The sequence below is a fragment of the Dermacentor silvarum genome, chromosome 3 (genome assembly GCF_013339745.2).
Source record: "Dermacentor silvarum isolate Dsil-2018 chromosome 3, BIME_Dsil_1.4, whole genome shotgun sequence".
Taxonomy (NCBI): domain Eukaryota; kingdom Metazoa; phylum Arthropoda; class Arachnida; order Ixodida; family Ixodidae; genus Dermacentor; species Dermacentor silvarum.
Window position 1 is genome coordinate 164,513,494 of NC_051156.1, and position 71,709 is coordinate 164,585,202.

Here is a 71,709-nt window from a genome sequence, read left to right on the forward strand (position 1 = left end):
AACGACTGCTGATAGCCTTCCTGCGAGACACGGGGGGGGGGCTCATCGACACCTGGTGACACACCCCTGATCTCTCGAAGGAAGATCTGGCGGAACAATTGCCGGCAATTTATGCCAGGCTAACCCCGCCTGCTTCAACATCACCATCACCACCACCACCACCACACAGGGTTGCAAGTCGGCGTCTTAGCGTTTCAACGGTGGTGCCTACCGAGTCCCGCATCTACAGCAATCCATTTCGGCGTGTAAGAGGTTCGTTGAATAGCTGTGCGTATGTACACACTGCCACATTAGTCAGCGATCTAAGTTGGTCTGATGGTTAGTTTAGAACCCTGTTGCCTCAGCACAGGAGAAAGAATCGCTACGCGGCTATTCGACCACGGACTACCAGGTGACTCAGGACGGCGGGAAAACGGTTAGATACAAACACACATTGATACAAGCCTAAATAACAATACAAAGCGCGTGAAGCGCCCTTACAATGCCAACGCATTAAAATTTATGTAACACACATTTTTACCCTTTCTCTTACCTCACATGACAAGTCATCATCATCATCATCAACATCAGCCTATTTATGTCCACTGCAGGACGAAGGCCTCTCCCTGTGATCTCCGCTTACCCCTGTCTTGCGCTAGCTGATTTCAACTTGCGCCTGCAAATTTCCTAACTTCATCATCCCATCTGGTTTTCTGCCGACCTCGACTGCGCTTTCCTTCTCTTGGTATCCATTCTGTAACCCTAATGGTCCACTGGTCAAGTCAGTAGGCTGAAAATTCCTGCACTAATCAAGTGGGCTCTTTGAATGCGGCATTTTTTTCATTCTATTATTTTTCTTTTATGTACGAAATAGGCGCCCAATGTACCGCAATTGATGATGAATCAAGATTAAGAATACATAGAGACACCTTTGTTTATTTCAGTATGGTCCCAATGAACCTAAGGACACATGCCTCATTACTTCATGGAGCGATACCTTGTTTTGTGTTGACGTGTAACGAAAATAGCGAAACAAAACAATCGATTTCACGGAATTTCATTTGTAGGCGTTAGTGTGCATTATGATATCCATGCGGCCTCAGAGAATATTCCTGCCTTCAAGAAAAATGATTTCCTTTCGCCGTAACGAAAGGCTTATAGCGACTTCAACAAACGCTGCAGCGAGATTGTACACTCCCTTCATAATGTGAAAAGACCATTGCGCTCCGGACTGATGTCATGTGATATCAATAATATGATTCTTCTCTGCGAGAGGGGGCAGAAGAATGCATGTAACGGAGTTGGCGGTGTCTTTAAGCACTATTTAATTATAAAGACCTCCGAGGTCCGTCAAAATTTGTAAGAAAACCTGTACAAACGCATGTGGAGAGACTCGGCTAATATAGTACTAAATTTGAATGTAATCAATGTCCACGAAAAATCACTGAACGGATTCCGATAACAAATGCAAGACACCTGAAAATTGGTTCATCGTCTGTAGTATCGGGGGGCGTGATGGCGCCACCGGCGAAGGCAAACGTGCCTGAGCTCGGCTCCTGTTTCTTCCGATCGTTTTGACCAGTTTTTCCGCTTATTTGTTGCTACTTTTCACTGAGTGAGTGAATTTCGACCACACGGTGAGCCCACACCACGAAGTCGGTCTTTGTTGGACAAGGTTTGTCCCTTTTTCTTGTGTTTTTTGTTAACTGACCAGCCTACGCCTAGTGTTGCGTCTCGGACAAGCATAACAGGCACGGCTGCCGGCGGCAGCGTCTGCGCCGCGCCAGCCTGGCCTCACTGAGCCTGGCGAATCTGATCAACGCCTCCTCTATTCTAGAGGAGGCGTTGATCTGATAAGCCCGGCGCGTCTCACTTCGGCTCTCATCAAGACGCCCACTATGACGACGACCCCGGAAAGCACGAGTCTTCCTTCGAACTGCGATGACTTTTCAACTTCATCTGACGGAAACGACACCATGGACGCGAGCCAGTGTCCACTGCCATCAGAGCTATCAAACGGGCCTGCTGTTCCAAATGCGGCAGCGGGCTCTTCCAGCGGAGCCGGTGGACCTCGTGACGACGGGAGGCAGCGAAACACCGTCTACTACTGACGCCAAGCGTCACCGAGAAGACTGAAACGCCGATCGGGTGAGTCGGCCCCGCTACACCGTCCTGATCAGGCCGCTAAACAAAGTACATGTGACAGATATTCCGAAGCAGGCGCTCACAGACGCCATTGAACAAAGCGCTCCATCAGCCTTTATTGCAGAAATGGCAATCCTTCGATTTAACACAACCAGTAACTGCATACGGATCACTGTTCGCGACGAGGGTCACTTCCGCAAGCTTTGCACGCTATCGCGCTTGCTTGCAACTGTTAACGGCAATCTTCGCATGTTTGACGTCAACACATCGTCTCTACAGGCACATGTAGCAGGCAGCTCTCGCGGGCTGATAAAGATAAGAGCTGGCCTCACAATCGAGTATTTCAAAGCACATCTTCGCTGTGAACAGGCGACGATCACTGATGTGCGCATGCTCGGAAAAACACAGCTGCTGCTTTTGACATTTGATACAAAACGCATACCGCAACGCTTGGTGTTCGAATACGAAGTTATCCGTGTCCATGAATATCGGCCCCGTCCGGTAGCATGCTACAATTGTCACCGTTTGACCCGTGTTTCCAAATACTGTTCGTTCCCGCCGGTCGGCCGGGACTGCGGCAAACCTCCGCATGAAGTCTACCCGAATTGTAAGTAGTTTCCGCATTGCGTAGCTTGTGGGGCGTCCACACACATTGCACTCAAACCCCAATGCCCTCAACGCGATTTTTCCAAAGCAGCTCCCAGTAGTAGCACAAACTCAACATATGTGACTCCGCCCGCACATTCAGAGCCACTGCCGGCGAAACAGGTCTCCTGGGCGCAAGTAGCTGCTTCCTCTGAGTTGAGTCAGCTTATCGCCAGCCTACGCCAGGAAATCCAGGAATTACGGAAAGAAAATCAGAGACTCCGCGATCTCGTAATGACCCCAAAGAAAGGCCATCGGTCACCAACGCCTAGACGCAGTCAGTCCCGGAATGAACGAAAGAGCCGCTCTCCGACACGCCGTGTCAAACCGGTGACTGACAAGGACTCCGCTTACTCGCACGTAATTGGTCTCCTAAGACAAGAACGGGCTCAAGAATTCAATAAATTGGAGCAAGCGATTCGATCAGACATGGTAAACACTTTCACACAAGCGCTAGATGCCATGCAGACTCGGTTCCAAAATATGTTCGACGAACTGCAGCGCAATGTCATGAATGATGACAGTAAGCGCCGCAAACCACTGACAGCTTCATGAGCTCATCGGCTCATGCGATACAATGGAACTGTCGCAGTTTTAATCAATCGTGTTCCACAATTCGCAATTATGTTCGAAGGCATCGCCCCTTATTTCTTCTCCTCCAGGAAACGCGAGGCCCGTGCTCGCTCCCTGGTTACCGCGCGTTTCAGACACCTACCATCAAACACAAACGACAGATTCCCAAGGGCCAGGCAGTATTGCTTGTCCGAAATGACTGCCCAGCCACCCAACTCGGCCTTCCTGGTCTCTGTTCTAAGAATCACGAAATCATAGCTGCTACAATTTGCCCCCCGGGGCAAAAGCCCTTTGTGGCCGCGTCTGCGTACTTTCGCCCGGGTAACATTTCCGTTGAACCCTACACATGGCTGGAAACGCCTAAACAGACAGCACAGAACCTTCCTCTGCTTATTGGAGGTGATTTTAATGCCCACCACCCCGCCTGGAGTGTCTCAAGGCCCAATGAGCGAGCAAGATATCTTTACGAAGCCATCGAATTTTCCTCTGTAGAAATCTGTAACACCCCCGACACCCCCACGAGAATTGGACTACATAAATCGCAGAAAGACATGACCCCTGATCTTACCTTCGCCAGCCCCAACTTTGTGCGGCACTGGATTTCCCACAGCCAGTAATGGGGCAGTGATAACCTCCTCATATTCCTGACAATCATAAACGCCTCCGCGTTAAGACGACCACCGAAATAACTAACTGCGGAACCTTTCGGACCCATGTTACTGGATCGTTCACGACGATTCAGGGTCTCCTGGATATATTTCAGCAAGCCCGTTCGCTCGCGCGAGAAACAGTACCATGCGATGATAACACTCATTCGATGGACAATCATTTGGCCAACTTATGGAAAAGAGCAGACTATTTAGTATCATGATATCGCTCACATGGCAAAAGACACAATGACCTTATGAAAATCAAGCGCCATTTTAAGCTTATCAATGAGTTTCAGCTCCAGCTTCAAAGCGAAGCCTGGCAATCCACCTGCGAGCGTCTCGGCCGCGTCCCGGGACTCCAAGGTCTTTGGCGCATTTTTCGTAGCCTTAGCGGGAAAGGAAGGGGTAACTCTCCATTGACCGAGCTCTTCACGAAAGCAGATCCTGTAACAGTAGAAGAGGAAATCATCACAACTTTCTTTCCCCATGCATCACTCACTCCGCCTGTGCGTCCGAACGTCTGCGCCATACCGGAACCTGACCCAGATCTCGACCGCCCATTTAGCATGGGAGAAATGTTAGCAGCAATTAAAAGCAGCCGCCCTCGATCAGCCTCAGGGCATGACCGAATAACATGGCAAGAACTCCGTAACCTTAGAGAAGAAGCTCAGGACGCTCTACTAGAAGTAATTAACGACCTGTGGGCTTCAGGAAGCGTACCTGAGGGACTTAAGCTCACTCTCATTTATCCCATACCAAAACATGGCAAAAAACAGAACGTCTACAGTAACCTCCGACCAATCTCTCTGACTTCGACGCTTTGTAAACTCATTGACTCACACGCGTATATCTCATTACCTCGAGATAACCCGGCCTGGTTACCACCCAGCTCAGGTGGGTTTTCGCCCTAACCTGGGCACCCACGATTGCCTTTGGCTGCTACGACGCGTTATTAACCGCACGTCACGGAAAGTGTTGCCTGACTACTTGCTGGCCGTTGACATGCAGAAAGCGTTCGACAACGTTCGCCATGATGTCATCCTTGAAGAGCTAGCTGGCCGCTACCCCAGCCAGCGAGCCCAGACATGGATAAGAAATTTCCTTCAAGCTCGGCCCATTCGCCTAAGTGCGGCGTCACCCGAATGGAGCCCAAAGACTTATTACCTGGACAGAGGCGTTCCGCAGGGATCCATCTTAGGACCGACGCTCTTTAATCTGGCCATGTGCAGAGTGGCTGAAAACCTTGAACGAGACACAACGGCTAGATTTGCCATCTACGCCGATTATATAACTATTTGGACAGTAGCAGCAGATTATACTGACAAGGAAATAATGCAGACCGAGCTGCAGGCAGCTCTTCTCAGTTTAGAGGCCACGCTTAAGGAAATAGGACTGCAGCTCGCTCCACACAAAGCAGAACTTATCAGTATAGATGGAAAGCATCGCACCAACTCTAACATGAGTATCTCGCTCCACATTGGATCGCACACCATACAGTCCAAAAACGGACAGATCAAAGTTCTTGGCCTGCCGATAGCCAGCTGCAACAGCCCACAAAAGTGGGTACGTAGCCTCCGACAGGCATGGCCAACCATGTTGCACACGATACGTCGACTCTCTAACAAATATGGGGGAGCGCGACAACAGGCATGTTGTACCCTCGCCAAGGCTGTGGAAATCGGTAAAATCTTGTACGGTGCACCCATATACACGTTCTCTCACATGGACGTCCGGAATCTGGAACGCCTTCACAGGGCCACCCTGCTCACTGTCACGGGGCTCCCCAAACACACTAAGATACCTGCACTTGAACGCGCTGCAGGCTTGCCTCCACTGCAAGACGTCATCCGCGAGGCCCACACCCGATACCATATTCGCATGGAAAATACTCCGCAAGGTCGTCGCCTTCTGGCCTGGGATGGCCAGCAACATGACGACGCACCTCCTCTTAATATGTCTTTAGCCCCTTGGGAAACCCCGATTGCTTCTCGACGTATTCGCCGTCCTACATCTCGGAACAACGTTCCTGCTCGCCAACTTCTTGCCACACGTCAACTCAAGGAAGCGAGCTTGGACACAATCGACATCTATACTGATGCTGGTATCTCAAATGACCGGGCCTACATGGCATGGGTTTGTACGCAGACGACCGCTTACTCAGGAGCCTATAGCTGCCATCTCCCGTGCGGTACCCCAGGGCCGGTATTTTGTAGTGATGACTTTAAAGTAATAATGCCTTTTCGCGCTTATCGCGCTTTGTCAGTGGTCAGAGCGACGGTCCACTCGTGTTATCAACGGGATCAGCCGGCCGTGAGCGGTGGATGATAAGACTATTCTAAAATAAGTCATAAGGCATCGCTACAAAATCGCGGCCCAGCGCATGCTGAACTCCTGGCCATCTGGGGAGCCACCACAAGCCTCCCATATACCATCCGGAAATCTGTTCGCGTTTATACGGATTCGCACACAGCCTACTCTGAAATATTTCGCCCAGCCTCGGAAGATGCTACAGCTTCTGCTATTCAAGCTATCCTTCGTAGGCACGAGAAGGCAAATAGTCCGATAGAAATCATCTGGACGCCGGGGCTTACGGGTGTGCCCGGGGGCAATACTGCGGCACACGCCGCTGCTGCTTCCGCAGGTGGGTCGACCAATGTTTCTCAGCCCCCACCCCTCAGGGTGAACCCGTATGACCTCCTAAGCCAAATGGCTCCCTCGGTAACCACCATGCACTATGTAAGAACGTCCCTGCGGAGTGCAAGCAAACAACGCCTCAAGCAGGTTACCCCGCCTGCCCTTTTCTCGAGCAAGTCTTCACTTTCACGTGCTCAGGAGGTTTTTGTAAATAAGGTATTCGCAAACTCGGCCTACACACCATAATATGTGGCAAAATGGCGACATCCCGACATTACGACTGTTACGTGCACGCACTGCGGGCTGCGATGCCGTGCAGACCTTCACCATTTGCTGTGGCAATGTTCCGCGTTCGATACAGGCAGAATGGCCATACAGCCTTTACAGTTTACTAGCTACTGTGAAGCACTGCTCACGGATCCTAATACGTAATTATTATTTGCAACATATGCTAGTCGGAGCGGCCTGATCAGGGTGGTTTAGGGGGACCGACATACCACAGCACTGGTCACGCACTGTCTCAGTACAGGTGCATACTCCTACACGAGAATGCCTATTTCTTGACACAGTAAATTATTTGAAGATTGACGACATTAATGCCCCATTTACCCCACAGAGGACCTGTGCCTCCCCTTTTCTAAATAAAGGACTTTCATTCATTCATTCATTCTGAGACTGAAATATTAAAAGTGCTAAACAAATAGATCCACTCGATGACCGCACACAACCGTTGTCCAAACGCTGCCGTGAGCAAGCGCACCAGCAGCAGCGAGCGAATGTTCATGCGGTCTATCGCTTCAACGGAAAGTGATCTGCGAAAGCACAGCGTATACAAAGGTAGGATCAGTGTTGCACATCGATTTCAAGATACGGCACGTGACACCATGGCTGTTAATTCAGTAAGCAAGCGTATGTGCACAAGTTTATACCGCCGATAAAACTACTATACCTACTTCGTATAGCTGTCTACTAATTCGTTATTGCAATCGATGCCTATAGCCTTTCGGGTGAAACTGCGACTTTCTTTTATTGCGATAGCAATTATATGGACACTCAAAAGCAGATTTCTGCCGTCGGCGTCGCCGTCGCCGTCGCCGTCGCCGTCGCCGTGAGGTTCCGTATGACGTCAATGGAGATGAAATCGTGACCGCGCGCTGCCGAACGCTGTATGTGCGAGTGAAAGGGCGCGAAGGACGCGCTCTTTCACGGGGAGTGAACGCACGGCGGAGAACAAACGCGCGTTCTGCGCCGTGCTTCCTTAAGGGCTGCAGAAGTAGGCGTCTCTTTCCTCCTTTACAATCACCATATATGTAGAGCAAACGCGCCTTCTTCCGATGCGCGAGACGCCGTGGGGGAGGGGGGGAAGGGGGAGGGAAGGGAGGCGACGTTTAGCTGCGGCACCAAGTGCCTATTTATATCACAGGCTCCGGCAACAGTCACCAACGCCGCACGCATTTTGAGCGAACGCGGGCAAAACGCCGACGGCGTCGACAACAGTTCTGCGCGTTGCCGGTGCTGCTGCATGTCCAAGTTTATACAGCTGATAAAGCTAATATCATTACTCCGTATAGCTCTCTACAAATTTGCTATCGCAATTGATGCTTCACCTTTCAGGTGAAACTGCGACAACTTTTTTTTCTTTCCATTGCTCTTCGCGAGGTCCTTAAATTGTTCTCGAGTTTCTTTGTTTACCTGCAAGTTTCTGCACCATATGTTAGCACCGGTAGAATACAGTGGATGCACAATTCCTTTTGAATGACTGTGGTAAGCTTCCACTTAGCATTGCTTAATGCCTGCCCGTATCCACTCCAACTAATTTTTATTTTACCGTAAAATTTTTTCTCGTTATAGGGACCACTGGGTATATCCCAATATTTCCATACCATTAGTGTCCTTTGCCAAGCAAGGTAGCATGTTGGGCGCGATACAAACGCCAGCAGAATTTTCTGCATTTTATTAAAAACCTTCTCTTTCTCAGTCCATAATTGATATGTGCGATTGCGTTACAAAAGCTGCAGAAAGGTGCATGCGTCTTGTATCACAATTCTTCATGACAAGAGTCCTACCACGGCCACTGGATAACGTGGTCCTACAATGATTCCGTCCTCGTCGCATTGCTGTGTAGTCGTCTCGTACAGTGCATCGGCCATTAATTGCATGCCAGATTGAGCGACCAAACTTATGCTCCCAAGCACAGCAGCTCCATGCTCTAGCGATTCGGCCACGTTCTTTTTATTGCGATAGCAATTATATGGACACTCCAAAGCAGATTTCTGCCGTCGCCGTTGCCGTCGCCGTGAGGTTCCGTATGACGTCAATGGAGATGAAATCGTCGCCGCGCGCCGCCGAACGCTGTATGTGCGAGTGAAAGGGCACGAGGGACGCGCGCTTTCACGGGGAGTGAACCCACGGCGGAGAACAAACGCGCGTTCTGCGCCGTGCTCCCTTAAGGGCTGCAGGAGTAGGCGTCTCTTTCCTCCTTTACAATCACCATATATGTAGAGCAAACACGCCTTCTTCCGACGCGGGGGGGGGGGGGAGGGAGGGAAGGGAGGCGACGTTTAGCTGCGGCACCAAGTGCCTATTTATATCAGAGGCTCCGGCAACAGTCACCAACGCCGCACGCATTTTGAGCGAACGCGGGCAAAACGCCGACGGCGTCGACAACAGTTCTGCGTGTTGCCGGTGCTGCTGCATGTCCAAGTTTATACAGCTGATAAAGCTAATATCATTACTCCGTATAGCTCTCAACAAATTTGCTATCGCAATTGATGCTTCGCCTTTCAGGTGAAACTGCGACAACTTTTTTATTAATGCCTGAATCAATTAGGCTGCAACCACACGCATACCTATATCGCCTCTGTACTTCAATCGTGCCATCGCCAACCAGCCGCTTGAGACGATAACTGTGCGTTTGATTTCGTAGTACGGGTGAGCGAGAGCACTTGCGCGCGGGCCAGTCGCCTTTATTCAAAAGACGCCAAAGACGCAGAAATGGAATCCTGAAAGTGGTAGCACTTGAGTAACGGCTTCGCGAAAGCTTCGCTTCGGATTGATATCAAAATGTGCTTTGAACCTGAATTTTATTGCGATAGACAATTAATTATATGGACACTCCAAAGCAGATTTCTGCCATCGCCGTCGTCGTCGCCGTGAGGTTCCGTATGACGTCAATGGAGATGAAATCGTCGCCGCGCGCCACCGAACGCTGTATGTGCGAGTGAAAGGGCGCGAGGGACACGCGCTTTCACGGGGAGTGAACCGACGGCGGAGAACAAACGCGCGTTCTGCGCCATGCTTCCTTAAAGGCTGCAGAAGTAGACGTCTCTTTCCTCCTTTACAATCACCATGTAAGTAGAGCAAACGCGCCTTCTTCCGACGCGCGAAGGGCCGTGCGGGGGGGGGGGGGGGGGGAAGGAAGGTGACGTTTAGCTGCGTCACCAAGTGCCTATTTATATCAGAGGCTCCGGCAACAGTCACCAACGCCGCACGCATTTTGTGCGAACGCGGGCAAAACGCCGACGGCGTCGACAACAGTTCTGCGTGTTGCCGGTGCTGCTGCATGTCCAAGTTTATACAGCTGATAAAGCTACTATCATTACTCCGTATATCTCTCTACAAATTTGCTATCGCAAATGATGCTTCACCTTTCAGGTGAAACTGCGACAACTTTTTTTGTTGGTTTTCCCCTTTCGTTTCGAATTGTGTATTGCATAAACAGAAACATTGCAAGAGCTTACACGTTACGCACGATGAACATAGATATTTCCGTGTACCACACTTGGTTGTATCAAATTTTATTAAAGGTTCACTAAACATTCGCCTCTCGTTAGTGTCAGACATGTGTCCTGGATATGAGTACTTCTTTTATTGTAAAGATGGCTCTAATTCTGCGTGATAATTTGGGTCTGGCAGCATCACAGCCAAGCGGAATGCATTTTGTGAACCAATGAAGCAACTGGTTTTTTGAAACGCGTCTATTTACTGTCGAGAGCGTGGTCTGAAAAATCAGCAGGACACGAGGCAGCAAATTCGGCGATCTGAGTGCTAACAGCCGAATATTTTAGCCCTCTGCTTGCTGAACTCTGCTCTGCACCCTACTACACGCAGTTAGTGCTTTGCCTCTCCATGTGGCCGGACTCTGCGCGTCTTCGTCAGCATGTTCCCTGTAGTTATCCTCGTTTTCAAGGACTGCTTTGATAAGCGTTTGCTGGTCTCGCAATTCGATGCGGACCCTCACGTGTACGCTTCTAACAGAGCTCGGCTCTACGCTTCGCCTCGATCGTCTCAGCACAGCAAAAACAAAGAACCATCACGGTGACATGCATATTAAAGTCGTCATTAAAGCGGTGGCGATGAAATCAGCTCAGAATACAATAAATTTCCTGACTTTCAATTCAGAACAATATAGCTGGCGCAAGCGCTACTCTCTGATTGAATACCCGTGTAGGACTGTCCCACCACCGTATATATATAGTGGCCATGCATGCATGCGGGTTCGGTGAACACTTGTGCTTCGGCGAACAAACATTGTTCATAAGATTATGTCGTGCACGTTCTATGCAAATGTAAAGCACAAAAGCTTCTCCAAGAACAATTGTTCATTGTCAGAACATACACGTATCCATGCAATCGGGTGAAATGCTAAATTCGCACTACCGGAAAGATTTCTAAAAATATATTTCTCTTACTTTTTCTGGCTACGCACATCTGATTTCCCACAAAATTTGGACGGACAGAACGTGCTGTACTTTGGCAAGAATATTGTATAACTTAAAACCGTAACCGCGGAATGGCAAGGTGAAAATGAACGTTCCCACATCCAGACCGACAATGGGAGCAGGAAGCAGCCTCGTTTTAGCAGTTTTTGCAATAATCATATTTCGTTATGTACGCAGCATATCCTCTGAAGCGGGGCATCACGCGCGCTCGCGGTAATGCTTTCTGTGGGAGCTTAAGCTTTAGCTCAGGGCCAACTACGGTTTTCTTGCTCAAATATGCGCAAAATTCAAAAGTGGTTTTGTAAGGCAGCACCTAGACCAAGTTGAATAAATTTCATTGAATTTGAGAAGGTTATGCTCTAGCAAAGCGTTTTAGCAGTGGTTTTAATTAGGACATCAGATTTTTCTGCAGAAAGCTGCAAGAAACTGGCAAGTTAAACAAAAATTGTTCTCTAGTACAAGCTGTGAAGGTAGTGGGACAGCGAAGATGTAAACGACAACTAGAACGATTAGCCATGGCGACGTAGCTTAAAGTTATCCTCAGAGCGACATTCACATGTTCGTTACCTAAACATTTGCCTAAGACAATTCCACGGCCTGCCGCGTGGTTTGCGCCAATATTTCATGTATCTACATACAGTGGACCAGAGACAATATAAATGCACTTGTACCACACTTTGGCCGTGCCACGTATGCACGCTGTTCCTCGCGAGTCCTCACAATACGTGGCCTTCCCAAACCCTGGCACAAAACAAATCACTTTCTAGGTTGGTTCTCCTTTTAGAAACGAAAGTCCCACTAACGCACTTCCTACTTTGTATGCTACAGTTGCCGCGTCCTGGCAACTGCAGCTAATGCAACCGTAATCTGCTGCGATGGCTGTGCGCGAAGGCGAGCTTTCTGGTTCTTTATTTTACTCCCCGGTACGGCCGGCGGCCCGCGGTGATGATGATGATGATGATGATGATGATGATGATGATGATGATGATGATTTAATGGTATCCCCTTTTAAACGGGACAGTCACAAATAGTCACCTAGCCTGCATCGCCTCCGTGGATGCGTGAAGTCGAGCGCCATCTGCTGGTGCTGCAATGCCCCCAGCCGCGGACGCGGCGCGCTCCTCCCGCTGATTGTTTGAGTTTTTTTTCCACTGACTAAACAAATGCATTGGGGGTAGAAGTATATAGCTCCGCTGTAAAAGGGAAAACTAGAAGTTTGATAAGCTGTAACAGCGTACCATAAACATAAATCGCAGTTGTAGAAATTGCTACAGTTATAGCATTTGGAGCTGATTATATGAGTATGACTGGCCTTCAAGTGGGTTTTTGTATCTTTATCTCCCACAGAATAAAAATCTCTGCAACTGCTTTTAACACGTGCATTAAATCTCCACATCTTTCCTTTATTCCAGGTTTGGTGCTTGGTTATATTTTAACTATACTATGAAAGTGCATAAATGCTAATTTGACCTTCTACAGCCAACCTGTTTGATGTTATGTTGCAGATCAAAGCATGCTTTACAGTGTGAGCTGTTATCGGCTCATTCTAATAGCCGTTTCGATTGGCGAGGGGCTCCACCACCGCTGGTGTGCGTCGCAGCTATCGTCGGGAATTCGTCGCAGCTATCAGAAGAATTCATCTGGTGAAATTTCTGAATGTGGAAGCCTTATGGATGTTATTGAGAATGGAATAACCCTTTTACCACAAGTTTGATGGTCGCCGACAGTTTTGTCACCACTAGACTTGTCACTAAACTAGACTTGTCACAACTAGAAATGCGCGCCGCATAGCCTCAATACACACACATTTTGCACTGCAGTTGCATTGTATTCCATCAAGTCTCCCGACACGTAGCAGTTGCAGGTAACAGTTGCATGTAGCAGTTGTATGTTGCATGTAGCTGCACCTGGTCAACTCAAGCCTGCTAGGTGACTATTTGTCACCGCCTCGTTTCAGAGAATATGCAAATAAATGGTGGTCATCATGATCATCAACAGCAACGTATCGTGCCACGGGTCCAGGGATGTGACATGTGCGCCGTGTAGTCTCGGTATCTGTGTTTACTCTTCGGTACACGTCATGGCGTCTCCTCGGAAGTTATGGACCCTTTAGTGCGTGCTGCCGAAAATGGAGCTCCTGTGAAGGCGTTCCTCCCCCTTACGCTGTGACTGTGCTGCGTGTGCCGCGCAAGCCTGTGACCATTCTTTATACTGTTTGTTTTATTTTGTTAGTATTCAGAAAACACGCCCTTTTGGAATGTATCACAGCTCATATAAAGGCAACACACAGTTTTAACTCCAAGTTGGATTCATTCCTCATAAAGCCAGACTCTGTGACGAGTATGGTGTAATGACCACGGCATGACGATAGTAAGATCGCTAAGCTGAAATGACGAGATGGACTAACCACGACAGAATCACGTTGGCTTTGTGACCAGGAATGCCAAAAAAATGAACTGTTTGACAACGATAGCGTGGCGACGAGCACATGATGAAACAAGTCGGGTGGCAAAGCTAAAATAACGACGCTGCAAAGACTATGAAGGCATTACGACCACGAGCCCATACCTAGGGGCCAAATAGATTAGACAACTTTGGCCACTGGGTTGCGCTAGAAGGCGTGCGGACGACGGCATTACAAAGGTAAGATCACGAAGCTGGAATGACGATAATGGAACGAAGACGACGGCATCATGATGCCGGTGTGACAAGGAATGCATGATGACTCTATAACGACGATGGCGTTTCGGCAGCGGCCTGAAAATGTCAGATGACCAAGCTGGAATGACCGCTGTGCAATAACCACGACTTCATCACGACCACAAGCTCATACCTAGTTTTCAAGCTGCAAGACAACTTCAACTACTGGGTTGGCCTATGTGGCTTGTTAGATAGGTAGATCGATCGACTCTAAACGGCTGAAGTATAGGCAAAAAATGCTAGTCGCATTGAAATCTTCACAGAACCCATCTTACGATGATTATTGATGGTAATGCAATTAGCATTAAACCAACCTAGTGACAGACTGTATTTCTAGAGACCCATTTATTTAAAAGTTCGCACAGAATTCAAGCTCGAGTTGAAGTCGATGAAAGACAATGTGGCAGATCAGTTCTGCGGAATACCGCGAGTTGGAGGAAGTATCGCGAAAGGGAGACATTATCACCCACCCGAATGTAGCACGAAGCTACAAAGGAAACAGATACTGGTTTCTCAGAAAGAAGGCTTCACAGTTTAGGAAAAATTCGCATTATTTCGGGATTCGAACCCGGGACCAACGCGTTTCCGGGCCGGTCGCTCTACCATCTTAGTTAACCAGGAGGCTAGTAGATCCCCGCGCGATGGCAAATTAGTGGACAACTCGAAGCACAAAGACACTGAATATGGCAAATCACTGCTGCGGACTCCCGCAGAACTGATTGTCCCCACGAATTTAGCTTCGTGCTACTTTCGGGTGGACAAAAAATTTTTCATTTCGTGATATTTTGTCCACCGTGCGGGATAAGAAAACCTTCGGCATTCAGAAAATGCGCGAAGCGTTTCCACGCTTCGCGTAAGGGGGGGACTCCGTAATAGTTTTGATTACCTGGGGTTCTTTTCCATGAGCCCACTACACGCTACGCGGGCGCTTTTGCATTTAAACCCCCGTCGAAATACGGCCACCGTACCCGGGATTCGATCCTGCGCCCTCGTTCTCAGTAGCGCAACACCATAGCCAATAAGACACTACGACTGGTGAAAACTCTTTAAAATGGTGGCTTTGTTTGGGGGAAGTGTTATCTCAGATATAGTAGTACTATTAAATTTAGCTGGTGAAGCGCGTTTTAAGTTTCCCTCGCGCACAGAATGTAGCAGTGCAAATTACGTGCCTGCTTATGCCATTCCACTCGTCAAGTAAGGCACTTCAATAATAATAATTTTCATAACACCTACGAATTTGTCACTTCTTATAGTTGCCTTCACCCCCTGATTGGTCTGTCTCTTACTCCACACTTTTTTAGGTCTCTGAATGAGAGTTCAATCACTATATCTTGTTTTCTTTCACTGACCTGTCCAAATGTAGAGTTTAAGGTGCGTCTGATGCAGTCAAGAAATATCTTTGTTTTTCTTTTAATTGCGAGATGGATTATAGGACATCACAGGCGAATTTCGATCGTTGTCCTCGGTGTCACCGTTGGCTTTGGTGTCCACGGCATTTTCGAATATTCACCCTATGCGTTTATTTATTTGCAAAAAAAATTCGTTCGTTTCATTACAATGCACTAGCTTCGCGCCACAGCCGCTTGCGGTGCTTACAACCCGCCGTGGTTGCTCAGTGGCTATGGTGTTGGGCTGCTGAGCACGAGGGCGCGGGATCGAATCCCGGCCACGGCGGCCGAATTTCGATGGGGGCGAAATGTGAAAACACCCGTGTACTTAGATTTAGGTGCACGTTAAAGAAACCCAGGTGGTCCAAATTTCCGGAGTCCCACACTACGGCGTGCCTCATGATCAAAACTGGTTTTGGCACGTAAAACCCCATAATTTAATAAATTTTGCGGTGCTTACAGACACGTGCGCAGAAAACCGGTTATGATTTGAAACACTCTGGCTCACAAAAATGTTGGTGTCATGTCACCTTTCGGAATTAGATCGCAGACCACTTTCTGGCGTAACCCTGATTATAATGATTATGATATATGGGGTTCTCTCACATAAAGTCAAATGATGGTGAAAGAACTTCAAAGGGTGGCGTAATGTCGATGGGGGGTTTAATGATAAAACATGGCTGTGTAATGTCATAAAAATATTAGCTGCAATGTGCGTAAACTAGACTGCATGTGTAGAAAAGTAAGACAATGATATAAGATGTGTGCTATGAACACATAAACGAAAACTATGTCGCCCCCATAAGGTCAATCTTGCAACATAGCACACGCATCTGCCCTAGCATAATCACAATTCAAATTTCCGCTTTGTTTCTTTCGAGCAGATTGGCTAGACTTTTTATGGGTGATATTTTGTACAAATTTCAACATAATACTAATATCTGATGATAACTTGTGTATTAACGTAATTAACATTCGTATACACTTTGCCCCCACATAAAACGAAACGGGGCCGCCATTTTCTTAATAAATGATATCAGTGCCTCTCTCAGTCTTAGGACAGTAGGTAAATACATTACGCTCTTTGCACCAAATAGAGAGATAATGAATAGGCAGTAATTAGTTGCAAAGCTCATATCAACATAAAAATGAAAAACAATCACGGCTCATATCCTTAAAATATGTTTCTCATTTTCTCCCAATGTGAACTCTGTGGCACGTGCAAGTCTTCCTGGACACTGGAAAACTTGCCAGTAACGGCCTTATTATGTTTCCACCCATTTTTAAAAGGTTTATTTGAGAAATCTGTCATTTACCCGCTAGCAATTGCCTCCTGATGTACAAGAGTCATTATGTACTTGAAAGTAAGTACTGAACTTTGCAAAATTTGATAATTAACCCACAGAAATCAAGCTGTAATTATACAGTACCTTTAACATGTGATCATTTCAATCAAATGTGAAAATTTTGGCCTGTACAGTTTATTTATGCTACTGGAAAGCATTGCCAACAATGCCTGTGTAACGCTTCCCAACATTTGCACAAGGGAAATATTGCAACCCCTATATTTACCTAAGGTTCTTGGAACTTTGCCTGCGCATCACTCCGACGATGACCCTGTTCTCTTCGTGGCACCAAGGCACACTGTGACAGGTTCAGTTTTGAACGTCACAGATACTCAGAAGGACAGACAGGTTCAGACAGGTTCAGAAGGACGTCACAGATACTTTGTATGTGGTTAGTGAAATATGGTTATATTCCTTTAAATGCATGGAGTCGGTTATTCACTAGAAATGTTACACTAGGCGCTCATAGTTTAAACATTGATGGCAAATCTCCACCAAAATGCCCTCATTTCCATCCAAATTCAATCTCGGTGTAGCATATAGCTATCATGGATACCGGTAGAACAGAATACGTGATATATAATCGATGAACACACGGAGTTCAGACCGAGGTTCTCAAATTCCTTTCTGAAAACGGCCTGAATCATCGCAATCGTGGTTGCTTGCGGATCGGGAGGCCTCGCGGAGAAGGCTGACCAACAGGCGGCCTCGAGCTCGCGGCGAACAATGCGGGTTATATCGTCACAGGTGTTGTTTGACGCGGTCGACCCTCAGACGTCGACGTAGAAGCAGTGTTGGGTAGCCACGTTATGTGGTGCGGGATGCGGTGGTTCTTAGCATGTTCAAGGCGACGGCACTTTTTCATGATGGCTTCGATAGTCGAGACGTTACCGAAAACACGCAAACTGAAAGCAGCCTCAGTGGTTCCTTCTAGCACTTTAGCCACTTTATCTGCTTCAGACATAGTGTATTCAGCTTTGCGGCGAAGAGCCAATACGTCTAGTATGTATGAAACGTACGGCTCTGTAGATATCTGAACACGAGGCGCAAGAGCCTTTCGCGCGGCAACCTTGCGACCAAAGAGGTCACCGAACAGTTCGCGTAGCTTTTCTTTGAAACTGTCCTAGCTGGTTTACTCGTGTTCATGCGTTTGAGGCCACATGTGTAGGGTGCCGCTGAGATAAAAGATGACATCGGCGAGCATAATCGTTGGGATCCGCCTGTTATTAGCACTGGCGCGTTAATATAGCCACTCATATATATAGTTCATTATAGTTCGTATATATAATTCATTCGTCAACGGCGTGTCCCGCCAGGCTAGAGGACTGCACCGGTGCCGCGATGTTGGGCAACCGTGACGACTGAAGCAGTCTCACAAGCCTCAGCCGTTGCTGGTGCGGTTTTGTCACCGAGAGGCATGGTGACAAGCTCGACGTACCGACACTGCGGAGCTCCGTGGCGAGGACGGGGATCGCAAGCCTTCCCGAAAATGTTACCTGCGGAAAGACAGAGAAAAAGAGGCTATTTACACGCTATTTACACTGGAGCAAGACCGCGAGGCAGACATTCGCTCGCGCCAAGAGCCCAGCCACTTCAACGTCTCTGTTGCGGCGACTCGACTCTTGAGCTTATGTCCATGGTATCGTAATACCACACTCAGAAGGTGTTGGGGCTCGAGGTGGCGTTTGGGCCAAAAATCCACCAAGCCCATGGATGAGTACTTCCAGTAATAGGAGTAACGAATGGTTTAATTTACATTATGTACACTGGGCCCTGGTACGGAAGCCTACTCCATCAGGAGCATATTAAATGTCTTAGTTTGCCTCAGGACACGTAAGAACCACCCCACTGAACGCAATGTGTCCGCTTATAAAGCAGTCGTCTTCCCCAGTTGACCCGACTAGGGAAGCTGATGACCTTGGTGCGGCCAATTAGAGGGGTTGTATTGTTCACCGAACTCCACTTCTAATGTTGCATCCTCGCCCTCGCATTTGCTGCAACGGCGTGGCCATCTGGGAAACCGGTAGTAATTCCACGAAGTTGGCCTTTCGCATCAATCCGTGGCATCTCCGTGACGGTCAACTTGTCGTGGTGGGTGTCTGGCGCTGTCGCCGTCTGGACGGCGTTGATGAAAGGTGCTGCCTCGGGGCAACACTCAAAGGAGGCGCACTGCCGATTTGGGACGCTTGTCTGCCCGTCACCGTCGGTATCGGGCACTGTCGCCGTCTGGGCGACGCTGATGAAAGGGGCTGCCTCGTGGAAAACGTCCAGGGTATACGCTGGTCCAGGTTGAGACGTAACAAAGGTAGAAAATCTAACTGCAAAACAAGATTTCGATATTTAGTTTGAACACTTCTAATTACTCGACTCATACAAAACTTCCAGTGTACGTCACTTATAAAATGGCTAACATCGTGTCGTTGTGTCTCACAATAACATTGGTGGTAGGTTTGGTTGTCCCAGTGTAATGGAAATCATCTGTAAGTGCTTAATACGATTCCTTTAAACACAAGAGGAATCAGTGTTTACGAATTTTTTTTCACGCCCAAAACCCACACAAACTTCAATTTTCGGCCACAACCGTAGCACATCATCCATTTTCCATAAATAATAACTGGTTCAATAACCTAGTTCTTCCGGAAAGCCAGCAAAGCACGTATGTAACGTTTTCGAGTGCTTTCAGTCGCACAAACTGCTTCGCTGGAAATGTCCGAAACAGGGAGGATGCACCCTACGCTTAGCGCGTTTATCTTAACTCATTCCCCCCGGCTCCCGCAAAACAAAACAAGCAAGTCGTCCTGTCACCATCTAAAAAACGTTATTGTGCGTAGCGCGAAGACTTTTTTTGTGTAGCTACTGTTGGTCAAGAACATTATTTCTTTTATCAAGTACCTATAAACTCTAAAAAATTACACCTCTATGGAAAGCATAGAGGGTGTTTGTTTGTCCCATGGCTAACATCCTCGCGTTTGAACGCGAAGATCCAATTGTTAATGTCAACCAATGAATCTTTTTTTTCTGCTGACTTTCTGTGGCAAGCCCTAAAGGAAGGACTGTTAACCTTAGGACAGGGAAACATCCTTAATGGGCCATTTTTTTGGACGTATTACCGTCCGCAGGAAACGCTTTATCAATTCCCGGTTCCGTGGTGAAATTTAGCAGTTTATTTTCATGTCGCAACGATTGCGACGCTGTGAGCATATGCACGCAGAGCACGTGCGTCATCAGAGTGATAACACGGCGCGCTTTCGCTAACAATGGCCTATGCGCCAATATACCCCATATATCAACTGAAGAACACGTCCGGTAGTACAGTGCTTGCATCTATAATCCGTGGCTTCGGGCAATACGTTCTTGGTGCAACTTTTGTTGTTGTTTTCTTTGTGTTTTCTGCCACAATATGGCTAATTTTGTATGCAAAGCTTTAAGGTGGAATGCACACAGACGTAATCGTGGGTATATAAAACACGCCGATACTTAGCAGCAAGCGTCGACTTATGCCCGTATACCTGTTTGCCTGCTCGGTCCGAGTATACAATGTCTGTTTCAAAGTCTACACAACTCTTCTTCCTTGCTGTGACTATCATAATGCTGTAAGTATGTCGCGAATGATAATGGCGTTCCTTACTAATTTGCCTGATCTAATATATCAATTTACATCTAAACTTTTGTCATTGAACATAGTTAACTGGCTTGCTATTAAGAATATAAAAGTTATTCCGCAGAACAGTCTGCATATTTCACCTTTGCTTGAAAGAATGTTTCATTGTCATAATCGCCTAAGACGTAGTTCACTGTAAGTGAAGACATGTTTATAGACCGGTACAGTTTCTGCGGCCAATTAACGGCACACAAAACCCAATTTGCCAAGCACTTTCGCATTCGCGCTGCTGAAATGAGCGGTTTTTACAATTTGACCTAGGGTCATCGCTACCTATATACACCTGGCGCTGGTGGAACGCAGTGAATAACTTATAGATGCAAAATATTGAAGAAAAGGAGAAATAAAAGTGGGCGAAAAGATAACTTGTCGCCGGTGGGGACAGTACACAGAACCTTTGCATTACGCATGAAATGCACTACCAATTGTGCTACAGCAACGGCCAGCAATCTGTCCACTAACTTCGGTATTTATGTGTACTAGATCCAGCCCTTACAGTGTTAGCCAGCACTATATACTCAGAGACATGGCGGTGAATGTGGAACATCTATATATATATATATATATATATATATATATTGTAAAAGATGACAGACAGAGACAGCACCCGTTCCTGGGCCGGCTGTTCTATTCTCTTTCTTTTCTTTTCCCCTTTTTTTCCGTGTTACCGAGCTTGTGCTTCCCCTTCATTACAATATATATATATATATATATATATATATATATATATGTGTGTGTGTGTGTGTGTGTGTGTGTGTGTGTGTGTGTTTGTGTGTGTGAAGGTCCTGACGTGCGCAATTCTCAGGTGCCCGATTAAGTGCGAACGAAGGCGGCTAGGAGGCGCAGGCTTGACGCAAATTTTCGTAAAAATGTGAAGGCGTGACATATGACCACGAAAAGAACAGGTATTTCCTTTAATTTTCAACACATTAGGCACATATCTTCAACTTTCTTTATTAGATTACGGCAGTAAGAAATACAAGCGAGCCTTCGACCGACATACATTAAAAAATTATCGCAAAATGTTTAAATTCTATAACACGTAACCCAATTTTTAGGCCTTCGGAAATCGTTTACAGCTGTCGTAATTCTCATCCCAGGGTCATAAAAGTTCCTCTTTTGCTGTATTTTGGAAGGCAGGTTTATGTACTGCCTGCATACTATCGGAACTATAGTTTTTCACATTGCGAATGCAGTGTGCTGGTTAGGGGTCGATTACAAGTTGCGCTTTTATCATGGCAAAGATTAAAAAACATGCGGGCGTCTGACGAGCAACGGTAGGAAAGGAGCAGCCATAACCACATTCTGTTGTCAAGATTCTGTCTACATAGTCTTTGTTCTATGACCAGCTTCAAACCATTTCAGAATGGTCAGTTATTCTTACGAAACTGTATTTTTATTTATTCACTAGAAAGCTTGTGGTAAATTTAAAAACAAAAAAAAAAGTGACGAGGGGTCAGCAATTGACGCCAGCAATTTACGTGGGACACCGTGTACTAAAATTACATAACGGAGGAGAAAGTCCGACACGTCTGTAGCACAGCTGTTCGCCAGCGCTCGTGTTATGGCGTAGTTAGTCGCGTAATCAGTAGCGACGGTAACCCATTTGTTTCCTGAAGCAGATGTAGGGAAAGGGTCTGATAGGGTTCAAACCGACACGGCAGAAGGGCTCAGGTGGGACATCGATGGGTTGAAGATACCCAGCAGAAAGCGTAGACGGTTTCGTTCGGCGTTGACAGAGCTCGCACGCACTGACATAACGCCGCGCTGAGCGGGCTAGGCCAGGCCTATAGAAGCGACGGCGCACGCGGTCAAGTGTTCGAGTAACACCAAGGTGACCAGTGGTTTGGGCATCGTGAAACTCACGAAGAACTGTGGAGCGCAGGCTGTGATGGAATAACTAGGAGAAGGTCTTGACCATCGGGGTACACGTTACGCGGATATAAGCTACCATCCTTCAGGGTGAACATGCGCACAGAGGCGCTGTTCGCCGGTGATGTTAAGCAACCGACTCACGAAAAAGACGCAATCGAAGGATTCAGTGCGCGAAGTGTCACAGTCAGCCACAGGGTAGTGGGACAGACAATCCGCATCTTTGTAAAGGCTCCGTGTCTTGTTTACGACCGTGTAGGTAACTATTGCAGGCGCAGCGCCCATCGTGTGAGTCTGTCTGTATAGACGAGCCAACAGAGGACATGGTGATCGGAAACTAGACTGAACGGTAGGCCGAATAGATAAGGGCAAAATTTTGCATCTGCCCATACATGGCGAGGCACTCACGTTCTGTAATTGGGTAATTTCGCTCCGATACGGACAATAGCCTGCTTGGATACGCGATGACGCAGTTCGCTCCACGTTGACGTTGAGCCAAGACAGCGCCTATTCCATAACCACTCGCGTCAGTCCGGACTTCGATTTGGGCTGATGGGTCGAAGTGGGCCAAAATGGGAGCCGTTGTGAGCAGGGTGGTCAACTCGGAGAAAACCTCGGTTTGTACAGGACCCCAGGTAAAAGGGGACTCTTGCTTAAAAATGTCACAGTTTCGCCCTAAGGGCGAAGCAATGAATGCGATAGCAACACAGCAATGTCATACGAAGTAAGGTGAGCGGCTTTGGTAGCAACAACACGCAGAACTGTTGTCGACGCCATCGGCGTTTTGCCCGCGTTAGCTCAAAATGCGTGCGGCGTTGGTGACTGTTGCTGGAGCCTCTGATATAAATAGGCACTTGGTGCCGCAGCTAAACGTCGCCTCCCTTCCCTCCCCCTCCCCCACGGCCTCTCGCGCGTCCGAAGAAGGCGCGTTTGCTCTACATATATGGTGATTGTAAAGGAGAAAAGAGACGCCTACTTCTGCAGCCCTTAAGCGAGCACGGCGCAGAACGCGCGTTTGTTCTCCGCCGTGCGTTCACTCCCCGTGAAAGACGCGCCCCTCGCGCCCTTTCACTCGCACATACAGCGTTCGGCGCGCGGCGACGATTTCATCTCCAAATGACGTCATACGGAACCTCACGGCGACGGCGACGGCGACGGCGACGCCGACGGCAGAAATCTGCTTTTGAGTGTCCATATAATTGCTATCGCAATAAAAGATTGGTGAGTGCTTTCGCATTCACTGCAAAGTTATTCAGAAACCGGCGAACATAGTCACAAAGCCCCACAAAGCTGCGAACAGCTTTGGCATACTTCGCCGCAGAGAAGTCCTTCACGGCTTGAATCTTCTCCGGGTGAGGTACGGCGGCAGCGACCACAATATGGCCAAGGATAGTAATGCTTCAACGGCCAAAACGGTACTTCGACGAATTCAGCTGAAGTCCGGCACCGCGGAACACGTCAAGAATCGCTGAGAGGCGGTCGAGGTGGGTAGAAAACGTAGGCCAGAAAACAATTACGTCGCCTAAATAACAGAAGCATGTATAACACTTGAACGAAGGGAGCAGAGTGCATCATTCGCTCGAATGTGGCTGAGGCACTACACAGAGAAAAATGCATGACCTTGAACTAGTAAAGCCCACCAATAGTTTCAAAAGCCGTTTTCTCTCGGTCCATTGGGTCCACAGCACTCTTCCAATATCCAGATATAAGGTTGACAGAAGAGCAGTAAGCCCTATCATACAGACAATCGAGAGCATGATCAATTCGCGGTAACGGGTTGAGCGTCTTTCTTCGTAATGTTATTGAGGTGGCGGTAGTCCACAGAAAAGCGCCACGATCCATCCTTTTTTTTTTTCAACTGAAACAACAGGGGAAGGTCAGGGACTAGAGGATGGTTCGATAATGTCCTTCAGAAGCATATTTCTAAGCTCCTCCTGGATGACAAAAGTCATCCAGGAGGAGCTTTCCCCAACCCCATTGCCTTCAGTCACTATCACCCAGATGTATACACAGACATATGTAATCATTGTAACAACCGAGCAGATCTTCAACACATAACCCGGGCATGCCCAAAGAAACAATACAACAATAACTGTTCAAAACCACAACAACCCAGTTTAATAATAAGAAATGAGGAGCAATGGGAGACCGTGTTGCTCAGCTCGGACCCGGATGTTCAAGCAAGAGTAGTCCAAATGGCTGAGGACGCCGCCGCGGCTCAGGGGCTGCCGGCCGCCGTCTAAAGGGGGGACGGGGGAGGCTTCTAGTCATTACCCCCTCATCTAACCACATTTTGGACAAAATAAAGTTATTTCCCTCTCTCTCTCTCCTGGATGACGCTTCGCTCAGAAGCAGACATGCGATAGGGGCGTCGATGAACAGGGCTGGCATCGCCTGTGTGTATATGATGCGCGACTACAAACGTCTGGCGCAAAGGCCGGTTACCGAAGTCGAAAATATATCGGCACGACTCGAAAATACGTCTAGGGGTTTCAGTGTGCTTAGGTGGAAGGTCATTGGCGGTCGTGCTGCTAATTTCGCGGCCGCCGCAAGTTGTCGGCGTGGGAGTGCCATTCTCCATACATGTAGCATGCAGTGAAAATGCGTCTAGCTGGAAGACTTGCAGTTAGTGATGTTACCTACCTAAGCTCTGACAGGGACGCCGTCAACGTGGACTTCAAGAATGTTCCAATGGGCACGTCAGGACAACATTGGATTCTGGCTCAAGGTCGACAGTGCAGCTTCACCTCCCGAAGCTGCACAGTCTAGTTTTCCGGCGAGAAGCTACGGCTACAGGATGGCGAAGGAGAGCGGCGGCCATTCTTTGAACGAGATGGACGGCGATGCGGCGGAGGCGACTGGGAGTAGCGAGTGCCTTCCTCAGGGACATTGGGTGCAGAGGATTCAGTGCGGGGAGGTTGGTGACTTGCATTACAGAAGGGACCAGAGTAAGTGGGAAATGGGCTAGAGGGCTGAAAGCGCCACTGGCTCCGGCAATAGCGAGCAATGTGTCCAGTTCGTCTGCAGCGGAAACAGGCTTGTCATCGGCTGTTTTAATTTCACTGGGTTTCTCGATTGATCAAGGGCGTACGGTCCGCAAAGAGGCTTGGCCGCGGAGACTAGGGCGGCGTCAGAAGTGTTCATGGCGCAGACTATAGAAGAGGCCAAGGTACGCAACGGCCTGGCTTGTCCGGTGTGGTGACTAAACAGCTTCCTGGATCAAGGGGACAGCCGGCGTGGAGGTCTCAGACACCGTAGGCTTAGAAGAAGCCGGATATGTGACCTCGAGTTTTTGGCGGATGATGCGTGTCACGTCGTCTGGTGCGGATGTTTGACAAGGAGTTGCCTCGCAGGACGACGTTGCAGCGGTATTCGGTAGACCCTCGAACTTCGGTGAGATGCGCCGACATTTCGCTTGCTCGAGACGACTGCACTCTTTGATGACACTTTCAACGGCGGTCCCACTGGGGAAGACGAGTAGATTGAACGCGTCGTCAGCGATACGTTTCAAAATGTGGAAGATCTTGTCAGCCTCGCACATTTTCTGGTCAGCTTGTAGACACAAGGCGAGCACGTCCTCTATGTACGACAAGTACGGTTCAGTGGACGTCTGGGTACGTACCTCCAGTTGTTTCTTGGCGGCAAGCTGTCGACCAAACGGGTTGCCGAAAAGGTCGCGGAGCTGTTGCTTGAACGTGTCCCAGCTGGTGACATCATCCTGGCGGGTCCAAAATCAGACGCAACGGGTTCCGCCTAGGGCAAAAATATACGTTGGCCATCATTACACTTGGATCGACTGACACGCTCGTACATACTGAGCCACTCACCTATGTCAACGCTGTTTGCCCCGGAAAAGGTCCCGGGATCGCGGGGCTGTGAGAGGGCGATAAGCTGGGTAGTGGTCGCAGGCGCAGCTGATGGCGACGTGTCATCACCTGGCAGCATGGCAGTAGATTTGACGTGGCGTCCTCTTCGAAGCTCCGTCATGACAAGTACCCAGCACCTCCACCAAATACATCTTACGTGGAAGCTCTATAGGGAAACTGTTTTCAAGGTGTACTTACAAGGAGTAGCAAGCACTGGCCTACATGGAAGCCAGACGACATCAAACAAGGCACGTCGTCCTCCTCAGATCAGCCAGAGGCCGCCTATGGGTACGACCCATTACATAGAAGTGTCAACATCATCTTCTTCGAATAGCACCTGGCAATATTGTTGAGTGTGGAAAGTCAGGGACAAAAAAAAAGAAGAGACGTCAATGAGTGCGTCACTGTAGGAGGTGGCGGAAGCATTGATGAGTGCGGCTGCAGAAGCGGGCAGCGAGAAAGAGCGTCTGCGTCTTGGCGCTTCTTACCAGACTTATAATCTCAGAGTAACATTCTTGCACACGAAGAATCCAGCGACCAAGACGTCCTGACAAGTTTTTGAGTGTGGAAAGCCAGCATAAGGCGTGATGGTCCACAACGATGGTTGACCAAACGTTGCTCGGACCAAACGACAGGTAGGCACTCCTGCTCGGTGATGGTATAGTTCTCGGCAGATGTAAGGGTGCCCTTCAGCTGATCAAAGGCAGTTTCGGATTCCGGTGACCGCACGAACGGAGCACCAGAACGAAGTAAATTGTGTAAAGGAGCAGCTGTAGAGGAGAAGTCGCGTATAAATCGGCGAAAATAGGAAGCGTTGCCAAGGAATAGTGAAGCACCACCGTAGCTTTGTCATCGTCAGGTCGAATACCCTGCTTTCTCACAATATGACCTAAGACCTTGATCATCTTGCTTCGAAAATGACACTTTTTGATGTTGAGCTGAGGACCAGATGCTTCACACCCCGTGAACGAGGCACCAACGCCGGGCCAAAATCCAAATCCAATTTATCAGCTTCCGAAAATAACCCCACGAAAGCAAACATAATAAATAAGGGGCCCTCTGGTGAGCCAGCGTAACCCGGTTGTGGTCCAAAGAACGAGTCGGAGCCCAGAGTTGTCAAAAGAAAACTAAATATATTATTCAAGCAAGGCAGTTACATACACACGTGCACACTTAGGCTAGACACAACACAATACAATTCAGATGAGTATTCACGAAACACAGGAAATAATTAACGACAAGCACTAAGAGTCCAACACGTACAGTACTGAACGAGTAGGAACACAAAGTGTCCAATCGTATACACCCGTGCTGGTCTTAAGCTGGACAACCTCGGCGTAGCTGGAGGCAAATCTGGAAGAAGGAACTCCCGGAAATGCAGGCGCTTTGATGAACTCATCGGTTAGCTTGCCGGGGAATCCCATTCTTCCGCAGACGGTCAGTCTTCACGTCACGTCTCAATGGCGCGGTCTGATCCCCCTGCAGATTCCCGCACGGCGATACAATTGCTTCGCCGGTGCTTCTCTAACCTTCTGACGGCGTCGTTGTCCCATAGCATGAACAAAGCCTGAGAATCTTCTCGACATTTCTCGCGTTTTCGACCGCTGTTCAGAATACTCTTCGAGAAGGGTGTCGACTCGTCTATTCAGGCAGGCTCGGGCTGTCGCACTCCTCTCTCTCTCTCTATTGACAGGGTGAGAGGGTGTTTCGACGAGCGTCCCTTCTCTCTCTCTCTCGTTACCGCAACCTTCGCGTATCTTGTCGAAGCTTCTAGTCTCCGATTCTCGCGTCGGCTGTCTATGGTGTAAGCTCTCTCTCCCTCTGTCGATGCTGCCGCGGAGCCGGCTTGCTTCTTCGCTCGCTTTAGCGACGCGCACTTTGATTATGCGCACTTTTGTGAAACCAGCGCTGGCGAGGCAAGTAAGAACCGTGTCCAGACGTTGCAGGTTCTGGGCAAATGTATATGACAAATTGACTATATCATCCAGATAGCACAAGCAGATCTTCCACTTCAGGCCAAGCAAAACGGTGTCAATCATGCGCTCAAAAGCGGCGGGTGCATTGCAGACGCCGAAGGGCATGGCGTTGAACTCGTAAAGGCCATCTGGAGTTGCAAACGCTGTTTTTTTTTATGTCGGCTTCGTGCATTGGAATATGCCAGTAAACTGAACGCAGATAAAGGCTGCAGAAGTACTCGGCACCTTGCAGGGAATCGAGGGCATCGTCAATGAGGGGCATGAGGTATACATCCTTGCGTGTAATCTAGTTGAGCGCTCGGTAACCAACGCAGAAACGCATGTAGCCATCTTTTTTGCTGACCAAAACGATGGGAGAGGACCAAGGGCTAGCAGAGCGGCGGATTATTTCACGTTGCAGCATGTAGACGACGTTTTCCTCAATAATTTTGCGCTAAGCTAGAGACACGCGATACCACCGGCGACGCACGATGGATCTGCCGTTTGTCTGAATTGCATGCCCTGTGACGTAAGTCTGTCCCAATGTCGAATGAACCTTCATGCTTCTTCAGCAAGGCAAATTGCGTCTGTGAAGGGGCCAAGTTCGAGCTGATTACGGCAGGAGGGATAATCTGCAGCAGGAGGGATTTAAGAGGGAGCAGCCTTAAGGAAAATGACAGAGAGATGCTTTGAATCAGCAATGCAAGCCAAAGCTGCGCTTTCGGGAAGGATAATTTTCTCAGGTATTGTGTTCCTTGCGGCGAGAAGCGCAGAACCATTATCAAATCTAACTAGGCCTGAAACAATGGCTATTCCTTATGTGATAAAACGCGCAGAAGGTAACACTAACACATCGCCATGGTCGATGACGTCGGACGTGATGGTCAGAATTTGCTGACAGACTGGAGGTAGCTCGGTATCTTCTGCAGCGAGCAGACGAAGTGGCTGGTACGGTTCATCGCCGAGCGAATAGTCGGTGTTGGTCATGTGTACGACACCTTGCCAACAACATATAGCAGCAGAAGCAGAAGTAATGAAATCCCATCCTAAAACGAGCTGGTGGGAGCAGGGCGCCAGCACAGCAAACTGTATGTAGCGAACGATGCCATCGATTAATACAGGCTCCATACAAAACGCGGAAGGGCGCATTGTGTTCCCTTGAGCTGCAACCACCACGAGTTTATTATATGGCGTCGTGACTTTCCTGAGAAGCCCACACAAATCAGAATGCAAAACATATAAAGTCGCGCCGGTGTCTACCAAAGCTTCAACGTGCACACCGTTAACGCACGTTGACATCATACTACAAGGGTGCGCTGGAGGAATTGTAGTCCTGTCAGTGAATGCACCTTTTTTCTCTGAAAACTGCGTTACTTAGTTTTCCGGGCGGAGGTCAGCGGTGAACGAGGCAGGCCGAAGCGGTGACTATGAGCGGTGGAAGGACGAAGGGGAGCTGTGTCTGCTGGTGAGGTAACCATTCGGTGTCTCGGTCATTGCGGGCGGAGATGGGGAATGGCGCGGAGGGGAAGCGTAACGACGGCTTTGGTCCTATCGCGCTCACACGTGCAGTACCCGCGACGCTCATCTTGTTCGGGCTTGCGGCAATAACGTTATATATGGCCGCGATTAGAACAGTAATAACAGGTAGGACGAGACGGTTGCTAAGGCGGGTAGTAGGGGGAGCTCGGATAGATGTCAGGTAGTGCGGTCGGACTAGGCGATGACGGCTGAAGAGGTTTTAGAATTCGAAGATTTACCGGGCTTTGGAAGGCTGACACAGTAGAATTCAACTCCTGCTGTGATTTCTTTGATTATGCGGGTAGCAGCGCCGCAATCGCGGTTAAAATTTTCGTTGAAGCTGCGCCCCTTTCGCGCGCCGGGGGTATAGGCACCGGGCGGCCGTTGTAAGGCGCCAGCGGCGCGCCGGCGATATGCTGGCGAACAGCGCCGCGAACGGCACCTGTCAGAGCACTGGCATGTGAAGCAGACGACAGGACGAAGGCGCTCGGTGCTTCCAGTGATTTTTCACTGCGGGTTTTAAGGGCTGACGCACCGGAAAACACATTTTCGTGTGTCTGCTTTTGAGAAAGGTTGTCACTTGTACGAGGCAGATCACATTCGTGGCATCAAGTAGTATATAAAGCAGAAAACGAGCGCGAATTGCGATGCAAATGCACCACGCGAACGGAGCTCACCGCGGCAAGATAACACGTGGAACTCCCGCAGTTATATTCCAGATGTATATTGGTGTGCGCGTTAACATTCTCACGTATTTAATCATGTAAATAGGCGAAGAACACAAAAATTATGGACAGAAAAAAAGGAGACATACGTCTTCCTTATTCTGTTTCTTGAGCTGCTTCGCCGATCGCACATGTGTCAGTCGTTCTCTGTCCGTTGTAGTTCTTTTATCTTTGCAATGCTTCCCCATTCTTAATTGCTTATAAACTAGCCCAATCTTCAGTAACGGCCTATTTTATATAGCTTAGCGCGACGGGAGCCGTCGGTGGCGGCGAGTGTGAACACGCCACTGCGTTGGCGTTCGCCGTCGATGCACAGCACAGTCATGTGCCGGACTCAACCAGAGTTTTGAATTGCTACGAAGAAAAATGTACATTAAAAGGAAGACTGATACACTGATAAGACGGCAAAATAACTACAAATTTGAGTGTTCGCCTTCGGTGCCCAAGCTCCGGAGCCATTACACTGCGGAGGCGAAGACAGGCAAGTGGGACACGAAGCTCTTGCGTATGAACGGCTCTTATTAACGTTAGACCAACGAGACCATAGCAAATCAGCGTCGGAAATGTACAGTGCCCAGCGAATGAAGCGCTGGCAGCGCGCGGCTGCCGCCGTTTTTGTTTTTTGTTTTTTTTTCGCGCCACAGGTGAGCGCCGTGGGACCAAATGCAGTCATAATGCGTTACTAAGGTTCTCGCTTTCACTCTACACCACAATGCATCAGTTTGGCGTCCCCAGCGCTTACAGTCAGTGCAAAAAGCGCTGGCGACCATGCGATTCGAGTATCGCGTTTCAATTGCTGAGCACTGTACGCGCTGTTGCCTACAGACCGCACATATACAGACTTTCCGCCTGAAAAACGCGATGCCGCGATGAACAACGATTGAATTGAATGGCCTAACCAGCTTCAGTCATGTTTCAGTAACTGTTGGTGCACCCGAAAACGCAACATGTTTGATCAGACTTGTTTTCAAGGCAGCGCCTGCTGCGCGCAGCCCGGCCGCCACATGCCATACATTCACGGCGCAGCCGCATGAAGGCGCCACCGGTCCAAATTCATCCCGCGCCCGGTGCCTATAGCGGCGAAAAAACGGGCGCGAGGATGACGTCAATACGGTGATCACAAGTGCACTCTATTCGAATCACGCTCCTCGCGAATACCTAAAATGACGTCACGATCGTGTTCGCCATCAGAGGCGGCTAAACGACCCACAGCGTCTCCCGCAGACGCTGCGGCTTGTTTTTGCTAAACTAAAGCGAATAGCGGTGACTTCTTGTGTGTTAAACTATGATTTTCCTATTCCGGGGGTTAAAAACTATAATAATAATCAAGAAGCAATGCGGGCCATAACGGGACTGCCATGTCTAACTCCGCTGCCAACTTTACAGGCCGAGTCCCAATTCCACAGTCTTGACGAACTGCTGCACCAACGTCGACGCGCGCGCGCCCTTAAGCCATCGAAGCTATGCTCAGCTGCTGCACTTTCCCGGTACATGGGACATGAGAAGAAATAGGCAATCCAGCTTCTACGACACCCGATGTAGCTCCGTGGAACACGGTACAATTAAGTGACAATAAGTCTCAGGGTCGTCTCCATAGCCCGGTTCCTCGCCAGGCAAACACTCAAGTTTCACGACTTCGTCGCACCGATGATATCAAGACTATGCGACTCTCGTAGCATAGACTGACGCCAGTGTTAATGGTACCACGATATGATGAGTTAAATAAAGAATATATATATATATATATATAGGCACTAGATATTGTTTATTTAATTCATCATACTTTTTCAATTCACACAGCTCTCGTGTGCCCATTGATACCAGAGGCAGGCCAGTCGTGCTCGTATGTTGTCGATCCTGCCCCGCCGGTTTATCTTGCCGAGCTTGCCGCCATATGGGACGGCTTGGCCACGTTGCTCCCTTTTGTTCAAACTTCTCGATATTCTCAGCTCATCATTCGCACGGATTCGACTCAAGCCATCAACGACATACGTAGGGTATCCCGGTCCTCTCTTCTCTCGGATAGCATTCACCGTATTCCTGCCACTACGAATTTAGTGATACGCGTCCAGTGGGTGCCTCGAGCAGCCCTGCCGGGTCTACTTGAAGTAGATTTGGCAACCCACCCTGAGAACATAACGTACCCACTTCCGCATTTTCCTGAAGACGGCTGCGGACAACTGCTCCGGGAAAAAGAAAACCTTCAAAGTACGACACGAGCTCTTATATCTCCGTGTGGGTCAGACCTCCCTGGTGGATTAACCCGGCGAGAGGAGGTTACGTTACGGAGGCTGCGTGTCGTGTTTGCGCTCACCACGTCTGTGACCGTTCTCTGGGAACAACAGTACCACGGTCCCTATGATACATCGAGATCATTTTGTGACACTAAAATTCAAAATGTGACAGTGACACACCTATTATGGAAGTGCCCAGGACTTGACCTAAGCCGTCTCCGCCACCTACGGGCAACAGGCCTTCGGCCTGGCCGCCCACCCGACCTTGAACGTTGGCTTCATGGACCATAGTATCGTTCGCTTCTAAATTTTTTGCATGAGTCAAGTCTGTTCATGTATTTTTGTTATGCTTTGTATTATGCCTAAGGGCAAGCTTTAGAAATAAAAAAAAAATTATTTATTCGTTGAAAGCTCACTTTTGTTGGAAAGTGCTTCAGCTGCCCTTTAAGTGGTACTGAGCGGACATTGGCCGGAGGAGTGACAGCAACCATATGTGGATAGAGGCAACGTTGAACGTACACTGGCTGGAGGCGCGGCAGCAATCTTCGCGTATGTTGGTAGGGGTCAAGGGTCCACATGCGCAGAGCAGGTCATGGACGCAAGTTCCTCCTTGATGACGTCGTGCAACGCTGAACCAGAACGCGGAGCAGGAAGGACCAATGGAGTTGACAAGCCAAGGGATTGGAGTTCTTCGCATATGATCGCCCGCCCGGATCATCATACGCGAGTCAGGGTCTGCCGTAGAACGGTGTTCGTAGAAGTCCAGCTGTAAGCGGACGGACTCGAGCTCGCCGAGGCGCTGGCACGTCAAGACGATGTCAGCGATGGTAGCCGGGTTCTTGATTTTTAGCGCACTGAAGGCCACAGTCCCAATACCTTTAATGATGTGGCGTATCCTGTCCGACTCAGCCATTCCATCATTGACATGGCGACAAAGTGCAAGCACATCTTCGATGTACGATGTGTAGGACTCGCCGGACTGTTGTTGGCGAGCATCGAGTTTTCTTCTCAAGGACGTAGTGAACTTCATCAATACTTCTTTTTGGGCGAGTTGGTACATCTTGAAACTTTGGGTAACAGCGCAAACAGACGACCACAAGAAGGGAGACACGGACACACAGCGCCTGTGTGTCCGTGTCTCCCTTCTTGTGGTCGTCTGTTTGCGCTGTTACCCAAAGTTTCAAGACGTAGTGAACCGCCCGCATTCCAGAAACTTGCCGAAGTTGCTGCTTGAAATTCGTAAAATCGGAGAAATCAATCTTATGGTTGAAAAACTAGGTCTTCGCCACACCCGTCAGATAGAACGAGGCATGGCGGAACTTGAGGAGATCATCCCACTGATCAGCAGAGCTGACGTGCTTGTAATTATCCAGCCTGTCCTCAGCATCTTCACCGCGAAAACCAGCGAACAGCTGGGGATCACGCTGGTGGCCGCTGATGAACAAATAAGGTGCGGCTGGCGGAGGCGGGATGCTTAGGGTAGAAACGCCAGGCTGCTCGGCCTGCGACATGCTGGCGGACAGTGGGCACAAGCGGCGACCTGAACGAAGCTCCAGGGAGTAGGCCAGGCACGCAGAGTACGGAGGACCAAGAAGCACCTCTACCACTTGTGACGTCACAGTAAGGGCGGACCTTTACTGAGCCTGAGAGACACGGCGAAAGATGGCGGCATCAACAACCGGCATGGACAGCCTTCGGCACAATCCACGCTGATGAGCCGTCCGCACCCACCGTTAAGATGAAGGGTACACACATGATGATGATAATATACAGATGATGAAGAAGTGCACAATAAATGCCCACAATCTATAGATACAAACGAAGATACATAAACCCGGGAAAGTACCTGAAGTACCCTAATAATGGTAACGAAATAAAGTTGCGGGATAACCCATGTCAAAATGGCTGTCGATGGTAATTCGTCAGCATCTAATTAATACAGCGACACAACGCATTGCCACCGTTGAAGCGAGTTATGTATAAGGCTTGTACTGCAGCGGGGCGCCTCCTATTGCGCTTCCCAAAGAACACTCGGTGCCGTCTAGCACCGCCACCACGAAGTCTGCGAGTGGCTTCGTAAATGCATGTCGCACCGGTGCATCTGAACGCCGAGCAACGCGTCATGCGGCCACCAGGCTCCAAGCTCACTCTTCTTTCTGGAAACGCTGCGCCATCTAGTGGCGCCGCTAAGAAGTCCGCGCGTGGCCTCCGAGATGAGAAGTGTAGGGCGCCGGTGCCTTCGAACGCGGAGAATTGTTCGCTCACATGCTGCGCACTCTGTGGCACGTACTGAGTGACCGAGCGGTACATACCTAGTGCATTCATGCCATAACTCGCACAAATGTTGGCATGAAAGGCGTTCGGCGTTATTTCAAACGCCGCATTTATCCAGTGCATTTGTGACGCCGCTTGCTAACACGTCGGGATGTGGCATTTCAGGAGCCCTTGTGAAGTTAGTTCGATTTCGCACAGCGTCGCATAAATTTAAGGAATCTTCTTCCTCAATGTAGAGCGGCACAATCCGAGTAGCACATTCCTAGTCACCCAAGCTTGCGGCAAAGACGTTAATTGAAGAGTGGCAGACAGCTACTAGCACATACTGAGGTAGTCAAGTTGGCATCAAAGAGGTTCATTGGAGACTCGCATAAACCGAGCGGCACATACATAGTACTCCAAGTCGGTGTCAAATAGTTTCTTCGAACAGCGGTACCTACCCAGTCCCGCATGTACAGTGACGCATGTACAGAGAATCTCTGAAGAGTGGCACGTATACATAGATCACCACATACCCAGTAACCCAAGTTGGTCGGGTAAGTGGTTTGGAACCCTGTTACCACAGTACTGCAACCCGAAGCGCTACCCCTCGACCACCGACTACTCAGTGTTTCATGTAGGCGGGAAGGCGGTTAAATACAAATATACATAGATATAGTTTATTGATAGCAAAGACATAGGCTGTGTTCCGATTCTTTCCATCATCGTAGACAGTCTACTTTTACGTCTACGAAGACAGCTAAGACAGTTTCGAGGACAAAATGAAACGCGTTTTGAGCCGCCTGGAGGAACTGAACGACGCTTCTGCGACGTGACGCCACCTCACGGCGACAAAAAGAAACGTGAGAAAAGCACACATTCGTTCTGTAATTTAAGTATTTTCGCCTGCGAACCTATGAAAAACATGACGTGACTTACGTTAAGGGTATTGAAAAGCGTGTCTGCGTTTTTGTGTGCGCAGACAACCTTCCCGTCGAGTTTCTACGTCCTGCTCAGTCGCCATCTTGTTTAGACAGGAAAGTAGCCTGCATCGTTCTTGACTTCGATGATGTCTTCGCGATGCTGTATACTTTGACATCTTCGTGAGAATTGGAACGAGACTTAAGATGGCCGCCGTCCGCTTAGCTGTCGATTTAGCCGTCTAAGGCGAGTATTGGAACACACCCAGATACACAAATGTACAAAAATATATCCAAACATAGATATATAAATACATATCCTCCACAAAGCGCGGGAAGTACCCTAAAAATGCTAACGGTATGACGAACATACATAGAAAGAAACATACATATATATTGCCACGTTGTAGTGACGTTGAAGAACGATGCGGCGTCAAAACTCTGTGTGACAAATTTAATCTATTGGCGAACTTGTGCCCACCAAAACAAGTAACGCTCAAGTACAACGATAGCGGCGAGCGGAATCGGCGATCATCGAAAATGGGCCCCGCGGGTCAAGCGCGTCGGCTTTTATACAAGACGGCGAAGGTTCCAGTGTAATCGCTGGTGCCCGCGTGGCTTCCAGAAAGTACTAGATAATTCGCGTCGCGCATAAATCAGATCAACAAATGTTTGGCGACAACATCCAAGGGATAGAAATATCGTTAAAGTTCTACAAACTTCTGACACATGCAGGCGTGTCCTGCGCCGAGTGGTAACGTTTACCATTGGTTAGCCGATGAAAAGCTGTGACTGAATAAATATACAGATGCGTGTCAATGTGTAGACCCCGGTAAGTGTATGAAGTACCCTAATACTAACGCAGTTATACGAACATATGGCGAATTCCATTGGGAGAACAGGAGCAGGGCGCCGCGCAGTGCGGAGTCGGGTGACAGCGCCGAGAGAGCAGGTACACTCGACCCGCCACTGGAATACGGCGTGCATTCGGAGAGCACGTGGGAGGAGGACGTGTGAAGAGAAATGTACCATGTGACTAAAGCAATCGACGTCCCACCATTCTTGGCAGGAGAGCGGGAAAACATGCGTGATCGTCTTGTAATCTGTCGGGCGTAGCGCTGTCACCGTTTGCGGCCACGTACTACATACTTTTGTGCAGCGCCGACGCATCCCACAACGTTTCGGCCTGCGAAGATCATCTGAAACTGCAACTTGAATCTGAAGTTGAGCTCCAGCAGCTTTCGCTGCTGTCACCGTCGAGCGTCTCAAGCACTTCAGCAAGGCGAAGACGCTTTGCTGCCGCTGTCCCCTGCGCATCCAACGAGAAGCAAGGCGGACTAGAAATGCCAGGATCTGTGTAAATCGCTGCGAAGCTCGCTCGTATCACCAACGTCAAAAACAGCGGTGCCAAAACACCAACTACGCTTGGCTGCCACCATTGACGCCGCGCGCACCCGCTGAAGCAAAATAAAAAGAAATGAGGAGGATATGACGGTTTAAGTCACGTGACTTTCTCCGTACTGCGCTTTTCAGGCGAGAGCAGTCCGGACTGCTCCCGGCTGCTCTCGGCGCAGCGAAACTGCTCTTGTTCTACCACTGAATGACGGCTCTCCCACTCCTGTTCGACCACTGAAACACGTCGCTGCTGGAACGAGCACTTTCAGCGTGCTTTTGAGTGCTCCTGTTCTCCCAATGGAATTCGCCAATAGGTAGATACATACATACAGGATGTTTCACTTAACTTGGACCAAACTGTAAAAATATGCAAATGGCCACGTAGCTGGACAGAACCAAGGTAATGTTGTTTACCGTAGCTTGGAGATACTCAGATTACTTCTTGCATTCCACCTAATTAGATAATGAGTTTCAAAAATAAAAAATATTTTCAAAATTATAATTAGATAAAAAGTGTAAATGAGAATATTGTAGAGCAACATGAGAAACTCCCGATTCGGCTTTCTGTTGCTCAATACGGGCTACATTAATGTGTTTTTTTTTCCGAGCGTAAAAGTTTTCCGCGAATACACGCAAAGTGCCTCGAGTGGCGAGTCCCGCGGGAATACCGCCGTCCTTTTTCGATGTTCGGATTCGTGCCTCAGCCGACCAAACATACCACAGGCCTACACCCCGTGTCACATACTCTGTGTCAGCTGAGGCACACGTACAACCAGCGGCCAAAGCAGCACCCACCCAGTGGCACATACCAATGATGGCACCAAAAATGTTCATTGACGAGTGTGACATACCCAGTGCCCCACATGCACTTGCAAATGCATAGTGCCTTGTGCCTTATGGCACGTACGGAGCGGCCCCAGTGGCAAATACCCAAATTCCCGTCAAAAAACATTAATTAACACCGCACAAATACGGTGGCACTAACACCGTGGCAGATAACAAATGACACATAACCGATAGCTTCAGGGGTGCATACCCTGTTGTCAGAGTGGCATATATCCAGTTGACAAATTTCAAGTTACCCCACCGCCCAGTGTACATACGCAAGTCGCCGTAAAAGCGATTCACTGAAGAGCTACCCATACCGAGCAATGGCACATGTCCACGAAAATGATCCACGTCTTCAGATTGCTCTACCTTCAAGATGGGCCCACGATAATGTTTAAAGGCCACTTACTGTCCAGATAGCTGTTACAGCATAGTGTGCCAAACTCGGAAACAATTCTTCGCATGAAAATCTTCCTATTCATGTACTTTTCTCGGTGCATACAATAGGACAAGTTTCTGAATTCAACCGTGCATATCGATGTCACACCATGTGTTGCACCTTTTCAAATCACTTCATTTGCAATGCATTACACCTGAGATTTAATTGTCGGAGTCATGAGGGAGGTAGTGGCCGAATACTGCACCAGGGAGGCCAATTCCTGTTCTGGTGAGGGAGTGACTTTTGATAAAGCTTAGTGGGCCTTCCTAGTTTGGTTGTACCTCAACTAGTATAGCCCCACTAGCTCTCGGCAATTATTTTTTTTTCTTGCCGGTGTCAGGCCGTTAGTCCTGTACCTGTACAGTGCCCGTACCTGTACCTGTACAGTACCTGTACAGTGCCCAAAACAGCCAAGCTACTTTCATTCAAAATAGTGATGAACCGGATACAGAGGCTCCTTCTATAACTAGCGTTGAAGTTAGAAGGGCCTTGAAAGACATGACCAGGGGAAAAGCTGCTGGAGAAGATGGAATAACAGTAGATTTAATCAAAGATGGAGGATATATCATGCTTGAAAAGCTTGCGGCCCTTTATACGCAATGCCTCACAACTTCATGTGTACCAGAGAGCTGGAAGAACGCCAACATTATACTAATCCATAAGAAGGGAGACGTTAAAGAACTGAAGAATTATAGACCCATTAGCTTGCTTTCAGTATTGTATAAAATATTCACCAAGATAATTTCCAATAGAATCAGGGCAACACTTGACTTCAGCCAACCAAGAGAACAGGCTGGCTTCAGGAAGGGATATTCTACGATGGATCATATTCATGTCATAAATCAGGTAATCGAGAAATCTGCGGAGTACAATCAACCTCTCTACATGGCTTTCATAGATTATGAAAAGGCATTTGATTCAGTAGAGATACCAGCAGTCATAGAGGCATTGCGTAATCAAGGAGTACAGGAGGCATACGTGAATATCTTAGCAAACATCTACAAGGATTCCACAGCTACCTTGGTTCTCCACAAGAAAAGTAGAAAGATACCTATCAAGAAAGGGGTCAGGCTAGGAGACACAATCTCTCCAATGCTATTCACTGCATGCTTAGAAGAAGTATTCAAGCTGTTAGACTGGGAAGGCTTAGGAGTGAGGATCAACGGCGAATATCTCAGCAACCTTCGGTTTCCAGATGACATTGTCCTATTCAGCAACAATGGAGACGAATTACAACAAATGATTGAAGACCTTAATCGAGAAAGTTTAAGAATTGGGTTGAAGATGAATATGCAGAAGACAAAGATAATGTTCAATAGCCTGGCAAGGGAACAAGAATTCAGGATCGCCAGTCAGCCTCTAGAGTCTGTAAAGGAGTACGTTTATCTAGGTCAATTACTCACAGGGGACCCTGATCACGACAAAGAAATTTACAGAAGAATAAAATTGGGTTGGAGTGCATACGGCAGGCATTACCAAATCCTGACTGGGAGCGTACCACTGTGGTTGAAAAGAAAAGTGTACAATCATTGCATTCTACGGGTGCTAACATATGGGGCAGAAACTTGGAGGTTAACAAAGAAGCTCGAGAACAAGTTAAGGAGCACACAAAGAACGATGGAACGAAAAATCTTAGGACTAACGTTAAGAGACAGGAAGAGAGCGGTGTGGATCAGAGAACAAACGGGGATAGCCGATATTCTAGTTGACATTAAGCGGAAGAAATGGAGCTGGGCAGGCCATGTAATGCGTAGGATGGATAACCGGTGGACCCTTAGGGTTACAGAATGGATACCAAGAGAAGGGAAGCGCAGTCGAGGTCGGCAGAAAACCAGATGGGATGATGAAGTTAGGAAATTTGCAGGCGCAAGTTGGAATACGCTAGCGCAAGACAGGGGTAATTGGAGATCGCAGGGAGAGGCCTTCGTCCTGCAGTGGACATAAAATATAGACTGATGATGATGATGATGATGATGACACCTGAGAATGATAATTATTTGTTGAAGTTTTTCCATCTTGAATAGCAGCAATGCTCAGGAGTGGCTGGGCAGCATAGGATGCAACTGAGCAGGTCGTCTTTGCCTTGAACACTTGCCGTAGCAAGTCAAAGCAGAATGAAGCCCGTAATGGTGGAGATAAGTTGGTGCAGCGCTCGAAGGCGCTGAAACCGTAAGGTGCACTAGTTCCTCCCTGCTGAGAAGCTGCGACAGCGTCAACCAATTTGCGCCATCAGAGACAGTTTTCATCAGAGACGTCAGAGACATCATATTAGACAGTTTTAGCAGAGCGCACCTTACGCTCCGCTGCGCTCAAATTTCACGCTCTGACATACTGCAGGGAACTGCCACTGCGTATATTTGGCATTTGATAATTGCGTCTTGCGGAGACGCGAGCGACGCGCTATCAACTCAGCTGCAAAACGACGAAGAGACAAGTAGGCATGTTGTCACGCTCTGCTCAGTCGGCTTTGTAGCGGAGCGAGGAATGAGGTCTTTGTTCCGTTGCCGGTATGAGCGTTGTACGCAAGCGCAGTAGAGTTCCCGCTAAGCGGTTGTTTGGCATTTCCTAGCATATGCCAGTCTGAGTGGAGCGGACAGCAATCGCTGAGCTAAAACACTTTATTATCGCTAACAGAGCCTTAGGCCCGTATTCACAAACGGAACTTATCCTTAACTTATGACTTAATATGTAGCCGGTAAATGCTTAACGCGTTTCATAGATGGATCATGTACTTCAAGTAAGCTTTAATCGACACGTGAGTGCCGGAAAGTAAAGTACAGCCATTGCCAACCTTAAGTGCGACTGTCGCTGCTCTCGCCTAGCAAGCAAGATGGCCGACTGCAACGACAGCCTCGCCGACTTTGCCGATTTCGCCGAACGTGTGCACGATATTACGGAGGATGAGGCATACCGATACGCGCAGCCACTAAGGCCACGGATCGACAGAATCCCATGGAAGTATGCAACGACGCGAAAGTCTCGTGGCGGTACCACTTTTCCAAGCAAGCGGTGCTACGGCTGTTGGAAATGCTGCAACTGGCCCCAAAAGCCAACGAACGCGGTCACCCCGTGCCGCCGCTGCTCCAGCTGCTGATCGCACTGCGATTCTACGGCGCCGGAACCTTTCAGGTTGTCATAGGGAGCCTCGTTAATGTTTAAATAATTTAATTATATTCATTAATGCACGAAACGAACTCCACTGGCACGGCGCGTTCTTCTTCGGAAAAGTTTGTTTTCGTTTTATCCATCGTCCGCGCGGGTTGAAAACACACAACACACGCACACTCTCTACGCACAAACACCGCATGTTTTCAGCAATAAAACAAAAAAACAAAAAAAGTTCGCGACGGCGACACACAAACGCAGTGGCTGCGAGAACCAATGTGAACTTCTGGCCAGACAAGTTTGAGTAAAGCGCTAAAACCAAGTAGTTCTTTGTATTTTACTCAGCAGAATGCGCGAGCAAGCACTGAAACACTTATATCCGCATTACTTTGCTGCAATTTTTTTTAACGATTGAACCGCTCGTACACATAAATTATTTACGTATCCTCGACACCAGACAACATGCTTGACCCGAAAAGTATTACTTTCGAAAGTAATACTTCACTGTCGCTTTTGAACTACTCTCCTAAAACTTTCCTAACAATCGTACTTTTCCCACACTTATTGACGCCCTACTTAAGTTCCGTTAGTGAATACGGGCCTTAGTAATCGAGAAACTGAGGTAAATGCAGGACACGATTAGAGACTCCCCCGGCACATTCAAGTACTTGCCCGATGACGAAGGCACTCCCCATTTAAATTCTGTCAGTAGTACTCAGCCACTTGTTATAAAAACATCGTTGTATTTTATTATAAGACGAAAGAAAATGCTACCTCACCAGTTCTATTTCAATTTCCGAAAAAAAAAAGAACTAATTGACATTACACCATTGACAACGACACGGGCGGTCGAAAAGTTTTGTTCTCGCTCGGCTCTACCGTCCACGCTTTCGCCTTCCGGTAGTTCGGTCATCGCGTAGTGCTGCGCTAGTTTTACTGACTCGCCGACCTCGCACAAACTGCAAGTAGCAGAGAATTCCACTTCCATGTGATGTCGCGGGATGCCCGAGCGGTCCACGCCGCTTGACCAAAAGCAGCTGCAACGGAGCATCATAGCGCACTCTGTCGGGCACCGTTTTACTCACCCACGCAGCAAAGGGCGTTGATGGAGTATGGAACGTCACCACTCGTCGGTTGGCGTGGCGGGAGTTTTGAAATTCCATAAAGGTATTCGGACCCGTCAGATGCAATTTTCTCGTAAACAAAGTCTTTTCTTTGCACGAAACAACCGTTGCCAGGTTTCTGGAAGGGTATTTAAACAGTCCATGTCGACTTAGTATTTGCCTTTAGTGTCCCTTTAAATGCGTTCCGCTAGATTTTTGAACTGTCAAATTATTCAACTGGGTGTTCAACACATGTGGCGGTTCCCAAGCGTCGCGACGATGTAATTTCACGCATTAGAAGTTCCTATTACTTTTACATGGACAACCAGAAAGGGCGTCTAGAGGCACTGTGATGGGCGAATATATGGGCTTTACTAGAAGTGATGCACAGTGATGTGACCACGCAGCAAGTTAACTCCGAAACGGAAAATTCCCCCTCTCGAGTGGTCAGACAATGTCACGATTAGGACAATCCCCGCGCTCTTCAAGCTGGCGTGCCCGACACGCCATCTGTAGCAGGCAATTAAAGACATTGTAAGCCCCAGTCTGGCCCTCTAGATTTCATGGTGGGCAGGCACGATCTGGGGCTTCGCGCTCGCACGTCAATTTTGTTAGCCGCGTGCTGAAGCCGTTTCGAAGTGCTGCGGTCACGAACATGGCACAAGATAACTTGCTGCGTGGCTTCGATGCGCAACTGCGCTTGAGGAGACGACGTTTGGCGGCGCAGAATTACCCTGCTTCGTGAACGCGGACCACCGGTTGCGCTGCACTGCGAGCGCGGACCGACATTACATTCGGCCATGTACCAGACGGCGCTCGAAACCAGTTCTCTCCTTGCCATATGCGTGACGCTAAATCTCCAGTTTTCTTGCTCCATGGATGTGACTCATCACTCTTCATTATATGGCTATACAGCGTTTATGCCCGTATGGTTGCAGAAATCAGCATATGGCAGAAGCTTACGGCAACGACGCGCATCATGCCCCTGGAAATGGACATCCTTATGGTAATGACGGGCTCCAACCTCCAAGAAATGGTACCCTCATAGACAGCGGAGGCCTTCCTCCTCCAACGTGCAACAGACAGCAGGTAAGATGTTTTATTATTTTTGTTAAGTTTCTTGTGTTTTAAATTGTTTTATTTTTCAGTTGTACCACTACCCGTATTGTCAAGACGGGCAGTGGTGCAACTGCAGGCACCACTATAGGCACCTCTACCGGAATCTACATGCACCACTACTCGTCTTGACAAGATGGTCATTAGTACCTTCAGATGTTTCCCCCTAGCTCATGGCGGCTCAACATACATTCGGCTATCATGCGCAGATCGTGGAAATGGATCCTTTCAAGAGTTTTCGAAGAGCACGTTTTCGAAGAGCACAACATTCAGGGGGTTTCCTGTGTTTTCCACAAGTTCAATAGGAGCTGCCTGCAGCCACACTTGTCCCTCTCCAAGAAATAGCGCCGTTCGGTTTTCTGCTGAAGTATAATAGCCAATAGGGCCTTGCCACAGCGCTACGCTCCGTGTAAACATCGTACGTGGACCGTTATCTAAGGAATTAATACATTACGGAGCCCTTTCTGTTGAGTTCATTGTTTCGACAAGGTTAGGCACTGCAGACATCTCAGCGAGCAGCTCAAAAACGACATCAACTCCAACCGCACGAACCCAATGGTCATTTTCTACCTCACAGGGGACGCAGATGCAGCGCTGCCGACGCGGAGGGGGGACACCACTTGCGCGCGTTTTTGTTCTTACGCCATCGATGGGCACCTCAATAGAGCCCGAAACAGAATGCCAGCATTAAGTACAAGGTAGAGGGATAAAGTTGGAAAAAGCACCAGCAGCGAGTTAAAGGGGTTCTGAGTCACCCCTTGGGCTTGGCGAAGACACAGTCCACTGATAGCATGCGCTGCTGTGAACACCTCAGCCAAATTTCGCAGTCGTGCGCGGTGCGTGGAGCTCGAGTGCAGAACGCGAACTCACCTTTCTCTCAAACGCTCTCTTTTCAACAGATGTCCACGGCTCACTCTTCTCGGGGCGCTTTATTTCGTAATATGCGCGGCTGATATTGGCCAAAAGCTGACATCAATCAAGAAAGGTGTTTGTATCAGTGCACTTCCTACTACCTTCACAGTGTACACTTACGGACGCCGTTTAGTAAACAGGGTGAAGTACGCGAAAATTGCTTTCGAATTTCGATAATAGTGGCGTACTTCCGGAAGAAGCCGATTATCGTCTTCCCATGCTCGGCTGCGGCTGCCCAGGTAGGAATTAAACTTTAGCCTTCTTGCTTATCGGTGTCGTAACTGTTGGGTTTCGCTAATTTCAACTAGTTTTTAACTCAACTTACCTCGAACCATCCGATAACTTAAGGTTAGACCACATGCACGCCTGTCAGCGCGCGTTCACTCCTGGTCACTCCTGGTTAGATGCCTGGGCAGACTTCGCTTCGTATTCAGCTATTGATAGCGCTTAAAATTGCGCAAGTTAGATAAGACTACCATCCGCCGGTCAAGATGGGGCATGACAAATGCGGTCCGCACCACGTAACTAGGCAACACTCGAGCATTATGTAACAAGGAAAGCGAGAAATGAAATATGTATTTACAGGAGCCTAATACGCGTACAAGGGGCAATATGGTGATGATTATGATGATGATGCCTCAATCAATGGCACAAGCCCACTGTGGGGGATAGGCCTCGAACCAGGTGGCATTATGATCGAAAATTAAAATAAAATAGTTTAGAATTGAATAAGTAATTAGAAAGTAAAATAAATGAATAATTGAAGGTGAGAAATGAACCGATAATAAAAGAACTACAGTAGCCTATACTGAGTTAGTCAGCCTTGCCTAAATAGCACTAGTAATATGAACTTAATAATAAATTAAATACAGTAAAAAATAAACGAAAATTTTGAATAATAATAATGATAATAATAATTGTGATTTTGTGACTTTACAAATTGCATTTTCAAAATATATAATTTATTGAAGCATAAGTAAATCAATCATGAGAAAAATGGGGAAAATATTATTAAGGCAATCTTTTTGTGTCACAGACAAAATTATAAATGACTCGGCAAACGTTCCCGTGTCTATATCCTAACACCATGGCTCTAAGTGAGAGTACAACTGAACTGCTTAACGGCAGTCCTAGATTGCAAAGTGCAATTTCCAAAGATTGTTTTCGATTATTAGAAAACCGCCGACACGATAATAAAAAGTAATTGATGGATTCTGGTTCATTGCAGAGGTAGCATAAGGGGATGACGCCAGACCATATCTGTGCAAGTAAAAATCAAGTTATGGATTATGGCAACGCAGCCTTGTAAATGATACTTCGAATTTCCGGTTGGGGCACCACTGTCGGTTCCATCGAAGCGAGCACCGTGAACGGAGCTGGATCCGATGCGAGTGCTGCTAACACAGCCGAACCCGCCACGCCGGAAAGCAGTGTCGGTAACGTCAGTGATGGTCACGAAGGGGCTACCACTGACGCGGCCACGAAAAACAAAAAAACAAAAAACAAAGCCAAGGGCAAGAATAAGACAGGAAGGGAGTATTCGTGACTTCATGGGTAGCTTTCGGCGGTGAGGGGGAAGTAAAACGTCGAGTTGTGTTTGTTGGGGATTCGAACATGCGTAAAGTAGAACCGGCGATAACACAGGCGGTATAGGTGCAGGCGAACGAGTCCAGGTTAGCGCGCTTCAGGGAAAACCGATTAGAGAGGTGGTAGCGAAAGCCAAGGAACGCATGTGGAACACAATGGAGGAGAGACACCTAGTGGTGAGCGATTGACGTACTGCACGGACGAGGGGCAGGGATCGAAAAGCAAATAGCCAAAGGGGTCACCGACCTGCGGAATGTTTCAAAGGAAGTACAAATCGCGCTGTGCACGGTGTCAGAGGTTGAAATGCAGGGGTATCAAATTGAAAGGGCAGTTCTTGCAGTAAACAGGGAAATTTGGACTCTAGCTAAAGCAATGAATTTTACGGTCATTGGCATCAGCCGAAAAGTGCACCGAGCAGGCCGCGAAGGCGCTTTTGTGCGTGACGGGATATATTTTAGCGAAAGTGTAGCAACATCGGTTGGACGTCGATTCCTGACGCGAGCCATAGCTTTTTTAGGCGGGCCCCAGGCAATCAGGAAGCAGGATTAAGTATTGAACGTAGCGAAACACCAGTAAAGGGCAGATTTAGACGACCAGGAGTCAGGAAAAGACGCAGAAAGGATAAGAACAGAGAAGGTAAAATTTGCTACATTATCATGCAGGGTGGTCGCAAGCAGGAAAAATGGCTGGAAATTCAAACGCAGCTGAATGATGAAGCAATTAGCGTGGTCTACGCTCCTTGACCGAAACTCCTTGACCGAAACGCATCTATGAGATTTGGAGCAGCTGCCTGTTATTGACAATTTTGTATGGGAAGGGTGCAACAGAATGACCGGGTCAAGGAAAGGCGGAGGTGTAGGCGTACTAATTAGGCGAGGTCTGAAGTGGCGAATGGTAAACGAGACATGTAAAGAGCATTTATGGATTAGTGGCACATGGCAAGGCAAAAAGACGTGGCTGGGAGTAGCTTACCTATGGACAGGTAGTGATAGCAGAGAAAAAAAAATAAGGAATTCGTTGATTGCATTAGAAGCGATATTTATGAGCTCAGGAAATCCGGCCAGGTGATATTATTGGGAGATATGAACGCGCATATGGACGATTTAGACGGTTATACTGATTACAACGGCTCTCTAGTGCTGGATCTGTGTGATGAACGGAACCTTATAGTAGTTAACCGGGAGAATAAGTGTCATGGGCAAGTAACGTGGCAATGCGGAAACAGGCAGGCATGTATCGACTATATACGCCTTAGTCTCAGAAATGGCCTACGAACAACTAGACCAAAGGATAATCGACGAAAATGGAAAAAATGGCCTGGGAAGCGATCATAGACGTTTAACCTTAAAGTTTGCAAGAGATACCAACCAACCCAGAACACGAACCAATAGCATCAGAATTTTTAAAAATGAATGAAGAGCAAATAACAGAGATCGCAAAAAAAAACATAAAGAAGAAAATTGAGGCTTTTCCTACAGCAGTCTTGGAATATAAGGAACTGGTGGACGTTATAGACTTCAGACTCTGTCCAGGCGGCGCTGCGGAAAAACCCGCCACCACACCCCCATCGCAGCCTTGGCGCAAACTGAGTAGTGCAAAGAGAGATGTCCGCAAGCGAAGCTATATAGGCCACAATTTGACATTACACCGTTGTAGCGGAGCGAGACGGAAACCCCTCTTTCGAGAAACCCCTCAGCGAGATGTACCCCTCTTTCGGTTGTGTTGAGGCACGGTTTCCTAAATATCAAGGACCTGGAAAGCTTCTTCCGCCCATCTACGCTTCGGAAAGGGAGCAGAGCGAAGTACGTGTACAATGTAAAAGAAGTTTCAGGTGTTATTTCGGCGCGCTGCACCTCGCAAGTACAGCGAGCATCGTACGACGTCGATTTCGAGGCAAGCACTCCGACGTCCGTTCTCTAGCGCCAAAATGTGTTAAATTTGGGTACGTACATAATGTGAAAGCGATGAAGTACATATATGATTAAGTCAGTTAGCTATGTAGCTTACGGTCAGTGGTACAAAGCTCGCTTTATCAGGGGCGAATGGCCCTGGCGACCTTCGCCTTTTCAGTTGCGTTCTCGTATCAGTTCTCGCTTCCTGGGCGTTCGAGCGTGCTATCGCGCATCTTCGAATGTTTTCTTCACGGTTGTCTTCCGTTTGTATTTACTGCAAATGGAGATACGTGCGTGTCCGCTTTCGCGGGGTACAACCGAAGGCAAAACAAACCTACAGATTGTCGCGAACGATATTTTGGGATTTATTTGTTTGAACACGTGTTAGCATTCGGTAGTTGTTGCACGCGCTAAACTGATGGCTATTTGGTTTCAAATCTCGCAAAGGGTGACCACTTGTTATTGGATTGTTTATCGCTCATTGCGGCGGGCGCGTATATACACAAACGATGCTGCCGTTTTTGCGTTTCCTTTTTTTGGAGACCATAAAAGCTCTATCGCACCTTGTTGGCGATAAGACGAAGGCTTCTCACTTGTTTCGGTTTTCGGACGTGCACACAACCATTTGGCAGTGCGCTTATCTTCTTATTCATGAATAAACATTGTGTATTTTACAACACAAACGATTTTCTCGTAACTTTACTCTCAAAGAGTTAAGCATTTTATCGTAATGTTTAATGTCGTAATTATTTACAGAGAATAAATTCCTCCAAACCCTTTTTCGGGCAGCAAACAGAAAACGTTTTCTAAGGCAGCAAACAGTCTGCGAACATAACGAAAGTAAGCTTCCTACAGTGCCTGCGCGAAGCATCTTTCTGTCTCGCGTGAGCTACAGCACCGCTCAGTACCCTTGAATATTTAGCAGACGCTTAAAACAACACGCGCGCACAAATGAATGTAAATAAACGCGACATTTTTTTTTCTACACACGTGCGTTACTTCACAATTACTCATCCAGTGCTCCCACAGCAACTTTATTGCTCAGATTACAAAAAAAAAGAAAAGAAATGCTGTCAAGAGGGCTCAGTGCATTGCGAAACGTGCTCGTTGTATCGGAAAAGCCGAAACTAGAAATGTGCTCGCGATAACACAATGCCCTAGAACACGATTTTGAATTCATAAAGGAACCAAAATGTTTGGTTAAACTAACCTGCCAAATCTCTCCGTTCCACTTGCTGAGTAAAGTGGAGGCGGACGTGTGTAAACAGGTAGAAACATCGATGGCACATACGCAGGATGGTTTACAACTTTGTTTATTCTGTTGCCAACGAAGAGGCGGTTGCAGATTCTTCAGTTTTCGCTTGGTTGCCATAGTCCCCCGTCAGGGCTACGCAACACAATTACAGCAGAACAACATCATCACACTTTCTCATGTGAGCGGCTGTGTTGTGGAGAATGCGAGTAATTCGCTTACCCAACACGCGAACGGCCCGTATCCAGCGCTCTCTCCTTTCTCCTTCATACGACCGCGATGGAAATCGGTAAAACTGAACTGAATTGTTATTCAGTCCTTCACGGACTGAATAACAGTGGAGCTGTCGCGGTTGCTGTCGTGCTCGCCATCGTCATAGAAGCAGTGAGCCAACAAGAACTTTACGGCAGTTCGGCGGCACGTCCGACTAGCGGAAAAATTCATAGCATAGCTCTCATTCTGGCTGTTAAATGCGCAAAACATTCGCAATATGAACCAAAATTAAGTTTAATCGTTGTTTCGCACTCGCTAGCTGCTTAGGCAACTTAGCAAGGGAGTCGGACTTTGCACTACTCAATTATTACCTCTTCGCACCGGCAGGTGGCGCTACGCGTCTTGCAAAACTCCAGAGTCTGACGTCCATACAGCATGAAATAAGGCAGACACGGCAAAATAAGTGATCGATTGGAAAGTGGAAACCATGTAAGTGGTGGGACAAGGAAATAAAGAGAGAGAGAGAGAAACGTGGTGGGAAATGCGGGGAGGTTAACCCGATAAGATTCTGGTTTGCTACACTGCACTGGGGGAAGGGGAAATGAAAGGCGGAAAGAATAGGGAAGAGTAAAAGCAGTCACGAAAAAAAATTCAAGGAATAAGAAAAAAAATGTGGTTGATCCCTCTTATATAGGAATCGGTATAGAACACGAAAGTGAAACGTGTCTTCACAGAAGTAGTGTAATGTTTATTGCACATTGATATATAATGTCTATTGGTGTTTTGTGGCTAAAGCGCCCTTAGGCGTTGATGCACCCACGCTGACGCCTGGTAGCACGTCTCCTGCATCACGACTACCAACGTCGATGACCATGAGCAACCGTCGTGCATATGGAAGCTGCACTACGCTGCACACGCTAGCCCAACGCGAAAGATGAAGCACGTAACTGACACACTAATACAACGCGCAAGACAAAGCACGTAACTGAATCGTCACCGAGTCAAATCAGCGCGTACAGCGCGTCGTAATTGCAGCCTCCGCGATCAACTTCAGAAACATTTTCAGAGCTAATTGCGGAGGCCACGCTCCGCTGTGCTGAGTACGGTGAACGCCACCTAGGTGGCGTTGGTAGTGCTTCTTGATGCCAGCGTCCCTTCGAATGCTGGCATCGAGGCGTCGTAGTGCTGAGACCACCGAAGCGTTCACTGTCGGTGCGCGTTAGTGTCATAATGCAGTACTTCTCTTTTCTGCTCGTAGGCGGCGGCACCGCCCCGAGCAAGAGCGCGGGTACACGGAGGAGTGTTAGATATATAAGGCGCGTCTGTGTAGCTCTCTGCAAATGCGTTTGTGGCGCAATGGGTTAAACGCTCGGCGATCTATCGTCGCGGACCGACAGGTCGTGGGTTCGATTTCCAAATTTTGCATGTTTGTGGAACTTTTTCTTCTGGATTCTTTCTTTGTATTATGTTCGTGTACATTGTAAGAACGTCATTCCGTATTTCCGTATGACGTATTTCCGAGACGGAAATACGTCAGTGAAGTCTTGGTGGACCCCGGCATAAAACACTTTCGTGTTAAAAGAGAGGAGGTTGGAAACGTCTGTGAGAACTATAGTCTGTCAGATAGTCCACTCGATCGCATAAACTTCTAGAGTGCCTTGAATGACTTGTGTGACGATTGTGTAGGCCGGCGTTCCAGGACTGTCTGCTCCGAAAGCGGCCGGTCGTCAAGACACGCCCGCGCGGTCGCGAGTGACTGCCTATGTGCGCTGTATTGGGGACAGTGACACAGTACGTGGTCGATTGTTTCCTCGTCACCGTAGTGGTCACACGCAGCACTATCCTCCCATCCAACGCGGAAAGCAACCGACTTTGTAAATGCGACACCAAGTCACAATCGGCAAAGTACCGTTGTTTCGGGTCGGGATAGTCCAGGTGGAGGTCGAAGTCGAAGACAGGGGTATAGTCGATGCAGACGTGTGTGTTGCAAACTAGGTGTGTTCCACAACGATTGTGTGGCATCGTTTGCAAGCAGTCGAAGTTTCGCTGCTGCATCTATTCTTGACAGCGTGATTGGTTCCTGTGCGCCGTCTTCATGAGCAGATCAAGCAGCTTCATCGGCATATTCGTTGCCCATTGCGCCACAGTGGCTAGGAAGCCACTGAACGGTGACGTCGTGTCCTTGGTCGACGAGTCGATGAAGGAGCTATCGGATTTCGAGGAGTAGTTGTTCATGGGGTCCACGGCGTAAGGCGGAAAGCAAGCAATGTAGCGCTGCCTTGGAGTCACTGAAAACACTCCATTTGTTAGGTGGCTCCTCACGAATTATGCGAAGTGCGCTACGAAGAACAGCAAGCTCCGCGGCTGTCGATGTCGTCTGGTGTGATGTCTTGAACTTCAAGGTGGAGACTTTCGCAGGAAAAAAACACTTATCCTGCAAAACCGTCCATGGTGGTTGAACCATCAGTGTATACATGAGTATGATCACTGTATTTTTGGTACAGCATGATCAGCGAAAGTTGCTTGAGAGCTGGTGATGAGAGTTCGGCTTTCGTTCGAATTCCAGGCACTGTCAGTCGAACTTGTGGCTGAGCCAAGCACCAAGGAGGAAAAAAAAACTGTCGTTGCAGCTGTATAACCTGATGGAAGGTATATACGATAAGCCAGTATCGTCTCACAAAAAGAGGCACGTGGTGGGTCTTCTGGCAGTGAGGCTATATAGTGGGAAGGGGCGCGAGCAAGGTGCCTGACGTGTGCTCTCAACGCTTTCATGATAATGTGAATCTTGGCTGGGTAGTCATGTGCAATTGCAATAGTTTCTGATGTTGATGTACATCGTTGAAACCCTAGACAGACCCTAAGTGCGACAATTAAAGAAATAAAGCAAGCTATAGAAGAGTGTAAAGAGGCATCTAGGGCTCATCGAGAAGCGAAAAAGTTGGGATTACAAGAAGAAGAGGTGCTTAGACGGAATACATACCGAGAAAAGAAAATGGTGGCGAGTGAGCTCGTGCAAGAGAAAATTAAATTTGCAAGTGAAGGTTGGGTGCATAACAATCACAAAAGAAACAAAGGCGCCCCAAAACGATTCTGGAACCATATAAAAGCACTGGAAGCTCCAAATAAAAACTCGCAAACTGCTATAAGGGATGAAGACGGTAACATCTACGAAGGAGACGATGCGCTGCGGTACTTCACAGACGTTATTAGGTATAACTGCGGCACGAGAAAAAGCGTAGTTCAGACAGCAGATCCAGCAACAGCAGAGATCCAGCAACAGCAGCCTGAAAGATCAAAATTTAGCATAGAAAGCTTTTATTGGAAAAATGCAGCAGAAAATGTCCCTAACAACACGACAGCAGGACCCGATGACATCCCAATACAGATAATCTAAGACATCGGTTCGAAAAGCAAGGCACTGCTGACTTGTGCCATAGAGCAAGTGATTAGAACGAAGAAAATTCGTTCTTCGTTCTTGCGTGAAAGCAAGATGAACCTCATCTACAAAGGCAAAGGAGATAAGGATAAGACGAGCTCGTACAGGCCAGTTACATTAACGCCGGTGATATATAGAATGACAATGAAAGCCATGAAAGTAGACCTGTCGAAGTGGGTGGAGAAAAACGATGTATTGGGGGAAATACAGAATGGGTTCAGGCCAGGCGTACGCTTATAGGCTAATATGTTTGTACTAACTCAGTGCATAGAGATTCCAGTAGCTCAGAAAAGACCTTTATCGATAGCATTTCTAGATAATAAACGAGCTTATGACAACGTAGACAGGGCATTGTTATGGGATATTCTTCAGCACGAAGGCATAGATGACAGTTTAGTGGACCTGCTGAGGGAGATATGTAAAGACAACAAAGTACAAGTTGTATGGGAAGGTCGAAAAGGCAATGAAATTGTGGGAATTCACCAAGGATTGAAGCAAGGATGTCCTCTGTCTCCGTTGTTGTTCACGCTTTACGTTAAGGGTAAAGAAAGACGACTGGAAAACAGCGAATTAGGTTTTAATTTCTCCTACATGCGCAATGGACAAATGGTGCAACAGAAGGTCCCTGCACTGATGTATACGCAGACGACAATGAGCTACTAGCGGACAATAAAAAAGATTTACAGATACTTGTGAATATCTGTGGCAACGCAGCGACAAAATAAGCCTTAAGTTTAGCACAGACAAACCAGGAATTATGATCTTTAATGAAGAGACCAGTAACTTCATGGTGTTATTTCAACAGCAAGTAATACCCATAGTGAAGCAATATAAGTACCTCGGCGTACACATAAACGAAGGAAATAATTACTCAAGCAACCAGCAAGGTAATCTGAAAATAAAGGGGAAGCGGAATGCAGCAATAATGAAAGACAGGGCACTGTGGGGCCACAATAAGTATGAGGTGGTGCGTGGAATCTGGAAAGGAGTAATGGTGCCAGCGCTGACATTCGGAAATGCCATTCTATGCTTAAATTCGGATATCTTGTCGGGTTTGGAAGTTAACCAAAGATCAGTAGGCCGGTTGGCTTTGGGAGCCCACGGTAATAGCACAAATGAGGCAGTGCAGGGTGACATGGGTTGGGACTCTTTTGAAGTCAGAGAAGCACAGAGCAAAATTAGTTTTGAAAAAAAGGCTCTGGAACACGGATGAATATATATGGGCGGCTAAAGTGCAGAAGTATCTGTACATGAAAGCGTGGACACAGAATGGAAGAAGAGGTTAAGGAAGTTGGCAACCAACTACAGAATAATCGAAACTGTAAATAGAAAACCAAGAGTCATCAGAAAGAAAGTGAGAGAAACAGAGACCGTGCATTGGATGCAAAGAATTGAAACAAAAAGGACAATGGAGATTTAGAAGAATGAGAAGAAAGAAATTAGAAAGGAAAATCTGTACGATAACACAAAGGGCAGTATACCTTGCTATTTAAGGCTAGAGCCGGTTTCCTAAGGACAAAATCATAGCGGAGCAAATATTCGGAACTAGATGAGGCATGTGTATGCTGCAGTAAAGTTCCAGAGACCACTCAGCACATCATAATGGAAAGCGACGGGATCCACTCAGCGAGAACCGCAGGTAACGTGCAACTCCTAGAAGCACTTGGGTTTAAAGCGGAAGGAAACATCAATAGATCAGCCGTAGAGATAAGCAAGAGACGATTAGAGTACTGGTGGAAAAAAAAAACATGGAAAACATTGATACGACATGATCTTTTAAAATCATAGGTAGCGCGCGGTACGAGGTAAATTTTTGAAAAAAAAAGAAAGAAAGAATAATGAGAAGTATACAAAAATGCTAGCTAGATAAAGAACATGTATAATATACCTGATTAAATCAAGCAGGCTAGGTGAATATTACTTGCCGCCCCGTGTCAAAGGGGATGCCAGTAAATCATCATCATCATCAGAATAATTTAGATGTATAAAGTCTGTAGATTTTGCTAATGAGAGGCTTTTGTTGTGTTCAGTCAAAGAACACTGCCCATATCTGGCTGCAGTGATATGCGCAGTTGCCGGCTGCACAGATACCGCCGGTCCTTTTAAAGAAGCTCGTGCTAAATAATCGGCTATTTCATTCAGATGAATGTCTTGATCAAGCAAAAAAAAAAAAAAAAAAGTGGACTCAACTGCAGTTGACATCTGCAAAAAGCGAAGCATTCTTGACGGTATGGGCTCATTAAGCATGTTTGTGCATATGAAGGGCTGTTTTCGAGGTATAAATACTAAAGAGCACCGTGTTTAACGAACAAGTGATTTTATTTGCAGTGAATTACGGAAAGGCTAAATAAAAAATACAGATATTAACATTTAGCACATCATAGATATACTATTTGATTAAATTTAATGACGTTTTAAACAGGGCGCCATCTGGTGCCTCGTGCCTCGTGCCAGAACAATTCATTAGCAACATAGTGTTGCTGCTTTGCGGACGCGTCTGGTTAGGCTTATGGGCGCCTGAGTGGCCGAATCATCTAAGAAATAGGACGCGCAATGTGCTCCAAACTATCGTTTCAAGCGAGTTTAGAGAAAGCGAAAGCTGATTTCAATAGTTACTGGCGATCAATGCGAGTGAGAACGTAGCCATCACGAGAATTCACACTGAAACGAGAGCCATTGGAGCCGCCATGCTCGACAGCGCTATTTCTTAGCGTTCGTAAACATTACGAATGTTAAACTGCCTCCAAAAAACGTACGTTATCATAGCGCAAGTAAATCGGAGCATGCGCAATGAGGACAACGTCATCTAGCTCTTTACGTACGTAACGATTTTACGTTTGGTTGCAAACGCTATTCTGAATTTGTCTATTATCCCAATGTCGTAAAGCTTCTGGGCGTGACGTCATATGTTTCCTCATATTTTGGTTCATAGAAGTTGTCCCACTGAAGCATATGCCTATATATGGAACACGTCACTATTTCCTGATATATGTTTCGTTTATAAAAGTTCAGCATTACAAATATATCTAGTACTCTATATAGTACCATGCGCGTGCCTTTTCCTTTAAGCCTCCATTGCGGAGGAGCGCAATAAATGTTCTCACTACCACGTTCCGTAGAGGCCACTCTGTCGCTCGGTCACGGAGGAAGATTATTTAGGAGTAGAAACTCCCGTCAGCGCGGGCGCTCGCGTGCGACCAGATAACGTCACATTATTATGCGCCGACGGGGGCGCATGCAGTGGCGGCACCTTGCGGCATATCATGCAAGCAGCAGCGAAAAAAAAAAAAGAGCAGCAGCCCGGCGGATCGGTGGTGCCGCTCGGGCGCGTTCTCTTCGGCGGCGCCCGTCTCCCGCGCTCACACAGGCGTTCGGCGTTCGCTTCAGCGTGCACGCCGTAGCGTTGTTTTTGTGGGCCTTTAAGTCAAACAGTAATTGTTCTTGTCGGTGTCTGTTCGAGGGCCGTAATACTAACAGCGCTGATACGTGCAGTGTACCCTTGTTCGGAAATTGCTAGCCTAAGATGGGATGCAGGTAGGATGCGTGAGTGCCCTCAGTAGAAGTTGTGAGGCGCGCGACCGAACGGGAGCAACGCGCGCGGCCGCGAACGAGAGAAACACATGTGACCGGTTGCCTTGGCAACCAAGACGGCGGTAATTTCTTTCTCAGCCACCAGGTGACGCCAGCATGATAGTGGCTCCGCGGGCTTGTGACATTATCTGGTCGCCGCAACTGGCGGAGTTTCCACTCCTAAAGGTTTCTTGCTCCGTTCGCTCGGTCGAGCATACCATCGAGGAAACAGCCAACTTTGGCCTCCACGCCTACCGTTTTAACTAGCTTGTTAGTGGGAACTCCGGGAAGGCACTACATTTCTTTGTGAACTATTACCATTTGATATCTACATTTTCGAATCGCTCAAATACCTACACGCCCCTGGCAGCGAATGCTGGCATTTATTATTTATTCAGTGAATCGGGTCTAAGCCCATGTCGCACGACGCATCTATTTTGACGTAGTGAATATCACTCTGGTTTCCATTGAAATATTCACAGGCGCAATATACTAGAGTGAACGTTTTGACTGAAGTGCAAATAGCTACCAGAAATGATTTATATAAAGGCTGACACGCATCTTTGGTGCTCACTCAATAATTTATTGGCAACTTTTTCACCTTGGTCTGTTACGTCCTCTTATACGGTTTACTACCCACTTCATTATTCACTAAACACGACCTTTCTTTATTTTTTGTTCCAGTGCAAGTTTAAAGTAAATGGGAACTCTACTGGTTGCCCTCAAGATTGTCTATGTCAGAGTGATGGAGATTCAAGCCAGGATGGACCAGGAAAATGCCGCGATATGCCATAAAATTACTTCCTGGTAATGCCGCAATTGAAAAAGAAAATAAATAATTGAAAGAGTACGACAACAAGCTGTCTGTCACTCCACAACCTTCTCGCTAAATTTACCAACTAGATGTCACCTGATATAGCAAATGTCCGCTTAAAAAATGAGAGAATTCTGCCGGCGTATATACTAGGCTCTCTCAGCGAACACTTTCTTTTTTTTTCTTATTTGCATGTGGCAGATAGCGCAATTCTAGTTCACGAGCGGGTCTATTCAAACAGGCAGACATCACTTGCACAATAAATAGAAATGCATAATCGGCTAATTAACGAAAATCACAAGTTTTAGCTAATTACATTAGGCACCTATTGCAATTTACAAATTCTAGCGGGTGAGACTGCAAGGCATATTCAATTGAAAAGAATCGTGTGGATGACACTATTTACGAGATATGCGTCGTCAAACTTGCGGTAATAATACACTGTCGTTGTGTTACTTTCTTAACAAAACGTCATTTTATGCATTCAAGCACAAAAATAACTGGAATGTCAATGCATCTCTCCACAAAGTTCGGAAATTATTATCTTGAAACTGATGTCATCAGTCAGCTTTCCACTAGTTTTACCAATAGCTCTCTCACGCGTTTCACCGAGACTACACATACCTTGACCAGTAAATAGGCGAGATAAATTGGTAATCTGCCAGTCGTTTCTGGTGTACCCCAGGGTTCCGCTCTGGCCCCTATGCTGTTCCTTCTGTTCATAAACGAGATAACTAGCCAGGTTGAATCCAAGATTAGTTTATTTGCAGACGACTGCGTCTTGTATAGAGAAGTATTAAACCGACAAGATCAAATTAAATGTCTTAACAAGAATTTTGCTTTGATAGACCAATGGTGTGAGAACTGGCAAATGATCATTAACTTTGATAAAACAGTTTCAATGTCGGTAACAAAAAATAAATTCAAACTTAGTTTTCCATGCGGCTATGATAGTTGTTGTATATCCTCCATTTTGGAGCCAAATTGTCCCCGCGCTGGGGGCCGCCGACGATGTGGCGATGAGGACTCCCCCACCTAAAATGACACTGCTGAGGTCGCTGTGGCGGAAACGCGGGACACTTGACACGCCTCGAACTGCGTGCAAATTACTGGCGGGCGCGTTCTACGAACAGCGACAGGCGGTGTGGTGGTGCCCTTCAGAGTTTGGAGCGGGTTGCTTGCACGTGCGGGGTGCAAGAAAGCCTATTCGGCACAATGAATTGTGATTTTCCCTTTCTCTCTACACTCTCCCTTTTCCCTACCTTCTAGTCATAATAAATTAATTAGTCTTCTTGATGCGCTCAAAGAGAACGGTCGTCTGTCGTTTTTCCATAAGTTAAATAGTATCCATCTCTTTTTCTATAACATTTTGGTGCCGAAACCCGGGAATAGGGACGTCAAAAGATGGATATCGACAGAATCAAGCGAAAAAGGGCCGTGGTGCGAACATCTACAACCAAGCTGCTCAACGAAGTATCCACCATGGATGGCAACGCATCAATTGGTGAGCTGGAAGAAAAGATCAATCTTCTTTCTCTTAATAAGGACTCGCTGAAAGAACTAGATTGGCAAATAGAAAAAGGCGTTGAATATGAAGCTTTCGAAGAGGAAGTTGCAAGCTCCGAAATGTAGAGAGAAAAGATCAGCGTGGCGTGGACAAAGGTACAACGCATGCTACGCGACTTTAGCAGCACAAATGCTTCATTAGATCACACACTAAACTCCTCAGATGAAAGAGAATCTAGCGCTAACAATTCGCAAATACGCCCCACCGTAAATCTGCCAAACCTCGACATCAACAAATTCAATGGCGAGCTTCGAGAGTGGCAAGGGTTCGGGAATCTGTTTGAATCGACTATCAACGATAACCAGAATCTCTCAAACGTAGACAAATTCAAGTACCTCAACCGCTACTTGACAGGAAAAGCGGCGGCTGCGGTAGCAGGACTTGACTTGTCGGAATGCAACTACGAAGTTGCTCTCTCGCTAATAAAGGAGAGGTTCGGCAAAAAGGAAGTTATCATAGATGACCACATGTCACGGCTACTTACCATCAAGCCAGTGCGTGACTCACGGAATCTCGGCCAACTGCGCAGCCTCGTCGACGAAGTAGAGACAGGTGTACGCAGCCTCACTTCTTTAGGCGTGAGTGTCGGCACTTATGGAACTTTGTTACTGACCATAATAAAGAAAGCGGTGCCTGCCGACCTTCGTCTGGAATACCAACGAAAAACCGAGACTACGAACGAGGGAAGTGAGCTGGAGGTGCTCCTGCGTTTTTGGAGGACGCAGGAGCACCTCCAAAAGAGGTTGCGACGCGGGAGATCCGACAGCGGGCCGAAGCACCGAGAGACAACTGCGCCGAATTGGTAAAGGAAAGGCGCAACAGTAACATTAAAGTGGCGAACATGCCTATAGTGCTGCGGCACTGCACACCACGATTAAAGACAGCACAGGATGTCTAGTTTGTAATTCGAACGGCCATGCGACTGGCAACTGTAACGCAAAGATGTCTGTGGCGGATAAGAGAGAGGTGCTGAAGTGTGAAAATCGGTGTTTCCGGTGCACAAGTGGGCACGCGGCAAGGCAATGCCGTAAAGCTAAGTGGCTCAGGTGTGCGCATTGCGACGGCAGACACTTAACGACAATGTGCGACCCTGACTTTAGAAGACACCGCAACACTGATGAAGGGGATGCATCTTCGTCCCCGGTGATTGAGCAAACCACGGTGTTGAAGTCCTCATTAGGCACGGGAGATATGCAATGGAGAGCAGCAGTTTCTCCTACAGACAGCACGGGCTTGGACAGAGGGTCCACATGAACGTACACTTGCCAGGCTTCTCCTCGATGGTGGCAGTCAGCGAACCTTCATCCATCGCAACCTATCCGAAAAGCTGCACTTAAAGGTGCTTGGGGAAGAGGGGCTTAAAATATTTGCCTTTGGTGACCAGTCAGCTATAACACGCACAAAAACTCGTCGTGTCGAGCTGTGGCTCAGAAGCCAGTACGACGGAAAAGGGGCGCGAGTGGAAGCGCTGAAAGTTCCTTGCATCTGTGCAGATATCATTGCTACTCCATCAAATTCTGTTCTACTTCAACTTTTAAGATTTCACTTCCAAGTCGCAGACGCCTCGCAGGTCAGTGAAAGTGATAATATTGACCTTTTGATAGGCGCAGATCATTGCTGGGAAATTGTCACGGGATCCGCTAAGCGTCTCAACTCCAAATTGATGGCAGTGGAGACTGTATTCGGATGGACAGTCCAGCGCCAGGTCGGCACAAGGAAGTCAACAGGAGTCTGCTCCTTGGCTGCTGGCGTGATGCGGTTAGGAGTGAGTGAACAAATTGACAAGGAAATATCAGCCCAGCTAAAGTCTTTCTGGGAGCTCGAGCACATCGGTATCAAGGAACATGAACCAGTTCGTCACCAAGACGCGGTCCTTCAGCACTATAAAGAAACCGTAAACTTTGAGAATGGCCGCTATAAGGTGTCGTTCGCTTGGAGGTCGACGGTTTACGAGCTTGGCGACAACTACGAGTGCGCCGCAAGGCCTCTTAAAGCACAGACAACGCGCCTCTTGAAAGGAGATTCATTGATTAGGGTGTACGATGCCTGCATAAGAGACTTCATAGAAGAGGGCTATGCGGAGCCAGCCAGCAAGGATTACAGAACGTCGGAAGGTCCGGTGTACTATATGCCACATCAAGCAGTTGTTCGTCATGAAAGCTAGACAACAAATCTGAGGTTAGTATTCGATGCATCATCAAATGCCAAAAATCGCCTCTCACTGAACATTATTTTGGAAAGTGGCCCAAACCTAAACCCAGAGCTCATCGATCTGCTGATCAATTTCCGCACTTACAACATTGCCATCGTTGCGGATATTGAAAAGGCCTTTATCCAAATATCCCTATGAGAGGGTAACCGGAACGCTGTGCAGTTCCTCTGGTACGCTATGACGCCAAAGAAAGGGGAAGAACTTCCATCTGTGGTGACCTATCGGATGACTCGCGTGCCGTTCGGTGTCACGTCGAGCCCATTTCTCTTGGCTGCAACGTTGCAACATCATCTTGAAGGCCTGCCGGAACGGTATGCTGAGACTGTGGGTATCCTGCGCAAGCATCTTTCCGTGGACGACCTTGTAACTAAGGTTGACAGCCTTGACAAGAGTAAAGTCTTGTGCCAGGAATCAAAAGATATAGTGCCTCAATCAGGGATGCGGCTGCACAAGTGGATGTCGATTGACCACGATCTCGTCAACCTCTTAGAGAATGACAATCTGGAAAGAACGAACGCTGATGCTGAACACGCTGCAACCACAAAGGTATTGGGAGTTGATTGGAAAGCTCAGACTGACCACTTTCAATACAACCTAACTTCACTCATCGACTTCCTCTCAGCAAGAGCCGACAGCAAGAGATTTGTGCTGCAGGTCTCAGAAAGAATTTTCGACCCTTTGGGATTTATTGCTCCCACAACATTATGCGTAAAGGCAATGTTCCAGAAGTTCTGGTAGTTGGGAATTGGTTGGGACGATCCCTTGCCTGAAACATTGCAGCCTGAGTGGGACTGCTGGTGTAAGGAGCTTCCATGCATCGAAGGAGTGTCCATCCCGACTGATAGCGGCAGACTTTAGAAACGATGATACGAAGAAAGTGGTGCACATTTTCTGTGACGCAAGCCCGAAGGCCTGCGGTGCTGCCGCATATATCATGACCAAGTCTCCGCTCGGACTAATAAATGTAAGTTTGGTCATGGCCAAACCAAGAGTGGCACCTTTGAAACGCCTCTCGCTACCCCGACTGGAGCTGATGGGAGCCCTTGTTGGCGCGCGACTATGCCACTACGTTACCAAGGCCTTGGATCTCAAGAACGTTGCTACTATCTTCTGGACTGACTCTATAGTAGCTATGTACTGGATCAAGGGAAACGCTGCCAGATGGAAGGCCTTCGTAGCAAATCGAGTCTAAGAGTTACAAGCGCTGACAGATCCCAAGGATTGGAGACACTGCCCAGTTTCAGACAACCCCGCTGACCTAATCACCCGCGACATTCTCCAAACAGCCCTGCGGGAAAGCGAATTGTGGTGGAGAGGACGGCGTTGGCTTCAGGAGGATGACACGCACTGGCCAACGATATGTGAGCTGAGCTCAAAGATGGCGGAGCGCCAAATGTAAAAGCGAAAGGTGACGGTGATGCCCATAGTATCATCGCCATCCATGGCAATCCTCAATGTTGAGAATTATAGTTCAATCAGCACAGGGGTGCGAGTAACCGCGTGGGTACGCCCCACAACAAAGAGGAAAAGACGGTCGGCCCATTCCGAGCTGAGGAAGTACTCGGCGCCGAATGATACGGGTTGGCTAAAGCTCAAGGAGATGTGTTCAGCAACGACATTTCAAATCTGAAGAATCGAAGACCGCTGCACAAGAGCTCTCCTGTTTTGCCTTTCAACCCGTACTTCGACAAAGAGGGCCTCATGCGAGTTGGTGGACGCTTGTATTTCAGTGATAACGAAGAGACTAAGCATCCCATCGTTCTCCCTGGCAATCATCCCCTCAGGTCACTGCTCAAACGGAAGGAACACTTGAGAATGCTGCACACGGGCGTACGCGATACTCTAGCACAGCTGCGAGAGTCGTATTGGATTATCAGAGGACGTCAGGCCGTAAGGAAAGTTATCAAGCAGTGCCTCGTCTGTCACAAACAAAGTTGCCCTCCAGCTACGGAACCAGTAGCACCACTCCCAGCTGACAGAGTGACAAAAGGAAACCCATTCGACATCACTGGCATAGATTTTGCAGGGCCCTTGATTTGTCAATAGTCACGCGACAGCAATGCTATATCGCTATTTTCACCTGTGCTGTGACACGTGCCGTCCACCTTGAGCTCGTCAGCGACCTGTCGGCAACAGCCTTCCTCTAGGCCTTTAAACGCTTTGTGGCACGCCGTGGAATCTGCTCGACGGTGTATTCGGACAACGCGCTCACATTCAAGCGACCAGCCAGAAATCTAAAGGCCATGTTCATGCTGTTGCAAGTCGAGGAATCGCAGTCATACTTCGCCGGAAACCAGATCAGATGGAAGTTTATTGTTGAACGGGCAGCTTGGTGGGGCGGATTCTGGGAGCGGATGGTGGGATCTGTGAAAGTAGCATTGCGAAAGGTGTTAGGTCGGAGCAGCTTGAGTTTCGAAGAACCGACCACCATTATTTATGAGGTGGAGGCCGTGATCAACTCACGCCCTTTGACATTCATGTATGATGATGCTCAAGAGCCAGAACCACTGTCACCGGCGCACTTCCTTGTCGGAAGAAAGTTGACGACCCTACCTCCACACCTGCTACCGGACGAAATTCCTGGTGGTGGCATGCATCTCTCACGACGCTGGAAGTACCAGACTGCCATGGCCAATGGTTTCTGGAGACAGTGGCGGAAAGAGTACTTATTGGAGCCCAGATCGGCACATATGTGTCGACCAACGACGTCGAGTGATCTGAAGAAAGACGCCTTGGTGCTCCTGAGGAAAGACCTTTTGAAACGCCACATGGGGAAGACAGCCAGAATTAAGGAAACATTTAAGGGTAGAGACGGCAGGGTGTGATCCAGCAAATTGATATCAAGTGGGGGAACGGACCTGAAGCGACCGATGCAGCTGCTGTCTCCCTTAGAGATTGTGGAGCAATAAGCTCAATAATAGTTCGCTCATCCGGGGGAGGTTGTTGTATATCCTACATTTTGGAGCCAAAGCATCCCCGCGCTGGGAGCCGCCGACGATGTGGCAAGGAGGACTTCCCCACCTAAAACGACACTGCTTAGGTCACTGTGGCAGAAGCGCCGGATACTTGACAACCCTCAAACTGCGCGCAAATTACTAGCGGGCGCGTTCTACTTACAGCGACAGGCGGTGCGGTGGTGCCCTTCAGGTTTGGAGCGAGTTGCTTGCACGTGCGGAGTGCAAGAAAGCCTGTTTGGCACAGTGAATTGTGATTTTCCCTTTCTCTCTACACTCTACCTTTTCCCTACCTTCTCGTCAGAATAAATGAGTCTTATTGAAGCGCTCAAAGCGAACGGGTGTCTGTCGTTTTTCCATAAGTTAAATAGTATCCGTCTCTTATTCTGTAACAATAGTACCAACCGTAACACTGTCACTCAGTATAAGCACTTGGGCGTCGTCATATCATCAGATCTAGGATGGTCTGCTTATGTGGATCACGTTGCAAGCAAAGCGATCTGAAAGCTAATGTTTTTAAAGTGGGCCCTGCGATACTCTACCAAGGATGCCAAGCTCTATGCCTATGTGACGGTCATACGTCCTATCTTAGAATATGGGAGCGTGGCGTGGTTTCCGTTCGGGCAAAATCAGATAGCTACGCTTGAGGCTGTCAAGCGAAAAGCGGCGCGTTTTATCTGCAATGGCACGCACACACTAGCGGCAAAACGCGCGCGGCGCGCCGCCGGAGGCAAAACGAAGCTGCGGCAGTGCGGCCACACCAACCGGCGGCCCGCCGCGGCGGCAGTCACGTGACAGCATAGACTCCTCCCCCCTTCTCGAACTATCCGGGAGCTGACGCGTGCAGATGATAGTGCGAAACGAGTTTCCGGCCATACCGGCTAATACCGGACGCGAGTAGGAAACAAGCGGTCGGGCGGGTCCGCGCGCACGTCACGGAAGTGGGCCTCTCTCATTGGTCTCCTTCATCCGCGGCACGCGGCAAACCGCAAAAAATCGTAAAGCCCCTATATATAAAAAGTAGCGCCATTCTTAGATCTTGCCGCCACCGCGCTCACCCCGGCGTTTCCTCCTCGCCGCCTTCCGCGCCCCAGCCTCCTCCGCTCCCCCATTGGCTTGCCAGAAAGCGCCAGCCTTGGAGTCGCACTGCTGTCTACCCGGCTGACAGCGCTGCAGGACGCAGGCCACCCGGTGTCCCTGCACTGGATCCCCGCCCACGTAGGGATCCCGGGCAACGAGGCAGCCGACACCCTGGCGAAGGACGCCCACCACACCACTGTGCCCCTCAGTCGGGCCGTGACGGAGGGCGACTTCACAGGACTGAGGCTGCGGCGACACCTGGCGACCCACCACCCAGACAAACGGGTGGCACTGGGATGCCCCCCACGACCACTCCCCCAGCGAGGCCTGGCTCGCAGGGAGACCTCGCTCCTTCTCCGGCTCCGCATCGGCTGCAGCTGGACGGCAGCACGCAGCTACCGACTGGGACGAGCGACGTCCCCGGCCTGCAGCTCCTGCGGGAGCCGGAGACGATCGAACATCTCCTGCTGGCCTGCCCGGCGTACCTCCAGCAGCGGGGCCCACTCCTGCAGGAGTTCCGCCGCCTGGGCCTCCCCTGTGGCAAGGAGGAAGATCTCCTCTTCCCCGGCCGACACCACCTTTCTGCACTTCGAGGCGTCGTGGAGTTCCTTGACTCGTCAGGGCTCTCCGCACGCCTCTAAGGACATTTCTACAAGCGGGAAGGCCTCACGGCCTCCCACTCCACCCCGGGCCTGACCGGCCTGGCACAACACCCCTGCAGACTCTGCAGCACGCCAAGGCCTTCCATCTCGGCCTGATACGTGCCGCCTATGCCTGCCGGTTTTGCTTCGCCCAGCCATGGCGTCTCCACTCTATCCCTTCTTTCGCTCCCACTTACCCCTCCCCGTTGGCGCTGAGCCGTGCTCCCTCAAGGGCTGCAGAAGATAGCGCCAACCTTTCCCTTTCCCTCAAGAACCACTTACCTACCATTGGCCAATCCGTGTCACGTGGAAGCACGCGTTGCGCTTTTGTATATATTTTTCTTTCCAGCGCGCTCCGACCGCCATTCTCGGGCCTGTGCGACGAAAGTGCTGTACGCACAAACGGATCAAATGTGTTAGGGAGAAGAACTTCGTTGTGTTGGCATGCTGCTGCACCTTAAGTTGCTGCAACCGACAAGGCGAGGGCAAGAGGCTTTTTTTGTTTACCATCCGGCGAGCGCAAACGCTTGCTGCACACTTGGTATTTGCGCCGTCTCGCATCGTCGTGTTGCTACTTCCAAAACGGCATCATTAAGGTTAGTTACTGACTGACGAAGCAAAATCGCGCCTCAAAAACTTCTCCTCAGGGCGCGATCGAAGTTTTCCGCGGATTTCCTCTGGTAGCGCATTATCTGTCGTCTGCCACGGCAGGCCCGACGTTGGCGGCGCCACTGCCGATATCGCACCTCGATCTCGCTGGCCACGCCGAGCGCGACAGCGGAACGGAGGAGGAGGGAAGCGGATGGCGCTACTTTTTATATATAGGGGCTTTAAAAAAATCGGTCTACAGAGCGATCCCTGCCGGGACAAGAAAAACCCGTCTCGCGGCTGCTTTCGCGGCGCGCCACGCGCGTTTTGCCGCTGGCACGTACACACTAGCGGCAAAACGCGCGCGGCGCGCCGCCGGCGGCAAAACGCAGCAGCGGCAGGGCGGCCACACCAACCGGCGGCGCGCCGCTGCGGCAATCACGTGACAGACTAGAGTCTCTCTTCCCTTCTCGAGCTATCCGTCAGCTCGTTCCGGGAGCTGATGCGTGCAGATGATAGTGCGAAACGAGAAACAAGCGGTCGGGCGGGTCCGCATAGCACCATTTCTTGCGCGCACGTCACGGAAGCGGGCCGCTCTCATTGGTCTCCTTCATCCGCGGCACGCGGCAAACCGCAAAAAATCGGTCCAGGAGCGATCCATGCCGCGGCAAGAAAAAACCCGTTTCGCGGCTGCTTTCGCGGCGCGCGTCTTGCCGCCGGCGGCGCGCCGCGCGTGTTTTGCTGCTATATAGTGTGTACGTGGCATAACAGATATAGACGCACCGACTCGTCTACGCAGATGTTGTCCGATCGAGCGCGGCCTTCATACAGTAACCACTCGTACGATGCTGTACCGACTCAAAGTTTTGTACCTCATCCTGCATAATAAGGGTAAAGTGGATCCTGACACCTACATTTCATACTGTATAACACGTCTAGAGAAACCCGTCACAAGCATCACCTTACACTCCAAGAATATTTCTACGCTAACAATACATTTAGTTAGTCGTTCTTTCCGCGAGCTGTTCGTGACTGGAATGCCTTATCACACGTTTAGCGCACGTTGGCAAATTTGTTGAACTTGCTGGCCAAACTGTACTGCCAGCAACGAGTAAGTGATGGTATCATTATTGTGTTTATCATTATTTTATTTGCCCAGGTAAATTGGAAATCTGGGATGTGATATTGTGGATGATGTTATCAATTTTATATCTCATGTGCTTGTCTCTCTTTTTTTCTCTTGCAGTGCATAGTATGTGACTGAAATAAGTTAATTAGGCATTATTATGTTGCCGTACTCAATGCTGTTAACATAGGTTCAATACGTTTAACATGTTTTAGTTACCTTATTGTATACTTACGTGAATGACTGTACCACAGTATTGACAGACACTTCTAACCCACTCCTGTAAAAATCCCTGATTGGATTGACAGTATCAGAAAATAAATAAATCTCCCCACAACGCAACTAATAATTGCCCATACTTTTACCGCACTTCACATTTGGTGACTCCACCTCCCCATTCTCGAGAAGAACAATAGTTCGAATAGCGGCATCGATGTAGAAAATATTATGCGTGTTAAATAATCCCACGGGTTATCTAGCTATTCTTTGACATATACTCTTCTTCTTTCTGGGGTTTTACGTGCCAAAACCAGTTCTGATTATGAGGCACGCCGTAGTGGAGGGCTCCGGAATAATTTCGACCACCTGGGGTTCTTTAACGTGCTTGACATATACTCGGAAGTGTACTAATTTATTCATGCAACTGATATAACCCAATGAAATTGTGTCAGTGCGATGCTACTAATGGTCTCAGCGTTTTCAGGCTGGCACGCAATGCCAGTGAGTCACAAAGAACAATATTAGAAATTGCGAAAGACTGTACTTTATAAATGAGAAAATACTTTATATGACATTTTTATTCCATTCCAAACAATTGAGGTGTCTTTCTCTATGCTTGTTTCATATAAACATACTACGTTGGTAGTCGTCACACCCCTTTCACCGGTATTATTATCGCTCCTCTCACTGCTCCGTTGTCGACGAGGTACCGTCGGTTGTGGTGGTCGTGGTGGTTGCTAGTTCATAGCACGTACCGTTCGCGTAGTCGACATTTTCGGCTTCTCTGATGATACATAAACAGCCTGGAGGGCAACCACTTGTCACTCTAAATCCGAGGTGGTTGGGCCTACGTTGGCATGTCTAGATGAACGAATAAGATTTGAAAAGTTAATTATTGTGGGCAAATAATGAGTGGCACAGAAAGAATGTGGTTATGTACATTTTACACCACCTAGAAAAAAGCACTCGAATTTTTCTACGCAAATTTATTTCTCGTTCACTTCATTCAATGTACTCAAATTTAGTGTATGTGGCATTCATCCTTTTTAGCGTCGTATTCCTATTCATTTTACATAATTTTTACTGTGGATATGTGTAATAATGTTTAGGAACCATTTAATCAGGCAAATTGATTGAAATAATGCATTCAAAGATAGGTTGGATGGACCAGGCAGCACGATGACCTTGTGTACATAGGGCTGCAGGATAATCGCATAAATCGGAATGCAGCCGACTCGTTTGCCACGGCCACAGACGAGCTACCTTCCGTGTTACTACTGACAATACGTCGAACGATGAAAACTATACAATCAGAGCCGAGATCCCGTCATTAACGGGTCGTGTGTTTGTTATGTGCCCTGCGATTTTCGCATTTGGCTTGACACCCTGTCATGGAACACATGGAAACAATGCGATTTCTCCTTGCACCCACCCCCCTTCCGTAAATCCCGGAAATATGAGGTGGTTCTTCGACAACTTTTCGGTTTCCGACACCATCGATCTGCAACCTAATAAGACCAGAATAAGTGGCGAACTGCACTGAAAAGAAGCCGTCTTTTTGCGATGTTTACTCGGAAGCCCGCTCGACGGCCCTGTCACCTCCTGCAGCTCTAAATTTCATTTATTGTTCAAGTGAAAGTTATATTCAATACAACCGTTTTAAAGGCTGCCGTTGTTCATCCAGACCTACTTCCCTTTCGTGTGCGTAAGCCAGAATTATCCGTTTGCTTTCGCAAAACTTGATGCCTGGGTATTTATGGTTATGTTAAACCAGACTTGGGAAGTACTGGCGTGCTTTAACGCATAATGTTTGCAAAGGCCATAATGAACCATCATCTTTAAACTTCGGCTTATGATGATGATGATGATTTATTGGCATCCCCTTTAAAACGGGGCGGTGACAAATTGACGCCAAGCCTGCTTGAGTTACTCAGGTATGTTATAGATATTTTTCATTCTAACATTTTGTATACATCTCTTTAATGTTGCTTTTTTTTTCCTTCCGCATAACCTCTAGCTACTTTGTACCGCTACCTATGCCTGTAACGCATCCAGCCGTATCATACTCTAAACGTCTCTTGCTTATCTGATAGCTGCCCAGCTGATGCATCCGTCTACTTTAAATCCAAGGGCTTCAGGAAGGTGTACTACGGGTCCCACCCTTCGCATTCTCTTAGGCTGTACTGAGTGGTCTCCGGCTTTTTGCAGCAGCATACACATGCCTCACCTTGTCGCGAGTATTTGCTCCAAAGGAAAGCTTTGTATGGCAAGGCGTAACGAAAAGGCGCCTGGTAGTCGCCTGTCCACAGAAAACTGTCATCATCAGCATTGGCTCGAGCGTCGTCGTCTTCTTCCGCAGTTGGCTTTTTGGCGCCTCTCGGCTTGCGCTCGCGCTGCTGCCACTGCTCCCGCGTTCGTAGTCGTCTTCTTCCGCAGATGGCGGTGTTGCCGCTCATCATTCCAGCGTAGACTTTCACTTCTCTTCTGTCGTCGTAAAGGGGAGGCCACATTTACGGGGGTACGAGCCATTGCTTAAGGGGGCATGAGCCATTCATTGTCTTACCTAACGGACCGATTTTTTAAGCAATTTAATTTCGAAGAATCGCAAGCTGCAATGGCGTGCGAAAGCTGCTAACCACCGGCCCGCCGAGCAAACTCGTGACATCGAACTCAAGCGACAGCGGCGGACTGCGGGCATACCACCATTGACGTGGTTCTCTCCCTCGCAGCCGAACGTGTGTGTAACCTCATTAAGAAACACAAAGACGTAACCAATAATTGAGAAATGTTAATGAAACGTCGGGATTAGCCCAGTGATAAACACCGGGGCCACAAAGTGTCTGTAAATATCTTGCATTGTCCGTTAGTAGCACAATGTCGTCCGCATACATCAGCGCGGGGACTTTCCGTTGCACCGTTTGCCCATTACGCATGTATGATAAGTGAAACCCTAGTTCACTGTTTTCCAGTCATCTTTCTATGCCCTTAACATAAAGCATAAACAACAATAGAGACAGCGGATAGACTTGCTTCATTCCTTGGCGAATTTCCTTTACTTCATTAGATTTTCAACCTCCCATACAATTGTAGTCGGATGTCTTTATATCTCCCTCAGGAGTTCCGCGATATCGTCATCTATCCCATCGTGCTTGAAAATACACCATAAAAATTCCCTGTCTACCTTGCCGTAGACTCTCTTAACATCTAAAAATAGTATCCGTCAAGGTCTATTTTGAGCTACTGAAACCATAATGCACCGAGCTAGTGCAAACATATTATCTTCTAAGGGTCTGCCTGGTCTCAACCCATTCGTTAGTTCACCCACTACCTAATTTTCCCCCACCTTTTTCTTCCATAGTTCTGATTTTCTGGCTTGCATTGACGTTACCATGCACTTCAGTGCCCCCAAGATAATTTCCAATAGAATCAGGACAGCACTTGACTTCAGTCAAGCAAGAGAACAGGCTGACTTCAGGATTAGATATTCTGCGATGGATCATATTCATGCCATCAATCAGGTAATCGAGAGATCCGCGGAGTACAATCAACCTCTCTATATGGCTTTCATAGATTATGAAGAGGCATTTGATTCAGTAGAGATACCATCAGTCATAGGGGCATTGCGTAATCGAGGAGTACAGGAGGCATACGTGAATACCTTGGCAAATATCTACAACTATTCCACAGCTACTTTGGTTCTCCACAAGAAAAGTAGAAAGTTACCTATCAAGAAAGGGGTCAGGCAAGGAGACACAATCTCTCCAATGTTATTCACTGCATGCTAAGAAGTATTCTAGCTCTAGGACTGGGAAGGCTTAGGAGTGAGGATCACGGCGAATATCTTAGCCATCTTCGGTTTGCAGATGACATTGTCC

At 48.1% G+C, this 71,709-nt stretch overlaps 1 long non-coding RNA gene across 1 annotated transcript; it reads left to right on the forward strand.

The window, feature by feature from the left end:
* Positions 1-20,105: 20,105 nt before the first annotated feature.
* On the forward strand, positions 20,106-57,468 carry LOC125944563 (uncharacterized). Its single transcript, XR_007466275.1, has 3 exons — positions 20,106-20,374; positions 43,594-43,744; positions 57,318-57,468. It is a non-coding gene; the product is annotated as an uncharacterized LOC125944563 (long non-coding RNA).
* The last annotated feature ends 14,241 nt before the right edge of the window (positions 57,469-71,709 follow it).